Source organism: Rhopalosiphum maidis, chromosome 2, assembly GCF_003676215.2.
Source record: "Rhopalosiphum maidis isolate BTI-1 chromosome 2, ASM367621v3, whole genome shotgun sequence".
Classification (NCBI taxonomy): Eukaryota; Metazoa; Arthropoda; class Insecta; order Hemiptera; family Aphididae; genus Rhopalosiphum; species Rhopalosiphum maidis.
In genome coordinates, this window is record NC_040878.1 from 39,948,711 (window position 1) to 40,020,799 (window position 72,089).

The 72,089-nt window shown below is 27.6% G+C and overlaps 3 protein-coding genes across 5 annotated transcripts in view; all 3 read right to left on the reverse strand.

The window, feature by feature from the left end:
• Window positions 1-1,737: 1,737 nt before the first annotated feature.
• On the reverse strand, window positions 1,738-35,486 carry LOC113551803 (acetylcholinesterase-like). 2 transcript variants are annotated; one of them, XM_026954296.1, is made up of 6 exons: window positions 35,235-35,486; window positions 5,383-5,615; window positions 5,135-5,310; window positions 3,739-5,068; window positions 1,964-2,139; window positions 1,738-1,870 (listed from the first exon to the last, which is right to left on the reverse strand). In XM_026954296.1, exons 2-6 carry the CDS (start codon window positions 5,604-5,606, stop codon window positions 1,758-1,760), a joined length of 2,019 nt encoding a protein of 672 aa, XP_026810097.1. In that variant the 5' UTR covers window positions 5,607-5,615; window positions 35,235-35,486; the 3' UTR covers window positions 1,738-1,757. The 2 variants fall into 2 exon arrangements, with proteins under 2 accessions (XP_026810097.1, XP_026810096.1); XM_026954295.1 differs by having other exon boundaries at window positions 5,135-5,322.
• Window positions 35,487-54,455: 18,969 nt separating this feature from the next.
• LOC113553116 (ras-like GTP-binding protein RhoL) lies at window positions 54,456-70,257 on the reverse strand. The gene is made up of 5 exons (XM_026956275.1): window positions 69,912-70,257; window positions 60,388-60,561; window positions 56,821-56,935; window positions 56,403-56,520; window positions 54,456-55,152 (listed from the first exon to the last, which is right to left on the reverse strand). The coding sequence occupies exons 2-5, from the start codon at window positions 60,549-60,551 to the stop codon at window positions 54,938-54,940; spliced, it is 612 nt and encodes a 203-aa protein (XP_026812076.1). The 5' UTR covers window positions 60,552-60,561; window positions 69,912-70,257; the 3' UTR covers window positions 54,456-54,937.
• A 138-nt stretch (window positions 70,258-70,395) lies between these two features.
• LOC113553114 (EF-hand domain-containing family member C2-like) overlaps window positions 70,396-72,089 on the reverse strand; it is a 5,599-nt gene continuing 3,905 nt past the window's right edge. Inside the window, exons 9-11 of one of the 2 annotated variants that reach the window (XM_026956273.1) lie at window positions 71,657-72,072; window positions 70,615-70,714; window positions 70,396-70,535 (exon numbers count right to left, since the gene is read on the reverse strand). In XM_026956273.1, coding sequence (XP_026812074.1) covers window positions 70,455-70,535; window positions 70,615-70,714; window positions 71,657-72,072 — 597 coding nt within the window. In that variant the 3' untranslated portion in view covers window positions 70,396-70,454. Of the gene's footprint in view, window positions 70,536-70,614; window positions 70,715-71,656; window positions 72,073-72,089 lie in introns of those variants that run through there. The other variant, XM_026956274.1, reaches the window with a different exon arrangement.

Genomic DNA, 72,089 nt, shown 5'->3' on the forward strand with positions numbered 1-72,089 from the left:
ACAAACTGTTTATGGAGTATGCGTTTTAAAATTTAATGACGAGAGATGATACGGCAAAAAATTCACAAAGAGATTAAGTAATTTCATATCCATTTCATCCTCGACGATTAAATATAAAAAGCGACAGTCCACGTGAACCGTATAGTGAAATAATACATGTTATGTATGCAATTTGGCATATTTACAAATAGAAATCGATTGGAATTTGAAATGAAACAGTATTCTACGTTCGCCGACAATCGACATCAAAACTTTAAATGGAAATGTGACTTTATACACGTACAGATTAAATAAAACATATTTTGTTTCATTTAAAATATATGTGTATTATGATAGATATTGAGTGTAAAATAATAATATTATTATATATATATATATATTTCAGTAGACACACCTGCATAGTTACCATAATACTATGATAACTTCTTAATTTTTTTATCCCAATATAAATAAAATTGCGTATTTATAGTATTGACGTTCTAATTGTATTTCTGGTTTATTTTCTTTAAAGCAGATTACACCCGATCGACAACGTATTTAGTACCATATATTCTACACAATGTATCTCTGTATAAACAAATAAGAATATAATATTATATTTCATTAATATTTCATTATATTTAATTCACTAATAGAATGTATTTAAAAGTAAACCTTTATAATAAAATAAAATTAAAATTCGTTGATGAGACTAATCGATATACGGATTTTATCTACAAAATACACTATGGAAAAAAGACATAAGGGAAAAAAATATATTTGTTCTTGAATTTCGTTTTATTACACTCAGAAACGATTAAATTGATGGCAGTTTAACTGTTCTTTCAATAATACTAAGCTTAAAGTAAAACAAGAATGAACACTTAACAACAAATAGAACATTGAAAACAATACGAAAATTTTACAATAAGCATCTTAATAACTATAATAACTTATCTATGGCAATAGACAACAGTCCTGCGCGCGCAAGCCAAGAGTCGAATGCATATAGTAAACGCAAATCTTGTACTTGGATTTTTTTTTATTTGTTTTTTTTTTTTTTTTTTTATCGCACTTGCGCAGTATGGTTTAATAAATTATAATATTGTTTAAATGATTAAATTATTTTATTATTGTTCGGACAACAATGATTGAATTTTTCGGAAGCGAAAGTCGTGTAAAACTAAATTTCTTCAAGTGGTCGAATAAAATTACAATAATAACATATACATATTATATTATATATAGGCCACTATTATTTACCACAACAAAAACAAAGTCTTTGAAGTGGAACGATATTGGCTAATTTTAAACCAACATTCTACACCTACAATATTATAAAGGTACACGATGATATGTTATACATACATATAATATGTATATATATATATATATATATAGATTCATTTAAAAATAAATATAATAATAAGTATAATAGTAATAATAATAATAATAATTGTTATATACATGGTAAAAAAATGTTTAAGCCTAAGTACGGTGTGAGAAAATTGCCAACGTCGCGCGTCCCACGCGAAGGCCGATTGGCTAACAACTATAGCGCAATATTGCCGTTTAGTAGGCCTATATAAATTTTAGAGAAAAAAAAACGAATTTTATTTTGTGCGCGCGATTCTGCTGGAAGCCCAACGGTAGCCTAGACTGAATTGTCCTCGAAATTCTTTTGTTACCAACAGCTTGAAATTATTACAAATGTGTGTTTTTTTTAAAAAAACTTTTTTTCATGTTTTTTTTTTTTAAAAGACGAATCAAAACAAAATTCATAACATCAAAACGGCAGTTGTCATCACAATTGTCCAAACCGATAACTCGATCACGTTAGTTTTGGTCCCTCCACTTATGGTTGTACAGTTTTTGTCAGACTTCATACTCTCTGGAAAAAACAAAAGAAAAAAACATTTTGTAGGGAACGAATGGGTATTTATCTTCTATCAACGAATGGAAAATTCATCTAGGTCAACCCTACTTGAAATGGCCGTAAGATCAGGAACGTAGTTTTTCCAAAAAGCACATTGTTCTAGTCTTGGCCCAACGCCGATAGAAGTGTTATTTGTATCTAATGTTAGAAACTCTTTTCCATACGCCGTGTGTACAGGCCACTTGGGCGTGACCCAAGACCCTTCAAGTGTTTTGCTTGGATTTCTAAAAAATAATAATAAATAATGATTTGTAGCATTTGTAAGGGCTGAGACCTTGAGGGTTTTAACCGTTAAAATAACTTAGTAACCATAATAACGGTTTTAATTAAGAATAGTAAACGACATAAAAAAAAAAAAAATACTATATAACAATCAGTTTAGTCACAAAATGTAGCAGTATTTATTTATTTTAACTTTTTAACATTATTCTTTACACTTTTTCCTTGTAAGTAAACACATGATGTGTGTAAAATTTAAAATAACTGCTAGTAATTCATTATCATTTGTTTAAAATAGGTACATATATGTTCAGGAAGTTAATATTGTTTGAAAATACGTTTTAAAAATGTAATTACTTACTCTTATTTATTTAATAGTAATTTATTATGAGTTTATATTTAAGGTAGTTTAATTATTTTTAATAGGTAAAAAATATTATACAAAACTGAAGAAGTAATAAGCTTGTATAAAATATTATATTGTTTTATTATTAAATAATGAGACTAAAATTATTATGAAATAGTTTATGTACAATAATATATAATGGATAAATACTATATAACAAAAAGTATTTGTAATTTATTATATCTAATGGTTTTGTATTGTATTCCTTATTTACGTTAAATTACAAAGTTTGATTTCTATAGAGTATGTCTATACTTTACAAGTTATAATAAAACGAGCATTTATTATCTGTTGTTACGAATATTATACAAATGTCATAGTCCTATTCGCTCATTATGCTGTAAATGATGAAGATTCAAAAGTAAAGAAACACTTGTGGTTTGTCTAATGAATATAATAGTGTCAAAATGTGACCGGGGTAAATTTCTCAACGACCCGGAACTTAACAAGCGCTCGTAAGGGCAATTATTAGGGTCAGAATAATTAGTTTTGAGTGTTTCACTGACAATATAAGTGTTTTGTTTGAAAAATCGATGTGTAGCAGGTCATAACACTAGCACTATGCTACAACAATTATTATTTAAAAAATATTTGTCGTTTTATTCAATAAAATTAAATCAGGAAGATTCAAAGGAATATCAAAAAAGTTTTCCGAATAGCAATACACACATGTTTGTTATTTCCGTTTATAACAACATAAAATATTTAATTTTTTTTTAACACTACTAGGGTCCTAACTCATTAACCAACATAAATGTTTTTATATATTATGAGTACATTAGTTGTGCTAAGACAACATTAAGATATTTATCAATAATATCTATACAGGTCTTATTAATTTTTTATTTTAAATATGTAAAAATAAAATTAAAATAACGGAAAAAAATAAACGAAATAACTATGCTAATGTACTCATCAGTCATCAAACATTTTAATTATTAGTTAGTTCAGTTCAGAAATTTTTCTTATGAAAATTAAGCGTATCATATTTAATTTTATATTACGTGAATTATGAATAGAAATAATAAAAAAATTTCATTTAAAATCATTGCATAGTTATAATAATCCTAAAAACCGTGATAATAATTGATAATTTTAATATTTTAGTTAAAACTTAAATTTTAATGATATATCAACATTCTGTATTATAGTTTTGGAAATAAAAAATGTTCTTAATTATAAATAAAATCATACTAACCCTGTTTTGGCAAAATTTGTCCAGTATCTCATCATTTTCTTGCTAAGTTCGATTTCTTCAATTTCGTAGCGTTTATTTGGATTTAATGGGTCTCCAAACACATAACTAATTTCATCACCATGCATCACACCCGTCCATTTTGGCCATGGATTATTTAAAGAACGATGTTTAAAGTAATACATGTACACATTGTTTCCGGTAAGTGCATATTTATGAGCGAATTCATTGACGTTACATGTAAACTGATAGTCACCGACCATTTTGTCCAGAGCGTTTCGATTTTTTTCTGGGTCGTTCGGGCTAAACCAATCCGTGTACTCAAACTCTATAGCTGATTTAACTGCCGCATCTGCATTAGGATTAAGTTGTCCAATAGCTTTAACAAAATTCTCACGAGATACCATCACGTTTTCCTCCTTTTTGAAAAGCTCCGTCAAATAATAAAATATTGAATAATAACCTTCTTCGGAGTTACTACCCATGAGTATATTCGTTTTTTTAAAATTGTTCGTTGATAAAGACTTTTGAGGATGATCGTCTAAAAATGCACCATCGACTACCGGCACGAATGGGAAAAAACATATAGCCACGTGGTCCCATTCTTTTTCGACCATCAATGAACTGTTCGCCTTTCTTAAGCACTCGACTGTTTTATGTATGGCGTTTCTGTCATCTGGACAGCCCATTGCCTTTGCCAGCTTAAGTCCTCTACTAAAACTTTCTTCCCGTGACAAGATTGCCCAAGGTGCTGTCGAGGATCCTGATTCCATGATGGCTTGGTTAAAAAGATTTCTACTCAATGGAGACAGTAAGTGCAGTGATACTGAAACGGCACCTGCCGATTCACCGAAAAGTGTCACGTTATTCGGGTTGCCACCAAATAATTTAATGTTCTCGTGTACCCACTGCAAAGCCATTAGCTGGTCGAAAAGTCCAGCGTTTCCTGGAACGTCTTCAGTGTCAAAGTATAAAAATCCTAATGACGCGACCCTATACTGCATGGATACCAAAATCACATTTTCTTCCGACACGAGTATTTTGGGATCGTAAATATCCAAAGTAGCAGACCCAGAGTAAAAGCCTCCACCGAAAATCCACACCATTACTGCTGCATTTTGTGGTCTAGGCTTTGGCACTACTACGTTGATATAGAGGCAATCTTCAGATACTGGGGAATTTGGATTCCACATTGTAGCACCGGGAAAATCACCAAAAAGCGTGTCAAATATTTGAACGCACGTGTTTGGTGGAGTAGTACAGTTAAGAATCGTCTCTGGGCTTGTTGTGTCCCAGCGATCAATTGGACGAGGGTGCCTAAACCTAAGATCACCTAAAAAACAAATCTCTTAATATTCGAATCGGATATTTTCTGATCCAGTAATGAACTGTTACTTACCTATTGGTTTTTTTGCATATGGTATTCCTAGCCAAGCATCAACTAATTTTCCAGTCGTCGCTGTCTGTGTGATGCCTCTAATCTTACCCTTATTTGTGTGAATTATCAGTGGATCGTCCGATGTATATGCACTGTATGTTTCTCCGGAAGAAGCAAAATCAGTATCTTGGTTTCCACTAAATTCGGATCTGTTGTATATTAAAAATAAATTGACCATTTTTGTGGTTTTTAATTTTATTGTTATTTACCTTCGTCTATGATTAAGGTTTCGCTTCTCCGTGTATTCTGGCTCCTGGGCAAACATATCTGATGCGCGTTGTCTGAATACATGATCGGTGTCTTCAATTAGGATCTGTGGTTCCAGTATTTCTTCGGCCGTTGGTGTCCCGACGCTTTGATGCCTGGCGTGGCGTAATGAAAGCCCATAAGTAGAAGCTACTAAGTAGCCAAACCATAACAACCACTGGTCCATTATTAAATTCTAAAATAAAACAAAATTAACTATATTATATCAATCAAATATAATAAAATGTTTTAAGTTGGTAAGTAGAAACTCATATTAAAACCAATACTAAATTAAATGATTTTATCATATACTATTTCCATAGTATTTACGCAAGAAAAAAAATAAGATAAATTAAATATTATATCATATTTAATACAAATAAATAAATTAAGAATGTATTTTAGATGTTAATGTATTATTTAACAAAATAATTATGTGCGCATGAAACATCAAAATCAGATTTAAATGATATTTATGTATAATTATTAGTTATATTTTCACGAATACATTCAAATTAACAATTTGAAATGTCCAATACAAAACGTTGAAAATTGTATTATACGTCAAAATGGTTGTCAATATAAGTATAAAAACAACTCAGTGACTTAACTCAACAAAAGTTATTGTAAACATTTATTTGTCCATGTCTAGAAAATCTATACTGGTAGGGGCTAGAATGATAATAATTATACAACGAAATACTCAAATATATATAATATTATACCGTTATACTTGTACATATTAATAATATAGCGTGTTGTACTGCAGGCTGTTGTGGCACACACAAAAAGGTTAACTTTTAGCGTAAATAGTGGGACGTCCAACATTTGAACTTTTTTTTCGAGAAATGTCAATGCGGTCAAAAAATACATGTCTAAATGTTTCCTCGTACGAACTCGCGTAATAATAGAGCTTGCAACACGTATAAAAGCTAATATAAGTCACAAGCGGTATTCGTAGGTATAGTTTATATAAATTCTGTGTGCCAACATTAAGAGTCATCCCGTCACTAAAAAGTCAAACATTTAACGTTTTCGTATGACTGTATATCACTTTACCTTATAGGTATAACAAAACTGTACATTAACAAGTTAAAAAATTAAAATTGAGTTATTTTATACTTAGATAAATAATGAGTTACTTTTAATTTAAAGCAAACTTTCAAATTTACAAGTTAATTTTTTTCCTAATATAAGAACTATAGATTTAAAATGTAATATTTTGTTTTTCATACAAAATAATATGATAATAATTGGATACATTTATTATTTACATTGTCATATACATCAAAAATACTAAATATTGTATTTGACTGTATTGTATGTACTATTTTTTGAATTTCAATATAAATCAAAACAAGTACAGTAAGGTATATAAATCTTATTCATTGAAAATTACGATCTCATCTGAACATTAGTTTCAAATCTCACAACAATACACACTACCCAGTTTGACGTCTAAGGAGATGTTGGGGGCCATGATTTTTTAACAATTAACTTAACAAAAATTAATGTAACAAACACTAATTTATAACATCAGCGAAGTTAGCAAGATTCTATAATTAAAAGGCCTCCTTTCTATTATTTTTTATCTTATATTATGTATTATTTTTACTAAACTACGCTGTTTTTATATATTTATTCTTTTATCAAATTAGATTATTGTACTTCGGCAGATTATAAATATCAAATTTAAAAAAAAAAAAATAATGTTTAATTAAGTGAAATTATTTTCTATCTAATTAACATTTAACTTTTACAACTCTATATAATACATAACTAAAATTTTTCTAAAATAACTTATCTATTAATAACATATCTATAGATATGTATATTGTATATAATATAATTAATTAATTATGGACGTTTAATGATTTAAGTAAATATTGAATTCTAAATCTAACGGATTATCGGTAAATTATAATATATATTATAGGTAGATACTTTAGATTTATTCAATTTAGTTTAGTCTTATGATTGATATTATTTTCAGTTAAAGTATAATTTACTTTACAGTTAATAGTAATTTACAACGTTATCGGGGCTTTCGACACTGCTTATTCCTTATTTTTAATTAAATACAAATATTGACTTTTCCTTTTGAAGGGATAATGTGGTTGAAACTGGAAATGTTTTATTCATAAAACGGTTCTACCTGCAACCGTGCCGATAAATTTAAAAACTAATCTTTTCAATTGTTATTTAGTTTTATGTTTAAGAAAACAATGCTTAAAGATTTTTACTGTAGTAAATATAAATTAAAATAGTATAATATATTTAATCGATAGTAACTAATTTGTTGAATAACTAGTATGGTTCATAATATTAATTGTTAATGTTTTAAATAATGAATCAAAACAATGAGAATTATTCATCATTCATAGTACATACTAACAATTTATTGAGAAAAATGTTGCCATTGTCCATTTGAAACGAAGTAAATTTTAAGAATTATGAAAACTGTATAAAATATGTCTAACATTAGACATTACCGTTATAAAATAGAATAGAATGTTAAAAATATTTTATGTTATAAATTAATTTGTGAATACAACTTTATGTAATAATGAAAAATATATTGCTGATTGTATACAAATTGTAAATTTAATTTAAAAAATAAAATAAAATACAAAGAAAAAAATACGTTTTAAACAAATTATCGTAAACACTTTATACTTCTTTTATTTTGTTTTTGGTTTTTCATTAAAAATATCATAATTCACAAAACACGAGATTAAACCATTTACGATTATTATTGTATTATACTTTTTTTTTTACCTTTGTAAGTTTAAGTGATTTTTTTTTTATTTTAGATGTTTTAAATACTTAAAGTTAACGTGATTCAATTTAACTTTCGTAAAAGCTTAAATTATAATTAAAAGTTGTTAATAATATAATTCTGAACATTGTATTTTATTTATTTTTTAATACAATTTTATCCCATTTTGAACAAAAAATCAACTATACAAAAAAAAATGCCCTCTGTTAATTTATAAAAAATCATACGCCCACTACTCGTCTACGCATGCCCAATTAATTTTCAATACAGATTATCGATGATCATACAAAAACCTTAGTAAAAAATTTCCATTGCTCTCTTCCAAATTTATCAGGTGCAGTCCATTATAACCTTCTCATTCACCCAACTCAACGTTGATTAAAACGAGGTTGTCCCTGCGACTTCCTACGCTAAAAAACCTTCACAAAATTCAAATCTTTATACTACACATGCGCTTCCAATACACTCTTACACGCTATTTACTCTGTTGTACTAAATTTTAAACATTGTAAATATTAGTATATTATGTAAACATATTTTTACTTCTGTAATTTATATTTTAAATATATTTTATCCCTTAATTCTTATATAAAAATATTTATAATCCTCACGTTAATATGTTAAAACTATTGTAAATTGCCTAAAAATCCATGGATATAGATAACCTATGGCTAGGAATGTCTTATTTAGATTATTAAAAAAAAATACATCTATATATACAATTTTATAATTGTATAAACGTTTTAATGTATTTTATTTATTAGATCATTTCATAAGTAAAATATACATGCATTTTTTTTATAATTATATTGATCAATGTAAATCTAAAATTTAAATTTTCATGAAATTAATTCTACTGCGATTATTTATCATGTTTTTTTTAAATTTTAGATTTATTAATGCATTTATTAATGATATTCACAATAATCCAATAAGTAACGCAATCACAAATATCCACCGTACTATTGGATATTTTTAATTGTATCTTTAATAATTATTTTTAAAACTACTTACTATAACTTAGTAATTATTATATATTATTAATTTAAAAAAAAAAGTAATATATATAATTATGATTAGACAAAAAACTTTATGTTATTATAATACCTAGTTTTATAAATTTGAGTAAAGAATGACCAAGTATAGATCACTTTTAAATTGGTGTTGAAAGAGCGTTCCAGCTGACTTTTAAATTTCAAACTACACACGAAGTCTTGGCTTGGATGCTGGCGATATTTGATTGGAAAACCTTTATTAGTATATTATTATGATTTATGTGTTATTTAGAGCAATGAGTGGAATATGTGCCATTGATATTTTATTACCACAGGGGAAAGTAATACAATTAAACTTCATACTAAAATTTGACGTTAAAATATTATACATTATATAATATAGCTAGGTATCGATACAATTCATCACTGTACGTGTTTATAATATATAAAATACACATAGAAATCTAAATACCAAAAGCTGTTGGAAATTTGTTATGATAATGGACGAGGGAGTCAATAAATTTAATGTATGAATTATGGTCTTTAGAAAATCTGCAGAGGTTGTTAAATTTTAAAATCATAAACGAACATTGTCGTAAAGGTTATTTCTCAATTGATATGTTGTGTTTAATGTTTTTAAATACTATTGAGTATAATATATGTATAGGGTGACTAAGTAGTCAGTTAACCACGGGAAAACCATAATAAAAAATAAAAAATCCAGAGTACGGTACTGTATTTTTATTTATTATTTTATTCCATCGTTGATTGACTTGTCACTAGGAGTCTAGATATCTATATATATATATATATATAGAGAGAGAGAGAGATAAATGTATACGCGTAGCACAATATAAGAGGTGTTAATACAAAAAAGGTTTTATAAAACTGTTTTTTTTGTTTGTTATTAATTAGAATAATTTATTAATATATACTGATACGAATTCTGTCAGACGATGATAAACCAATTATTATTGTTACTTTGTTAACTTGTTATATTGATGATATCACATAGGTAGGTATATACATTGTTTTTAACAAATAAAAAAAATTATATTATATTTATATGCTTGATTAACTGAAGTAAATTGTAAATAGGTAAGGACAATAATTGCATACATGAATATACGATTTTGAATCGTAAAAATAAATTAAAAATATAATAAACACAATAAAATCATGTGATTTCCGTCATGTGAACCGGAAATGAAAATAATTGTACAGTTCTACAGTTAGTTACACATATTTAACCTAAATATAAACTTAGATGCATCTAAAATTAGCCAAATAATAATTATAAGAACCTAGTAATAAATTGTCTTTCGTCAACCAACTTGCTACCTGAAAATACCTTATATTTTATTGTCACTATATTATTACGACATACAAACACATCTAACCTATACGACTTAAATAAATGTCGTTATAATATATATACTAAACTCCATCATATAATACCATCATATACGTTAACATTTTCACGACCGAAACATTATAATGACTAGAAAAATTCACACGTACATGAACTTTTTTCATGAGGCGAAGTACAACAGATATATTTTGCAATTAATTTCTAACATTCGGTTGATATTGCAACGATAAAACGTACCTTTTGGCTTTTTGTACTGTAAATATTTGTAAACAGCTACGTCTTGTGAGTAATCGTGCAAACCACTTTGAATATTATACACCAACAAAACCTTGACCTAAAGCTTTTATTATACGCTCTACGTACATTCTTTTTTCCTCTCTTTCTTTTTTATTTTTTATTACCATCTTTCATAGCAGCCCGATCCATTTTTCACCGGATATCGTGGATTTAATAGTACAGTTTACGAGCGTCACAGAAGGCATGGTTGCCGTTTATACACAGGGCGTTTAGAATAACCGCCGAGAGTGCAGGGATGTACTCGAAGTTTAAGCACAAAATACCCCTAGGTTCGGTTAGGTTCAAATGTATTAAAGCTCTAATTTTCTTGAGCATTTACTTTTTAAAATATTTAACGATTTTTTACATAATCTTTCATATTAAATAAAATATACGAATCCGTGCGTCTTATGTTATTTTTGTTTGGTACGACCTTTTACAATATTCGGAAAGTTCACTTGAAAACTCAATTCGTTTATATTCACGTTCATGTGTAAAAAGTCGTTCACATCCATTTTTTCTTTTTTTAATGTAACATTTTCAAGTTCTCGTTCTTAATGCATGAGCGCGTTTATCTAATCGTCAATTTTAAATATTATTTTATTTAAACCTTGAAATAAAACTTTGAGATGCAAAAACATTTTTTTTTTTTGAATAATGTTTTTAAGTATGTGTGATTAAATTTATTGCACAATAAAATGATCCATTATAATTTATAATAAAATTGATTATAAAATGAAATAACTTTACCTAAATCTAATATGATAATCATTAGAATATCAAATTTAATTAAAATCAAAGTCAAACTAATATAAACATATCATATACTTTAGTGGATTTCACCTAATGTGGGTACTGGTTAATATGGGCATTATATTAATTTAATTTTTAATTTTTTTTTGTTTTCAGTATTATCTACTTATAAGGAGTTTTATATAGATTTTCAAGCATTGACTATAAAAATCGTAAATTTTAATATTTTCAACTACAAAAGGATATACCAATTGCAAATTGTTGTAATTTTGTCATAATTTGAACTTTAAACGCTTATAAAAAAATATTTGTGTCTTTTCAGTATTTTTTAATTAGCATATAAACAATTTATGAAGAACCTTAATTTATAATTTTCATAAATGTTTACCCAGCGAAGAATTTTTCATCGTAATTTATTAAAAAAAATAAACTAAAAGACATTTTTTTTAAAATATTTTGAAAATTATATTATACATTTATAAAGATTATATATAAATTTAGTATCTACAGTTATTTGTTTTCGAATTACGCCAAAAAACCAAAATCGATTTTGTCAAAAATTGAATTTGCGTCCAAATTTCCGTTTATGTTAATTCTTTGTTTGTTTTTTCCAATTATTTTGAAAACTACTGGTAATTTTTAATTGTGACTTCTATAATAAACAAACTAGATCCGATTTTTATCCAAAACCATCTTCGAAGCTGATTTTTGGCTAAATATCAAGTACCAATACAAACGAAAAATAAATATAAATAAAAAAATATATAGAATTATATAAACTAATTTAATTCGATTAACCATTTTTTGTTCAAGACTCTTAAAAAAAAAAATAATTTAGTTCGCATTCTATTTGATATAATTACATAAGTAAATAACGTTTAAGTCTTGTTCACGAAATATAAATATGATAAATGCACGAACGCATTCTTTCCAAATTGTTGTTGGTTAACACTGGGACTGTATTGGAGGCACATTATACGCAATGTGTGTGTAATACAAACACATATTCGTTTAAATTAATTAAATTACTTAATTACTGAAATTTGTGAAATGGAAAACTTTATGATAGTGTCCTGTGGTAATAAAATGTAAATATTAATACCTGTATAATATAATTTAAGTGTTGAGCATACATACTTTATTTTCAGTAAACAAAACCTTATTTAATTTCTCACGAGTCACTTTATTTAAATATCTTGAATTATTCTTTAATAATTTAAACAGATATTCCTCGCCATAATTAGATTGCGTGTATTAACATTTTATACTTTTTTTCGGTTTTTTTTATATACTATGACATATTAAACTATTATTATTTTATTAGATGAATGCATGAATGTTTTTATTGTTATTACCTACAGTAAAATATTTTTACTGCAACAAAACTATCACGGACTAAAAAGTAACATCCTCGTTGACAGAATATGATTTTAAATAAATTAAATTAATTAATTACACCAAATATTAACTTTATAATATTTTAAGATAACAAACAAATGCACACTTTATAATACGAATCGAAGATTAATAATTGCCAAATTATTAATATACCCAATACAAGACCAAAATTATTTATAGGTAATCCATAATACATTTTTCATGAAAATTGGGAAAATAGTATATACATTAGTCGAAAAAATTTAAAAATAGAAAAAACTATAGAAGAAAAAGTTCAAATTATGAATGAGAAGTAAATGTACTCTTAAGAGTAAACGTCAAAAAGTAAGCATCTACGACGAGAACATGAATAACGCAACGTGCCAGTGTAGTAGAGAAATAACATCTGTATATTTTATTTAAGAAAAAAAATGTATAAATTTAAGTCTATTTTTCTTTTTGTTTCGTATGAAATATACGTATAATATATTCTCTTATGAATCTTTGATACGTTACGCTCCAATTGGATCACTATTCTTCTTCTTCTTCTTCTACTCCTCCTTTTAGTTTAATGTCGAAATTTCGAGATCAAAACTAAAAACCATTTATTTTCTATTTTTCCATCTGGCTAAATGATAAAAGCTAAACGCGAGAAATTTATTTGGTGATACAATTAATTTTAAAGTTCGAATAAAGTGTAAACGACAGTTATTGGACGCAACACATACTTCGTTATTATTTATGGTGCGAGTCTTGACAACAGAAAAGGTTATCGTAACCTTTTATTTATTTTTATTTAAACAATAGTGCATTTTGTAAAACATTTGTAAGTATAATACTTGATATTTAATTGAGTTCTAATTCTACTGAGGACATTTAAAAATATTAATTTCAATAGTTTTATCTTTAAAAGTATAACACTTCAGAGTATACAAATCTAGAAACACTTGAGCATTTTTCTAATATTTTTATACTCTCGATTTTGTGAATAGGCCAGCGTTTCAAATTTTCATTTTTGCTTAAAATTTACTACTTATTTAAGACTTTAATATATTTTGTATTTTGCATATAGTTTTGATTAAATGACAAAAAACTGCCAAAATTATCGAATAATGTTTGGAATTTATGATATAGCCATTTCATCAAAATATGATTAAATTATCGATACTAGTTTAATATTATAATTTTATGTCATAATGCTGCATTCATTAAATAACAATTCTGTATTTAAAATAATATCTTTATAAACATATATTACAGACGTATTAATAAATTTCAATTAATTTTTGTTTTCCGATATTCTATAACATTATAATGTATTGTGTTCTGTTAAACTTGTAAAGAAAAGTGTACTTATTGTTTTAAATGCATTTCTGTGAAAATCAAATACTTTAAGCCAAAAGAAAAATATACCAAATAATCAAATATTTCAAAATAGTTGAAAATCTTGTTTTATTTTTATACCTACCATATTATTTGAAGATGGTTTTCGAAAAACTGTAAGACTCATCATCAGCATAGAATAATATTGTATACAGGATAGATTTATCAGATTAAGATTTACTTTAATAATTATTAATTATTGATAAAAAATTTTTCGCTATAAAAATAAATAATTTAAGTGGTTCTATTATTTTTAATTTTTAGATTCTGAACAAAGTGATGAATGTATTGATTTTACAATGATATGTGTTTTTTTTTATTATCATTTTATTATTTTATTTTTGTGTCTGTCATCACATTTTGGACTTTTGGAGTATAGTAATAGTGCTTTGATTTTTTACTTCAGCCCCTCTTTGAAATGGAAATTGAATTTAGTTGCTACTTTTTTGGGGGAAAGAGGAATGGGGGGGGGGGTTCAAAAGTAAAAAATGTCCATAGTTTTCAAAAGTGTCAGGAAAAACCCTCAAAAAGTAATGGAAAAACGAGAAGTTTTACGCATAATCAGTTTTTGACAAAAACGATTTTTTTATTTCACTGTAATTCAAAAACGAATTATTGTAAATACTTAAAATTTTCACCAAATGTTAATATTAGCATTATCTAATTACGATTAAATTTTCAAAATACTTAAAAATTTTAAGCTATTTATAGACAATTAAAATTTTCAATTTTTCTAAATTTTTTTCTTGAAATGCGTATAAAAATAAATTGATTTTTCTAAAAAAATCTTTAAAATTTAATATAAGGTTTATTAATAGTTGTACTTATTGTAGAAAAAAAAATCAAAAATCGTTGGTCAACATTTTTGTTTATAAGCATTTAAAGTTCAAATATTTACAAAATATGTCAAAATCGCGAAAATTTACAAAGAATTTTGAAGTTAAAAATTTATAAAATTTTTGTAATTTATATCTAAGGTTAACAATTTAATACAAGGTTCTCCATAACTTTTACTTCAAATAACTGTACAAAAGTGTATAAGCGTATGACATTTTTATGAAATCGCGTAAAATAACGATATCCTAAAACGATTTAAAATATTTGTTTTTTTTCAAAAGACAAAAAGTATTAGTCGTAGAAACTTAAAACTTTTACCAGTAGCTGAAAAAAATAAATTACAATTTAAATATAGGTAATAATATAGTTTATTCTAGACTGATAAATCATCTCCATTTAGTATCGTTTTTCGTATACAATATGATACCTGTTATTGCTTTCAAAATTAACTTATTCAATTTATAGTGACTTGTCCATCTTTTTTTTTATTGATAATTCTTAATTTATCCCCATCATTTTCGAAAGAACTGCAATATTATATTTAATTATTCAGTACATAATATAAATTTATAGGTTTATATAATAATTTTAAATAATTAAACGTGTTTATTTATTTTGTACATTTTTTCTTGTATTAAAAAGATAGATGATTTTGAAACCATTATACGAGTAGATAGCGAATTGGATTCCATAAAGGAATCTAACACAAATAAGAAAAATATGTAAACTAAGGATTTTTAGGTAACCAATTATCTTGATCATTTTTGTAATACAATTTAATTTACTAACTGACACATTATCGATTCTTAGATCGTTGTACAATTATTAATCGATACACCCAAACGAAAATGATAGATATTATTATTATTCAACAAAATACTCATGCTATATTAAGGTATAAGGGTGATTCATTAAGGATTCCTGTTCTATTTTTTTAATTTAATATGAAAGTTATTTAAAAGCTGTTTTTTAGAAATTTTAAATATACTTAAACAATATTTTTTAACATGTACTTGAAATATTTTGTACCACTTAATAATGGTCTTATGACTTATTTCGATATAAACTTATTTTCGGGGCAGATATATATATTTTTTAAATTTTATCTTAATCAAAATTTACTAAAATTTTTAAAAGATATATTTACCGAAAAATTAATAGAAAAAAAGGAGAGTTCTCATTTGAAAAAAAAAGTTTGTATCGCCGTAGGTCTATCCTTCAATGACAAAAAATCTCAAGTACTAAAAAATATGGTCTTCAAGTGTATTTAAAAAATCTAAAAATAAATCAGATTTTTAATCTTAATTAATTAATATTTACTAAAAAAAAAATGAAATGAGTATCCTTGGTGAATCATTTTGAATATATAGGTATTGAATTAACATTTTAAACTGAATGTGTTACATTATATTTAATTAAATAAACTGTCATTGCAAAATGAGGCGCTCGTTACATTATTACTGTCGTATAGGGTACTCATTTCATACACGAGCGTGTAATATCGCGTGGATCTGTGTTTTATGTAAAATATTTTACGCGTGAATCAAGAACAAACAAAACATTTATTACGTACCTGTATACACATCCATAATGTAATAAAAACATATTGAACATATCATCGTGTACATAATACATGATATACGTAATACTACGGGACTAGACGATTGCGGTGAATTCATCCAACTAATAATAACCAACTAAAACTAATAATAATCCCACCATGTCAGTGTAGCAAACTAATAGCATTATAGTACATCGTAAAGGTTAATCAAAAGTCAAATAACAATAATTTATTATATTCCGAAGACACCGCCGCGTTCTGTGTCTACGTGTCTCGAAATGACAATAATCCAAAGCTCAACCACGCGTCACGACGTTATTTTTTCCGACCGAAATTGTGAAATATTGTACGTGTAGGTCGTAGACGGTACGTTTAAGTTATAATTAAAATACTACATACACCTATAATTCAAGAAAATATTTGTTATTGTAAAAATATGCAAAATTATTGCGTTTTCTACTTTTTACACAGTTTATGTTCACATCACTATCACAATTCAGGGTTAAAATAAAAAAGCTCAGCCCAATAAAAAATTCTCGGTCGAACATAATTAATCTTTGTTTTTTTTAAAAACCCATCACAAGGCTGCTTGATCAACAATTTTTTTCTCGAACTCTTAATAAAATCTATAATAAATTGACAAATTTGAAAAATAATTTAATGACCACTATAAATGCTATAATATAAATGAATAAACAAGTAAATATTTAACAATTTTACATACATTAACTTAAAAGATTTTAGCATAAAAACGTATTTATCCGTAAAATACTAAATATTACTGTGTCTTGCAAATTCTATTTTAAATAAATAAAAAAAAATAATATAATAAAACACATTAGATAGGTTTTACAGTAAATTTAAGCTTATAAGTTAGGTTAGATTAGGTTAATCACATATTATTAGTAATGTACAAGACCATTTAAAAAAAAAATGGGGTATTAAGATAAATATCTTTTTTGGCCTAAAACAGGATTAAAGTTCCTGATAATTAACTTAAAAGCCCAACGGGCTTTTTGACTATTATTGAAAATAAACCTGACATTAAAATATAACTCACATAAGTTGTGTTTTTGCAATAAAAATCGAATTTTTCTAACTCTAAGTTATTCACTGTGCTTACCGGCAGCAAGTAGTAACATATTAATAATTTCAATGGTAAACCTAAATGTATTTAACTATAACTTGAATGCACTAAAAAACAAAAAAAAATTGATGTATCCTATCAAGTTTACTTTGGAATGTTTTTGGTGTTCTTGATCAAAAATTCACTGAAGGACAAATTGTCCGAATTGTAATTTCTTGTTCTTCGCACAGCATTAAATTACATCACGCTTTCGTTAAGTCACATGATTTTAAATTAAATCAAAAAACGCTTTAACAATAATTACGCTTTCTGCATGAATGATTGTCTGCCTTCACACGCACACTGTCTATAAGTGAAAACATAAAGTTAAGGCGCTAGTATACTCCTATTATATACCGTCGAAGTCCAAATCAAATTAACAAGGGATCAGTCTCTTTACGTTCAACTCATCATCCCTATAAATAGTTAGTTCTATTTCTGAAAAATGTATAATAAACCATTGCATTTGTCCAATGTCATCGCAAAAACGACCTATCTCATAATGTATTTTTATATCGTGTTCAGAATCGAATCGCTTTCATTTTTCCAATAAATAATTTAGGTTTTTCGCGCGCGTAACTATTAACATCGGACACGAACAATATAATATACTGATTACGTTTCTATATTACTTTTATTTTTAGGTATCTGTTAAAATATAATATTGAAGCTAGTATGATATAATCAAATACAACGATTTTTACCTTTCATTTGCAACAAACTGTATTTTCCTTTATCTTGTGTATTAAATAATATTCGTTTCATAGAACACAACGAGAAAAATTATTAAGGGTTCATCAGATAACAATTACAAAAAAGAATATTTTTACCGTTTGTTTGTATAAATTATATAAGTACGCACACAGACGCTTCGTAATACGATCTGAAAAATACAAATTCATATATTGCATATTCATATTTATACTTTATTTCAGTCTATTGTTGTATAATGTCAAAGTAAAATACCCACGCACTATACAAGAGCATCCGAAAGTTTGAAAGGATATCAATCAACTGTACGGAATTAATTCCAAATCAATTTTCATTGATTAAAAGTAGAGTTCAGGCATTTTGCCCAGTTTTACAAGCCCTTTTCTAAACTTTGTAAGTCATCAATAAGTTCTTGTCGATTGATTTAAAGTTGGCATTTAACCACGAGACAATATATACTTGGCAGAATTTCTGTTTTGTTATGCAATTGTAGAGATTTGTTTTCAATTCCCCGCCTATAAAATATCGGTCACATTTTCACCTAATTATTTCAAAAGTCACAAAGCAGAATAACATAATATAATACGTAATAAATAACACGCATATAATAGTCGTATAATGTTATACGAGTCATCCTTAAAAACGGTTAAAATCGAATATTCTGACCGATAGCAAATTACATAGATAATCTAACGGACAGATCGTACACGTCGTAAAATTTAAACTCGATAATCATATACCAGGTGCATATATATATAAGGTTGACATACTGCATGCGTACGTAAAAGTTTTAGTATAATGGGTAAAAGGAAACTATTGATTTACTAGAAACGTTATCCCTGTAATTTCAAGGGTAGCGATGTGGTTTGTAAAAATTATTCAAAACATTCTCTTTACCACGTGCCTTCGGTCCTTTCGGTCTCCGCTAATTCTACTACTACTACTATAATATTACTACACTACTACGATACTACTACTACTACTACTACTACTACTACTACTACTACTACTACTACTACTACTACTACTACTACTACTACTACTACTACTACAACTTTAGTAATTTGTAAAATGTTTTACACACCGCACAACTTACACCCGTAATTTCATCGAGAAATGCATCCCCTGCAGTGCCCCGCCCACAAATTTAACGGCCATCCCGCCGACCGTGCGAAACACCACGGCGTGGGTGTAGGCTCATTTTGTACGGGAGCGCCTCTTCACTTCGCCGTGATTAATCGTTCACTAAAAGCCTACGTAATTCCACGGCTGGCAAAGATAAACGATTCTGAGTAATGATGAGGTGGAGGCAGCGACGGTAGGCGGAGGCGCGTAACGGAGAGAGCATTATTATTATTATTATTATTATTATACGGTGGCGGCTTCGACTTTGGCGGCGGTGGCGGGCGGGCGCTCGTATGTGTGCGAGAGGAAATCGATTCGATGGTTTTGAGTGAGTGTGTGTTTAGTAAATGTATGTTTTTGTCTCCCCGTCCCCGCGAACAGACAAGTCTGTATGCCAAATTATTGCCATGTGTTGATGTGTGTGTGGTGTTTCGCGGATGAAGAATGTTTTTGCGATGTAGAAGAACGGGTGATGACTACATGACGTTATAGTATTATAATATACGTACGAAGTGATCCATTCAACTGACTACAGTAGCTTTCCGAGTAGATTACTGTATTTTTGAAAACAATATTTATATTGATAGTTTGAAGTATTTGTAAAATATCGCAGTCTAATGAAAAAAAAATTTAGTTTCTACCGTTGTAGTTTTAAAGTTTTTCAATTTCTCTAAAGACACAGTCTTCACGTTTAATTTAACCTCACGTATTATATATACGTAGTTGACACTTATTTGCTAAAAATTTCTTTACGTATATAATATTGTAAAAAATTATTTTTTTATTTTTTGACTAAAAAGATTTTTTATTCCACATCCGCATAGATTAGGATTGTAGAAATAATAGATCTCAACTTACATGCGGAACGACCCTTTGCCATAGAATACTTTTATAACCATTATAATAGAAAACAATTTTTTTTTTCGAAAACGACGACAGCCGCGTAAATGATGGATCACTCTGTATATAAATTCGGGAACGCGTAATATCATTGCCATCGTTAATGCAATGAGGAAGCTGGTAGTTAGCGGCAACTATTATTATACGCGCGTAGCGTGTGTGTGCGTATGCGTGTGTGTGTATGTATGTGTGTGACGAGGGTCGGAAGACTCGGAACCCATGTGAAACTCGGCCCAATCGTGGTGGATATGAGCGCCGGCCAACCAACTTATTATATCATATTATATCATATTATACATTATACACGTCGTATCGAGTGCGTATACCGTATTAATAATGTATTATATACCTATTTCATGCTCACGTGCAGTGTTTATTTTAGAAGAGTGGCGGGGGTACCCCCTGAAAAAATGTATGACATTATTATACGTAAACTACATATTGAGATTTGTGATGCGATATTATGTGAAACGAGTTATTGGCCGATTTTTAGTTATTTTGTGTCTCGGTCGATAATAAAATAAAATAAAACAAGAAACTTTGCAATCCTACATGAAAATTAGCACAGAAGGACCCTCAGACTCGACGAAGATACTGTGAATTAGGTAATTGATTTGTACGCATGTTAAAAACAGCGCCAGATCCGTTTAATTTAATTTAATAAACATAATAAATATTAAAATATGTATGACTTAAGCTCATAATGGAGTATTATTAATAATATAGTAATGTATAATACATTAACGTAACTATAGTAAATGTATGTTATATTTTTTTTTCATTACAGTTAATCAAAGTTAGATTTTATAGGTATCTGTCTGATACCAATGAATTGATATTAAAACGATACTTTTACTTCTCTTTATTATTTACTTCTAAGGCATACCTCCTTGAAAATGTACGATACCTCCCTGGGGTAGGAGGTCTGAAATAAACACTGCTCATGTGGATCCAGTAATAAGATAATGATGTATGGTTCAAACGATATCGTAGTATATACTATTTAATATTATTATTATTTAAATTGTTGTTGGTGTTTTTTTTATTTAAAACAAAATGTATATTATTTACAATATGTATTTACGCGTTATACAATAAGTAAATTGGATGAATGATTTAAAAGACCAAGGAAGGGAAGTCATCAGTCGACAGCACCCCGTGTAAAATGTTTTTATGGAGAAAGTAAGTTCCTATACCAGGTCCTCTTAAGATGCCTAAATGAATTACCTATAGGACGTTATTTTCTAGACAGCATTTTTTCTTGTCGTACGTATTACAATAATTATAAACTATCATATGATCATAGTATACCACAAACTGTGGTTACAAGATACGCTAATGAATTTCAAATGGAAAAATCGATATTGTATATTATATTATAATAATGCGTGGGTTTTGTCGTATAAAGAATGAGAATCATGTAAATTTCCAAATGCGCGATACCGGCACGAGTCACCATCAGACGAACAAAATGAGACTTGTGACTTGTTACTACTTACAACTTACTTTCAACTTGGAAACTATATAATATTACCGAGTTAATACCGTTATAAATGTAAATGGAAAATAATGGTTTTTTACTATGAATATTATTTGAGAAACTCTTTGCGGAAACCAATATTTCAAGCGACCGTCTGCCCATTTGTAAGGGACTATATACGGAGTGTAATATTGCACAATATAAGTACCTATATATACGTCCGCAATGGTCTGAACAAGTGTGTTTGAAATGGCAATGCACGCTATTATTGACGTAAAGAGCTGCCATATATATATGTCTCTATAAATACGGTCATGCCATGCAAAACCAGTCAATTAAGCAAATTAATCGAATAAATCCCAATCCGAACGTATATTATGGGGGACTAACGTGTCGTACTTACAAACACCAGACGGACGGTGCTATTAAACTTCCGAGTATAATTAAATTGTTTGTAAAAAAGAGAAAAAAGAAAAATGATGTAATAAAATCAATTGCGATTTGATTAATGTATCGCGCACTGAACGACGACGATATCATATTATTGTTAAACTTTCAACCGACAACATATATCTAGAAAATGTATAGTACCTCCTTGTAAATATTTTATAATATAATGTAGACCGTACTACACATTCTCCTTCAAGTATTCGATGATTAAGTTTTTGAATATTTATATATATACATATGTACATTTTTATATATATTATGCCATATAACTATAAAGATAGTCCCAGTCTGATAAGTACTCGCGAGCCGATTTTAGTCAATATGCCAGTGCCAGCGTTCTGCGCGTTTCTCTTGACAGGGCAATTAGACGATGTATATACACGAGTACATAATATTATGCTAGAAATTTCAAAGCACGACTTAAAATGCATTTTTTCACTACTACTCCTCTCACACGCCATGGTACCACCGCTTATAGTTATATAAGGGCTGCACCCTTTCTATTCCACCGTATATATTATAATTTATAATATATCACACAACGCTTTCTCCGGAAGGAAGACACGTTCCTACGACTTGTCTTCGCGTTACGACTTGGCAGGGTATAATATGTATATATACTTATAATCGGTAGTATACCTGTACACACACACACACACACACACATACACCAGGTTTACGGTATACCGGAATTTTGATTAGGTACCCGGTGCCATCGCCTAGCCGTACAAACGCCCGAACGATACGGTTTAAGTGTAAAACGCACGCAAATGTACAAGTAGGTAGGTATATATCCTAAATACAATATGGATATCGTAAACACGTATATACTGCTGCAGGAGCTATATATGTATATAGGTACACAGTATACACACACAAAACGGGGTCATGGGTCAAAAAACACAAAACTCTTAAAAAACAGGTAAACGGGGGAGAAAACACGCGGTACCTCTGCACATAAATATGTGTGTGTGTATGTGTGTATGTATATATTATATACTATACAAGAATAATATGGTACACGAAATTCAAGGTGAAAATTTAAAACCCGCACCACTAACAGCCCTCCTTCACACTGGTAGAGTGTGATGGTGATGGAGAAGGGGTTGGTTGTGTGTATGTGAATATATATATATATATATATATTTTCCACGTTGCCCGTTCAACGCTTTGCCTAAATATTATTTTCCGCAATGCGGGTGCAACGACGACGACGCCAGGCCGCAGCGTGCCATGTTTCGCGACGCCGACGACGGCCAGCACGTATTATTATACACGCGCGTAGTAACGATAACAATATAATATTATATTATACATTATACTCGTGTGTAGTGTGTATGTGTTTTGTGATACGACGTGAGGATACGAAAATGGGTCATTGATGGATTATATATTATATATATATATATATAATATTATTATATTACATACCGAAAATGTATACCGTTCGGGCGCGAAGTATGTCCAAACAAAAAAAATCATATGCACACACGCGTATCTCACGCAACATACATAAACATGTATTATGGCAAGAACCGATCAATCATCGACATAACTAATGGAAGAAACTGTCGAGGTTTGTTTCATTTTCCAGTCCAAATGATAAATTTTACAAAATTATTGAAATAATCCAGTTACAATGTACCTTCATAATATATACCTAACGTTATTACGTATATATTATTATAAAACGCCATTATACAATGATGGAGTAGGCGAGCGAACTTTTAGGACGTTATTTTTTATTTAAAGAAATTCCCACCGAGATTAATACTGTATCATTGTCTATAATAATCGATGTTATAACATTATAAGCCATGTAAATACAAAATTTACGTTTTACTATCTATGTAAACGGTAGCGTCTTACATCGAGCTTAAGAAAGAAAAATAAACTGGTGAACTCGGTATGCTGTATATGATTGAACAAATTCAATAAAATTGTACATTTTCATTGAGTAGTCCCGAATAATATAATATTCTCTAAATATATGATAAATCATAATTTATATATTTATATTAAATTTAACAAAAAATATTCTTAGCGGAAAACATGTGTCATAATATTTTTAAGTATTCATGACATTCCATTTATTAGTTATGTCTAGTTATGAATATTGTCTGTTTTTTTTTTTATTTGATGTTATGAAATAACAAAATAAAAATTTAGATTATTTATAAATCCATTTCAAAAAATGTTTATATAGTAGTCATATGTTAATATTATTATTAATAAATATACATACTTCATTCAAAATGAACAATTTTTAAATACTTATACTCACACATTCACTCTTTAAATATAATATTTCACGTTTTTAATGTAGAAAAAAATTAAATTAAAAACAATATTTGAGATTCCATATTTTTAAATGGAAAATATAATTAATAATTATCATTTTATACGAAAAATTTCGTACAATATACCAGTTTATACGTAGGCAATAATTATTAATTTTAAAATTGTAAAAATGAGATTTGTAAAGTTTAATTATTACAATAAAAAATACCTAGAATTGTATTATTTATTAAAATAAATACCAACAAAATAACATTTATATTTATTGCATTAACAAGATTCGAAGGGTTGGTCGATGAAAAATGCATTCGCTGAAAAATTGTTGAGCGACGTATACAATTTTTTTAATGGTTTTCTCAATCAAAATTATCACCTCTATAAAACTCAATACTGCAGGTAATTGATCAACACCATTCGTTTTTCCTTTAATCATCATTAGTATCGTGTACTATAGACTCCTATCGACAGTAGCTTTTAAATAGTTCGAACGCAGTAATCAATTAAACTCCATCATTCGATTTGGGTTGAAACCGAAAGACATATTGTAATTTGTAACAACAAAATATAATGAAAGATTTCCTTAACATATATATTATGGCTTACACGCGTACCTACACGAAGACTTTTCTGTAATATAAAATATATAGGTATAATATTATATAGTACATTAGTGTACAACCCGATGGGCCACATTAATCTAAGGCGTAATTTCGAACGGAATTAATCTAATGACAGTGAAATGTAACGAACCAATTCAATTTAGGAGAATTTATCGACTTTATCAAGACCCGAAAGTTGGAGAATGTTATTATTTTGATTCCGTGGAATGTGCCATATTAAAACTGCACGATCGCTTTCGGAAATACGAACAATGTTAACGCGTACATGATAATTCGAAAACTATGTCGCAAACTATCTGCAGCACTGTACAGTATTACATTATTATTAATGTTGTTGTTGTTGTTGTTTTTGTATGTTATTATTATACATGTGCACCTAAACTTAGAATATAATATACGCATAGACGGAAAAATCCTGTCGAAACGGACGGCGTTGCAGCGTTATGCACGTATGGCGTCTTCGGCGCGCACGAAGTGATTTGTAATTGACCAAAACAATTCGAACAAAAGTTCTGTTTCCGTTCGGTATACGTCCATAAAACGTCGTGTCGCGTATCACAATCGGACTGTATATCGATAGATCGCCGCTGCCGCCGCCATTTACGCCTAATAGAGGTAACGCGCGCGTTGTAAACGTTTGTCAGCGACAGTATGCAGTTTTATTGCTAAACATAAGTTTGCGTACGGTCGACCGGCTCCGGCGTGAAATATCGTTTGTACACAACATTTTCATTTTGCGGGTGTGTGTATGAGGTCCGAGAGAGCAAAGAAAAATCTCATCAAAATGACTCGGTACTCGTATCCGGGGGGAAAATCAATATCTTCTCTCTCACTCACTCTCTCTCTCTCTCTCTCTCTCTCTCGCCGTCAGCCGCCGCCGCCGGCCGTGTCCGCGTTCCCGGTCGTGCCCACCTCACCGATTCTCGACCACTCCGACAGTGCGCCCCCTTGCCAAACCCATTCCGCGACCCACCGACGCGCTACCCCACGCACTCCCGATGCCCAAGACCCCGCGCTTCATTCTCAGAACGGTCTCGTGTCGAACTATCCCCGCGGTTTTCCGTAACCGTCACGTTGTTTTCTTTTTTTAATAACGACAACAACTTCGCTCAGTGCGTACGGTGCAAATAGCTATTCGGCGCAATGACCATCGTTTTACTTGAAGACGATCATAATTATTATTATTATTATACCGACGAAATTTTTAAGTCCGTCGGGGCATGACCGCGGCACTATTGTAGCAGATTGACGTTGGCGCCATTGTTTGCCTTCGACCGGCAAATTATACGAAAACTTCGGTTTAATCGGTTCGAATCTTACAGATGCGCGTACACGACAGGGACTGATGGCATTATCAGGAGCGTATTTTATTTGGATGCAAAAATTCTGAATACATTTCGACGGCATGTTTTCTACGTGCATATTTATATATAATCACGCACACAACGCTTTTCTCGTTCGCATTAAAACATTCATTTTTAGCATCCCGTTCTACCACTATATATACAATCGCCACCTCCACCACTACGACCTCTTCTGCGTCGTTTCCGACGACACTCTAATTATCTACAGTTTTTCAGCCGTCACACCGAAATGTCGACGTCTTTGCGATCTGCAAAAAGATATTTTTTGATGGGTTACGTATTCTTTTTCTCAAAGGAGAAAGCACTGAATATAATATTTATACAACGATAAAAAAAAATGGTAGCATTGTATATATATTATACCTATATAAGTTTTTGCTTTACAGTGACGATGACATCGAAAACCTTTCACCACCACTACCACCACCCTAAACGTATAAATTATAATGGCTACAAGACATTTTTGGTGCAGTACATACGATAAGAACGAGGTCTGTCAATGTTGTTCACGCCAAATCGGGTAAAGAGTTCTTTAAACTCAGGGAAATCTTTAAATATCAATTATCGTACCTATGTATTTTTTTATAGAATAAACAGCGGTGACGATGGTGTGAAAACATCGCGTGAAGCCAACAGACAACGATAACGCGCGTGCGTCAACTTATAACATAAAAACGATAGAATATTTTTTTATATAGATAGTATTGTAATATATCACGTACCTACACTCAACACGGCGTATCAACAATATTTGGGTACGCGTCGGTAAATGTAAAAAATGGAATCGAAATTTTATTTGCATGATAGGTGTATTACGGACTACGGTATCTATATAGATGGACAAACGACGCGACTACATAATTTATTACTGTTACCACCATGCAATACCTATACCTATACACCTACCTGTAATATGTCGGGTATAAGAACCAAAAACATTAAAATATCGTTATGATCGCGGTATTGTTGCGCACAACGTATACATTACGTTATTGTACTACGATATTGTATTGTGTAGCCACGTGCGCGCCTTTTATATTATTATTTATTTCAAACAGTATAATAATTAGTTCGTTATATCACGCAAAACACATACATACATTAGTCGCAAAAACACACACACCTATAGTGTATAATACACACGCTGTATACACGATAATTTATTTTAAATTCTATAACCACGTTCCTCCACTTGCTCGTTTCAAGCCGTTTTACATTGTTTTGTCTGCGCCTCTTGTCTCTTATGTATAATATATATATATATACTATACAGGTATGATACAGTATATAAGTACTAAGTAGTTATATATTATATTATGTAGGTTTGTGTGCGTGTGTCTGTGTATGTATATATTGTATAATGTATATAAAGCGCGCAGGCGATCTGCCTAGTTACTCGCACCAAGCTCTTTTGACATCGCCTCAAGTGCTGCACCCGAAAAGAAAACCGATTTAATTGCTTTTGTTCCATACATCGCGACAATTCACTCCACGCTTCCAAAACATTCTTATAACTTGCTCAATGCATATATTATATTGTATATCATGTGTGTGTGTGTGTGCGCGCGCGCTCGCGCGACGATTACTCGGGCCACTCGAATCACTGATCAACGAACCAAACAGAAAAATATATACATACATTTCATTATATAGGAGTTGGCTTGAAAGGTTTACCTGATATGCTGACAACTACTAGTCGAGTGCGTGTCATCAACCGTTAAAATACACATATATACATATCACACACACGCACACACTCTCCTAGTGTGGAACAATGAACTTTTGTCATTAAAATTTAACTGTGCCGGTTTACTCGAAATTAAAATATTTTTGGTTGCATAGAAGTATTTTAGGTATAACATTTTTATATAAATATATATATATATTTCCATATTTCGCTTTTCACCGTTTATAAGTATTAAAACTCCGTTATTTCTACAACCATACACACACCATCGGATAAATTGACCGCCGTCGCGAATATCACAGTCTCCATTATGAAACTCTATGTACCCAAATATAATATATTCAGTGCCACGATAAAGTAAAAAATAACAGAAATGAACACAATGCTTGGTTTCTTTTTAATGCCTAAGAAAATTGCAATGAAGTTCTACTCGAAAAAACAACAAAAACAAATTAAAAATAAATGAGTAACTGCGTACAGTGAAGATTTGATCTTGAAAATGAAATTATTAAATTTAAAGCCTTAGTTGAATATTATTTCGAAAAAAGAAAATTATCAGAGGACCGTTGTTTAAATCATCGATCAAATAAACGTATAACTTACTATTCTTTTCCAGAACTTTTTATTTTCATATCGTTTTGCAGCTCTAAAATTAAGACCATTTTGTTAATACTGAATTTTATATTATATTATGTTCTTGCATATTAAAAAATATTATATATAAATAGTGATTAATATTGATTATTATGTATTTACTTAAGAAATTACTTGGTAGAATAATATTATACCAAGAGAGACACTAAAAAGTTTCCAATGGTATAGGAAGATTTGGTAACATACGCCACTAAACATTAACAGTATATTATATGCGTATATAATTATAATAAAATATAATTACTTATATTCTTATTCGTTGTGTTGTGTACACACATAAAATAATACAAGTTATACAAAAATATAGTTATTTTTTAAATATTTCTTTTAATCATTGTTACTATATAAAAGCAATAGGTACATGTACATTACACATTACATATATAGTATATATATCTGTCATGGTGATCTACTCGTAATGAAAGACAGATTTATCAACTTTCACGACGAATTTCTTATCCATACAATGATACAGATAAAAAATACATTCGTAGTATTAGGTATACATTTATAAACACATACGGAATCGATGGGCACACATCACTTCACTTGCACATATTATAGTATATACTATATAGTATATACCATTTATACACAGAATGATTCACAGCAGGCTAATAGCTCTTTTTTTTTCTTTAATAATGCAGTTATTAAAAATCTGATTTTTGGAATTTTTAAATTTACTTAAAGATTGTATTAACAAATTGAGATTTTTCGTACTATTTATGGAGATATAAATTTCTATTTTTTAATTGAGAATCCCTTTTTTCACATAATTTGTAAAAATAACCCAAGTATAATAAAATAGAATTAATATTAACTCCAATATTACATCTAAATTATGTTTCTGTAAAATCATCTTTAAATTAATTTAAATTATTTAAAAATAAATTTGTATCACAACAGAACTTTCTTTAAATAGTAAAAAAAGTTTCAAGAATTTTAAAATAATATGGTCTTTAAGTATAACTGAATATTCAAAAAATCAAAATTATTTATATTTTTAATATATATAAATATTTACATGATTTATATTAAAATATTTTTTCAATATTAATTCATTATTAATAGAAAAATGGGGATGAATGTGATGCTTGGTAAATGGTTACAGGTATGGTTGCATATATTATAAATTTTAATATATATTATATATAGGTACTTATAAATGTGTGTATTATAAATACGCACTTACACTAATAATGTACGCCATAGTTTGTCGATACAATGTCACATACAAGCTATGATATAGGTACAATCTCATTATCTAAATTATTGTACGGCAAACTCATACACAATAATAATATGAATTTCACATTATTAAATTGTGTGTGTAGTATATTATATTATTATTATTATTCGGTTTCTCGTATCGTAATATTATTTGCCAACAAGCATTACGGACGTTTGTACATTATAATATCTCGTATAATATATTATTATAATATGTTATTATATATTCTGATGTTTGTTCCGCCAGCGCTTTTCGAGTACCTATATATTATTATACGGATATAATATAATACACGATAATGGATGTGAGTAGGTACCTATGTGACGTTTATTATACATTGACTGACGACTAATCGCATTCTCCTCAGATATACGTCGTTTACACGTAGTTTTACTTACAAATTGCTTGATTCGATAACATTTCAAACTGTCTGTACAACGTGACGGTGACGAGTTTTCGCCTCTGCGTATAATAAGTAGGTGCTACCTACTACCTATCTATAAAGACGTGTACACAGACAAACGGACATTTTCTGCATCGCGTAGGCGATATCGTCGCTTTGACAGTACACTTTGTATCTTTCCAAAGTAATATAATATATTATAATATTCGATAGACGCCAGTTTCCATCCCAATATATTATAGCGATTCGGAAGCAAAAGAGATTTTTTTTCAACAACAAAAACGAAATGTCTTATCACTGTTCGCCAAATACCAACTAGAAACTTAAGATTCGCGCACTGCAAGCCATGTTAAAATATTTTAACGCTAATTGTTCTCAGTCTATTACCTATAATATGATTGGCGCAAAGGTTATCGAAACGTTTATACAATCGTTGTGTCGGAAACGAAATCATTAATATAAATATTTGCCCTGAACTTGCAATGATGACTTATAACTTTTATATATTAATTACGGATCGTTGAACGTTTTCGTTGAGTTGTAACAATAATAATATTATATACCTAATACAGCAATTACGTACGGATAGAGTTGGGAATCATTCGACTAATTTTCAAACAAAATCGAATAATTTTCAGTAATTTTAATTTAGTTACGTATTAAAGAACAATGGTTAGCATTGTATTTTAAGTTCACGATTGTAAATCTTCTTTTATTTGAAATAAATAGAAAAATTCTATAAATGAAACAAATATAGAACTATAATATCTAAAGAAGAAACTAGAGAGTAAATAATTCGAATATATCTGTATTTTGTATTAGCATTATGTTTGAAAATTATTCAATTACATTTTATTCGAATAATTATAAAAAAAAAAATCATTTGAATAATTTTTTATTCAATAATATTTTGCCCAACTTTAGGTACGGAACGGTTATGATTTATAGCGTATATATTTATATTATTTTCAAATATTATAAGAAATTAAAATAAAGGGTACTGCGCACAACGCTTAGGCAACAAAAGACAATGTTATCACATTATCTATCTTATATACCTAAATATTATATTTATATGTAAAATCTTGCATAACAATTTAAAAAAAGTTAAGTCATATAACTTATATAAATTAATTAATGTAATTATTACTATGATTTAAATTATATGTATCAAATACTTTAATTCAAAAACTCTATCGGCCGGTTGATTATTAGTTTATTAGTTTATCACTTATCAGTATTGCTCTGACTTAAATTGCCTTTCCTTCACAGTAACACTGATGTTTAATAAATTCTATAGAGTTAAGTTCCTATTTTTCCGCGCCGTCCCATTTCGCCACATAAGTCTCTAATTATTTTTGTTTTGAAAGATTTATCATTCGAAACGATCTTAGTACTATACTATCTGAATTTGTCGATCGTTAATTTCCCGATAATTATATTAATAAAATAGATTAAAGAGTGTCGTGGTCGTGATGGCGATAACTACACAGTCAGTACAGGAATTGTATAATTATTATCATCAGTGTCCATGCAGTTTTATTTTAAAATAATAATGACAGAGATTCAGTATATATCTATACAATGAAAAGGGAATGGCTTGCTTTTAATAACAATTATTTAAGAATTGATAAAACAATAAGAAATAAAAATATTGAAAGTTTATTGAAAACTGTGGTTGTGGTACTCGCGTGATAATTTAAAATATATTCACAGTATATTCAGATAAGTTTTATTATCATAATCACAGCTCATATCCAATAAAAATTGAAGGAAAACAGTTTAAGGCCAAATAAAGCTGCCGGTTTAAATCATGCCAGTATATTTGAATTATAGTCATATTACGAAAAAAACATATCAAAATTGAAGATAATATGAAATTTCTCCATTATGGAAAACAAGTTAAAAACATTTTTAAATAAATACATTAAGCTCGAACAAAGAATTTGTTGTCTTAAGGAGAAAGTAACAAGAAATCCTCTACAGATAGAATGGATTGATTTCTTATCGATATGATAATTACATAATTAAACACAATGAATAATTCTATTATGTATTATTAATTACACTTATTCTTACTGATAGAACTTACAGTTGAGTTACCAGATACTAAGTAGTGATCTATTATTTTTATATTATTATTATTATTGTTGTTCTGCAATTATCAAACAGTTTAGTTTAAATGTAATTTTAGTTATAAGTTATATTGTTATCTTTAATTATGACTGTAAAAGGTACTTAATAATGATCTATGCAATTTTATATTATATTTTATTGAATGCGAGCTGTTACAAATATAAATATATAATATATAATTACAATAATAAATTTAATTAGTATGTAACTTGTAACTTTTAAGTTATATTCAGTTACTCTAAGGTTAAATTAATAAATTCGGTGAAATGAAACAGTGATAAAATAAATTCAGCGAAATGGTATGGTAGCAAAATTAAACCGATGTGAAATGGGATACGACCGTTGTGAATTGGACGATTATAGATACATTTCGTGGAAATACCAAGCAACTAGACAATCTACATATTTCTTATATCATATTTAAAATTAGTTTTACTTTTTTTTATTTAGAGGGGGAGGATAATGTTAGTATTTAACCTATATAATGTAACAATATTTACTATTTTGAATTTTCATATAGAATAAATATAATATAATATTATTCAATTGAAAATGTTATAATTGAATAATTTATTAGATGTTATATACGACATAGAACAGCAGTCCCCACTACGCGGCGCTTTAACAAATTTTGTGTGGCCCGCACTAAAATTAAATTTTATTTGTTAAAATCTAACATCCTGCACTTTTGGAGTAAATAAAATACTTCTTTTGTGATTTTATTATATACAATACATTTTAATTATCTTATCTTAATATTCTTATATATTATAATAATAATTATTAAAAATGTAACTAGGCATTTTTATACCCGGGGAAAAATATATGTGCAAACGAAATTCCCATTTTAGATCAAATTGATTTACTGCTTGTGGCCCGCAATTATTTTTCAAAATTAATACTTTCCAAGATCTTAGTGGGGTCCGCTTATCTAAAGAGTACAATAATGCACTGCAGTGAAATTGCCGGACTGGTAAGTGTTACTAAGTTGCGATCGCTACCGGGGTCGGTACTCTCCTGGACACTCTTAATAAGAGCAATAAATGTTTGAAATTATAACATAATTATTTATTTTGCACTTAATCAGATGGCCGTAATATAAAAAATAATGTAATTCAGTTTAATATATAATTTTATTTATATACCCCATATTAACAAATGTTTATACATTAGTACATAGTACATATATAATATTTTATATAGTATAAAGTAAAAATAAAATCTTTAGAAGTTCGAAATTCAGAAGTAGTCAAAGAACCTAAACTCTATAGGTAAATGCATCATCTATGAATCGGTCAATATCAAAGAAAATTAAATGTATAATATATTCTTGTATAATTATTCATTGTCATTTTAAACTAGTTATTATTATTTTTTTTTGTTCTTAAAAATCTATTGTGTGTATAATATCATTTATTAATACTTTTTGTATAAACTATAAAGGTTATAATGTCACAAATATTTATAAACAATAAAAATCTAGACTTGAAGCTACAAATTACAATCCTACTCAGTCCACGGGAATTCCTTAAAATGTATTAATTTGTTTATTAAAATAATTTTTTGTTTACCAAAACGCACAAAATGATATTTAACTAAAGTTTTTTACTACTTTTACCAACCTAAAAAGACCAATAAGTTCTTATTTATCATTCCGAAGCTCGGACAACAACAACAACAACACAAACTCACCATTTGTCTTATAGTCTAAATTAAATTATTTTTTTACTCTATACGACTATAATATTATATTATACTTATATCTTTAGTCTTAATGTACAATAAATTCGTATTTAATTTTGTCTGTTAATTAAATCGTAATTAATTGTATATTACATATTTAATTTACAAATCGTGTTTTTTGACCGCATAAGCAATGCATTTTCCGTATTAAGTATACTTATATATATATATATATATATATATATATATGTAAGTACTTATATTTCAAAGATAATATTAGAATAAATCTTCAGTGAAGTACTTTAATATAATTTTCAATAAATGCACTTTAACTACTTAAAGATAGGCAAATAATGATTAGTCAAGAGATCGAAACATTAATAGATTTTGTTGTAAATTAACCATTTTTCTATCTAGTCATTCAATAATTCCTAAGATATTTTAACATTAGACTTACAAAAAAAATTGATATTGTTTTATTTTATTTAATATGTCCAATCATTCATGTATAATTTCTTTGAATATGTACCACTATAATTACGCTGACTTTTCAATTGTTATAACATACTAATATCTAATATTCATAATATTTATAATACCATAGAATCTCTTACCAAATTTTCAAATTCCCAGTGAATTCGATCATCAAACTACAAATCAGTGGTAAATGTTCGACCACCCACTGGCCTAATTTAAATCATTAAAAAAAATAACCCGTGACATTTATTTGGTCAACCAATCTTAAAAAGTACAACGTGAAACGAATAAAACGAGTAAGATGGAAAAAAAATTAATAAAATATTTCGTCACTGTTTCTACAATAAAAAGTTGTGCTGAACTTGTGGTTTGTGGTGCGATACGAGCGACGGCTAACGACTGACACTCGGACTAAGGCGACGTTGCTGTGTGTTTTTCCCCCCATGGTTGTACGCAGGACCGCATTGCGTCGTCCTGTACCTGCACAAGCACAACTCTTCCCATTTTGATTGATTCGGGGCCGGGAAGCGGGTGTCAACGGCAGGAAAAGAATTTTCGGCTTTCCCTCCCCCGTTCGGTGATCTTTTCAATCCGCTAACGTTTCATACAAGGAACGTTTCAATGACGTCCATGTACCTGTACCGATTATACCGTCTAGGATTTCGGCGACGGTTGTTATACGCATTGCGATAATTTTTTTTTTTTTTTATCATTTCTACGTTATACACATCCATTTTAATTGGCAGACATACATCAATAAAGTTCTCGCAAAAGGTCATTGGTACACAAAAATACCTTATAAACGAATTATTCTTGTTTCCACCCTACATCTGAAGAAATCGGAAAATCGTAAAACATTATTATAGTATATATTTTTTTTTAGAACAAAATAATAAAGATTCTTATAAGAAAATAAAATTTATTTTTCGTCAACACCTTCCAATAACCTGAAATAGCCTAAACACGACAAGTTAATACAAAATCAAACTGTAAACAATTAGGTACATTTTAATCTACTACTTAAAGTCTTAAAATATACTCATTAATTATGATAAGTTGATCAGTTGATGCCAAAGAACTATGTTCTTATATTTTTATATTATAATTTATAATATATATTATTACCAACCATCAAACATCAAAAGAAGTAAAAAATAATAATCAATAATAAAAATAAATATTGGAAAAAAATTGATGTTTACTTATTCTAAAATTAAATAGTTTTTAAATAAATAAAAATAAAAATATATAAACAATACTATTTAATTAAAAACTGATAAGAATAATGCGCAATTCAAATAATTGGTAATATATTCAATCTACCATTATTATTTTATGTTTGTATAAAACAAACTAAAATTAATAATTGTAATATGAACAATTATAATTTATAAAGCTTTCGATTACGTCAACAAATCAATTAATAATTCATTTTCCCCTTTTCGCAAAAGTTTTGTTTAGTAATTAATATTTTATTAACTATTAATATTTATTTAAAACTTTTGATTACATTATTAAATAATAATTTTAAATTAATAATAAATAGCATAGGTACCCTAAGAAAAAGGTACGTCTTCCAACAGAAACAACATAGTAACTATTGTAATTAAATTAAAGAACAACTAAAAACTAAAATAAATGTATACCAATATTAAATAAAAATGTTAAAATTAAAAAAAAAGTTATAAAAAATTATCCTTTGCAAAAATAATTGATTTAAGTAATAATGATATTAAAGATGTTACTTCATTACTAAAAAAAAAGAATATAACATCTATATATTTTTACATTTAAGAAACTAATAACTCTACATTATATTACAATACTTAAGTTTTCCCATACAATTAAGAGAAACATTAGGCAAACATGTTAGGCAAATATAATACAACTATCGAGGGGTAGACAGACACCTCTGGTACCCCTTGAATCCGCTACTGATTCTAAGAATTCAAACTATCTCATTTACATTCTACTTATAATAGAACACAAATTTATAGGAATTGCTATAAACAATTGTTAAATACATTTTTAAATTTAGATAATAGGTAAATTACATTTGCTATAAAGGATAGAGACAAAAATTGATTTTCATAATCCAGTAAAAATTATATTACAAAAATTAAAAATAATTTTTACTGGGTAAGTATTAAAAACAAACATGATACTTAATACATTTAACTAATCTAAATTGGCATTTGGTTTAAGTTGCATGTAATATAAGTTATTAACTATTCTATAGAACTTTTAAATATTCAAACACAAATCTTATTTTAATATTTCTAAATATTCCAGTACATACTTACTGGAATTAATAATTTATTTTATGTAAAATTAACTTAAATACTGAAAAAAATATTAAAATTATAAATTTCAAATAAAAAGTATTTTAAATATATAATATTTTTTATTTTATTTTTTATTACACTGGTGCTTTGCATTAGCTACAATTTAAGATAGTACTATCTTATTACTGAAACTGATAGAATAATTTTTTCTAAATCAACGCAGTTATTTTTAATATTTTATACCACAAATAAAATTAATTTTTCTTTTTCTTTTGGTGTGTACTTATGGTATTTTAATTTATTGCATTACTGAAAGAGAACAATTATCTTCGAAGTACAATATCTGAGTCATGGCGTGTAATACTAGCTCTGTTATCTATTCATTGAGATGTAAATATTGCTGATGATATATGGTTGGTATCGAATAAGTTATCGAACAATTAAAAAGCTGGACGACTAAGATTAACAATCTGACTCAAATAATAATTTATTCTTTTAAAAGTTTAAACATATTTTTTTTAGCTACTTATTTTTGAATTATTATATTGTTTTTTTTTTTAATAATGTAATATCTAACTGATCACCTCCCTACACCACACCCCACAGAAAAAAATTCCTGGCTACACTACTGGTAGTATTTATTTTAACTCCGCTCTGTAAATGAATATAATTATATATCATATATACATAAACGCCAAATTTGTATAACCCTTATTAACCAATAAAAATTAATTTAATTTTGAAATTAATAATTAATAATGAATTTTATGTATTTATATTTTGTGGTAAATCACTTTTATTCAATGTCGCAGATCACCTGCTACATGAGTGCCTTTTTTATAGACTACTGATCCTTAGTTTAAAACTAAAGATATTGTCAATAACAAGGCAGTACTTATATTTAAAATTATCATTGCCTTGCGTAAAAATGTGCAAATGTTATTAATATGTTAAAGGTAGGTTGGTAGGTAATATACTAATGTATGTTTTTAAATTAATTTTGATATATTATTGTATGAATGAAAACTTGAAAGACAACCATATTATGATACTGTCCTTTAGAAATATGTACTCATATCAAAAGTAAAATAAAATGCAACTACCCTGCTGAATGAGATAACCTTACCGCATTGAACGAATTATATACATATATAAATTTAAACATTAAATAAAAACGTGCATGGTAAGTGTGTTATATTAAGTCTCAAGATACTTTTTTTAAATAATACTCATAATAAATAATAAATATTATTCTCGAGTAGCTATTTGTTTTTTTCCCTTTTTGAACTTTTGTTTTGTTATTTTTTAAACACACTGAGTAATCATTTCTCTAATACCACAAGCGAAATACTTTTTGTGTGCTAATTAAATACCCCTCGCCGGTTCTTCTTCTACACGACGTACAACGAATTTTATGAACAATTCGGGTTTTATACCACATAGTATTGCCCTTCACATTTTCAACCACCTTCGCACGAATCCCCTTTGTCCCACCACCACCACCGCTATATATACGTCTCATCCCTATCAGTCCCCTTTAAAATGGCTTATGTATAAAAGAGGTCCTACCATATTAGATTACTCTGTTTTACGCTCTATAATGTAACACAATACGTCATCCTACGTAAATCGTACGTGCAGTGTTATTCCTTCGAATACAGAGCACTGCACATGCCGCCGCAACCAGCTTGATGATATCATAATTATAAACACTTTACAGTTGTGTAAATATTTCTAGTTGTATTGAATATGTTGTAAGAGAAATAAAAAAACAATTGTAAGAGAGTTTTAAGTCATTGTCTTGCACATAAATAATAATGTTATGTGTGTTCAATTGAAATATTACTTATTAATTTTATTATATTATACGTAATTGAAATCTCATAATTATTTAACTTCATCTCTTACTCTTAAGTTGATACAATTACTTTATTTGCTTATGTTTTGAGAATAATCTAATAGAGGCGAAAAATGATAAACTACAAAACATAAATCATTGTACAGTGAAATTAATTTATGTTAAAATGTTGTTTATATTTTAATTGAAGATGATTTGAATAATTTTTCTCGTGATTATATTTTATTGTATAAAATTTGTGTAAAGAAAATAATATGTTTAGAATACTTAGAACAATTTTACCTTTTATGACCAGAAACAGTAGGTAATATTTAGTGTTATTCTCAATCAGCAAATAAAAAATTATTTTTGGAAAAGTCTCAAAAGGTATTAAATTAAATTTTTCAATTATCTACTTTCTCTGTCTTGTTTATCTATATATTATGTATATTGTATATACATCATCTTGGGAAAAAAATAATTGGCTTCATACTAAATACCTGAATGACAGTAAATAATTTTAAATTAAAAACAAAAGTTAGTCTAGGAAAAATTTACAATTACATTCCAAAATAGTTGATTAGCCAATAATAATGTTTATAAACGAGATATTAAATACTTCTAAAAATGTGAAAACTTTAAATTTCATTGAGAAGTATTATCATATTTAATTACTTATTAATTACTCAAATGTAATACTTTTTTAATGTAAAACTATTAAAAAATGAAATTAATTAATTTGAACTCAAATAAGAACAATAATAAATGTAATTGTGTATGTGTAATTATGAAATTGTTTATTTTGTGACACAAAACAATTATCAGTACACTTGTATTCATTCCGTTGAATTGATACCTCAAATAAATATTAAAAGTCATATTACTTTATTATAATATCGTTTAATGTTTTGGTAAATCTAAATCTAAATCAATCGAACCATTGTTTTAATCAAGTATTAAATATACAATTCAATCCCGCTTGTAAAATTCATCAAAAAACTTAAATGCTTTACCTAAAAATTATATGCATACAATAATTATATGTATGACCTTACTAATATTATATAATATCTAATATATAAAAATCTCATGTCACAATATTGAAAATGTTTGTTAACCGATTTTCATGATATTTTGTGTGTATAATGTATATTAAGTAGGTCTCAGAGAGTGATTTAAACTATTTTTCATACCCATGGTGGCTAGGTGTAAAGGGTGGCTCACCACAAATATTTTTTAATATTTAACGTGTAAATTGTATACCTATATATTATTATCGTTTCAAGTAATATTCAATAAAAATAGATATTTACTAATACGAAAATACCTATATATAAATATATATATATTATACAGTATATCCCAAAAATCCCGCATCACTCTTAATATCTCTATAGAAAATCAATATATTTAAACGCGGTTTTTTTTTTTACATTCCTAAGTATAAAAATTCTAATTGAATGATATAAAGTTCAATTTTTTTAAAAAAAAATTCAAAAATTGACAAAAAATGTTTTATGCATTTAAGAATTTAAAATTTTTATGGTAGCAATTTTGTTTAACACATTTTTTAAAACAGTTAAAAAAAAATATTGAAATTCAATAAAAATTGACCAAGTTAAAGCAAGTTATGTTTTTAAATAATTGTAACAAAAAAATCAATTGTTTCACATTTTAATAATAAAATATTTATTTCAGCATGACAATACTTTTACATACCTAATTAAAGTTTTGATTTGAATAGAAATAAAAATAGCCGTGTCTTATCGTTTGCTGAACAGCGAAACTGGTTACCTATTTTTAAGTACCTTGATTATTATGAAATGAACCTAAAGTTACGAAATTGGACATAATCTTACAGTTATAAATTATAATTAATGCGATTTATAAAAATTATACCTACGCATATTGCAATTTTGTAAATTATAATTAAAATTATTATTTTGTGTTTTTTCTTTATAACTATTACTGCTATTAGTATCATACGTACAGTACGTACCGTGTCTTTAGCTATAACTTTTTATCTCTTACTTATTTTGTTCAATATTTAAAATGACTCATACATTCTCAGTACATGAGTACATTGACATGGTGAAATTTTACTTCCGAAACAACGAAATTTATAGACAAGTAGTGGCGCAACTACGGGGGTGCTAGGGGTGCTGAAGCACCCCCATCTTTACTTAAGTACCCCCAAGTTCCACGTCTTTGTAATTTCAAATATTTATAGTTCTAAAATGTAGTTTTATTTTTTATGATTTATTTTTTTTTTTCTGATCTTGCATACTGACTAATAAAATGCATTGACTTATTAACTTGTTAATAAGTGAATGATAAAATGTATATATTATCACCATTATAGTGACATTGTATATTCAATTCGTTAATTTTTTAGCCATAAAAACAGGAGTGGATCCAATGGGGGGGGGGGGTGCTAGGGTGCCCTTAGAATATTGATTCCTAGAAAACAAATACTCTACACAAAATGCATTTTTTAGCAGGTTGGGTACATTTATACACAAAATAAGAACAAAAAAAATTTACAAGTAATTTTTCTTTATGCAATACTGATGATTGATAACCAGATTTTATATGTCTTTGTTATTCTTTTAAATTATAAAATTATAAAGTTTTATTAGATTCTGAGCGGAATGATGAATATGAATGTATTGATTTTACAATGATGTATGTTTTTATTTATTTTTTTTGTGTGTGTCTATCATCACGTTTTGAAGTAGTAATAGTGCTTTGATTTTTTACTTCAGCCCCTTTTTGAAAAGAAAAATGAATTTAGTTGGTACTTTGAGGGTGGGGGGACAAAATTAAAAAATTCCCAGTAGTTTTCAAAAGCGTCACGAAAAACACTAAAAATATAACGGAAAAACAGGAATTATCAAGCATAATCAGTTTTCAACAATCTATTTACAATTAAATTTAAATATTTTGACTTTTTTTAAGCTATTTATAGACGATTGAAATTTTTGAATTATTTTGCCGATTTCACGCATTCCAAAAAATTTTTAAAATTTAATAGAAGGTTTATTATAAGTTGTACTTATCGTAGTAAAAAATAATCAAAAAACGTTAGTCACAATTTTTGTTCATCATCATTTAAAGATGAGTAAACCTAACCAGTTTTACTGTTCAGCAAACGATAAGACACGGCTATTTTTATTTCTATTCAAATCAAAACTTTAATTAGGTATGTAAAAGTATTGTCATGCTGAAATAAATATTGTATTATTAAAATGTGAAACAATTGATTTTTTTGTTACAATTATTTTAAAACATAACTTGCTCTAACTTGGTCAATTTTTATTGAATTTCAATATTTTTTTTTAACTGTTTTAAAAAATGTGTTCAACAAAATGGCTATCATAAAAATTTTAAATTCTTAAATGCATAAAAAATTTTTTGTCAATTTTTGAACTTTTTTAAAAAAAAATTAAAATTTATGCAATCAGAATTTTCATATTTAGAAATGTAAAAAAAACCGCGTTTAAGTATATTGATTTTATATAGAGATATTAAGGGTGATACGGGACTTTTGGGACATACTGTATATATAATTTGGTGTACGACGAATATGATGTTCTCGATGCATTCCGAAAGTACTCAACCGATTTTGATGAAATTATGATTAATGTGTATAATTTTATCTCCGTCATAAGATAGTATAGTTTTTATCCCGGTTAATGACCTCAATATATTACCTCTTTATTATGTTTAGAGTTGTGCGATTATTTAATCGATTTTTTTAACGAATGATAAATAATCGGTTAATCGATTGAAAAATGGAACTTTAGGAGAGATAGTTATGTAAAATTGATATGTCAGAGATAATATCATCTATACACCAAATCAGAAAATCAAAAATAATTTTTATCCTTACGCTAAATGTTAGCATTGTGAGGATTATAGGCAACCAAACTTAACACGGGTGCATTGTGTACGGGCAACAAAATGACAGCTAGTATATATATATATTTATATATATATTTATATATTATATTTAGTATACCTATTTTAGGATATTTTTTTTTAAATATTGTAGGGATGTTATGTGTTAAAAGCTTTTTTTTTATCCAACAAAAGTAGTATCAATGTATAGGTTCTAGGTCTCCTCCTTAAATTTCTTACCTATTTATAAATGTAATGCTCCAATTGAGCAACCAAACACACACGTTTGTGATATTATGTTAAGCTTTCTAACTTGCTTATTAATTAATACCTTGTTTAGGAAACTCAGTATCCATCCAAAAAATATAACAAAACAAATATTATTGTATTAAATATTATTACTTTTTACTAATACCACTAATTTTTGGATAAACTATTAACATAATATATATTATATACACATAGTGTATATTAATTTATAGCTATGTTATGCTATGACTATATTCCTCAAAGTCAAAACCATGTCACTATATCGAAACCCATGCGACATACACATTAAATTTGTACACGCTAACTTCGCACCATGCACGATCATACGAGTACACATATAATTTTTAACACCATCATGCACGTTATATAAAGACACCAATTCATCTTACATACCTATAAACACATATTTATACTACACGTTCACATAAATTTATACAAATACGAGTAGATAGCATAATATGCTATACTGCTATATAGTACTTATACACAATAAGTACATGACGTACGTACATATGGTACATCCTCCTCTTTCCTCTTTGAAACACACACACTCACTCACATACTCTGTACTACAAATCCAAATATTACCCACAAAATATGTGCTGAAGCCTATCCAATATTTCATTTTTAAAAAATCAAAAAAATCTATGAAGTTATATATTTTGTCATATATGTACCATACTACTTTTTTCAACGAGACTAAACTACATCCAAAAACGATCATTCTCAGAAGCAAAACATACTAACACTACCGTAAATAAGACATGTTAAGATGATACACTATGCACATAACAGGGGCCACATTGCCACCAAAACTAACGTGATGTATTTTATTAAAATTTTCAACATATTGTTGTATCATATAGGATACAGACATTTATTTAAATTAAAAATTTAGAAAATGAATAATAACCAATTAATACAAAGTAGGAATACAATTGGACTTTTAAAAATATCAAGCGGCATACATAACTACTATAGTTAGTTATATACATAGTATAATAAACCACCCTATTATCAAGTTGGCTATAGTAATATTTCTAGTATTGAATAGATACTTTGAGCATGAGCTAGTACTGTATAAATAAATAGTAGGTACGAAATATTTATGATAGCAAATATTATATACATTTGAAGAATATTCAACTTCTATTTAATATTTTAAATGTCCATAATGAGAAAATCTATTTCATAATCTACAAAATTAATAAAGTCCTTATTTTAAATATTATATAACTAATATTTTGAATATTTTAGTGATATTTCAAAATGTTATGGACATCTCTACAGCAAAAATATTAGAAAATAAAACTAACTAGTGCATGGTTTTCAATTATCACTTTACTTTATTAAAATAATCAAGAAAAATAGAAATTTAAATGTACTTAAATTAAACAAAATTTGACCGACTTGAACGGTAGTTCGAGATGCTCTAACAATACTACCCTAACTCTAGCGAGATACGGCTCACTCGGATTTAAATTATCCATGCACAGAAAATTCCTACGAGCGACTGTGTTCGTCATAAAATATGCTTACTTAAAATTACAGTAACTACATTTTAACTATACTGTAATATTAATATTTAACATCATCAGACATAGCATACAATAATATAATCAAGACTTACAACAAAAGCTAGAGTAATTAATTCTGGCTATAATATTTTAGTCGTATTGATTTGCTTAAAAACAAACACATATTAATGTCTATATAAATAATATATACATTTTAGTTTTGCATACCTATTATAGTACGTACATTTTAAAACTATTAGAATTTAAAATTTGCTAAAATCGTTTATTTAATAATTTTCCAGATAATTATCTGTGATAGTACCACGTATTTACATAAATACGAACAAAAAATATAATGAATATTACAAATTTGAAATATTCGTTTGTTAAAAATCAGATCATTATTAAAAATACTCGTTCCTGCTTTAACATCTTGGCATAATCTAGTGCTTAATGTTATATTCTAAAAATAGATTTTTGATGAATACTATGTTAAAAAAAATAATTTTAAACCGTTTGATCAAAACTGAAGTTCTTACAGGATAATAATTTTTTATATTTCAAGTCCACGAAAAATAATAATAAAAAAACTAAGTGAAACGCAGAAGTTAAAATATAAGTAAACAATTTTTTCCGGATCATTGATGAAAAAATTCGTCGATAATATTTAAAATCGTTTCAGTAATAAATGCATTTACCTACCAGGCTATACTCATATTTTCGTGTTTAATAAATAAACAAAGGTGAAAGGAACCACCGTGGGAAATCGTCTGCTAATTAAAAGCGTTTGAAGGTGTTATCCTGACATTGCACACAAAGATTAAACATTAAACCTATAAATCATTGTGTGTGATAAGATTCATAGTTAATTGTACCTTATAGGTAAGCATGAGTTTAAATATATTTTTAACTTAAGACAGTGATTGTTGGTAAAATGGTGAAATGTTTCAAAAAATATTTAAAATTCATTGGTTTAAAAATTACAAATTAGAAATTTTTAATTTTATATGATAAAAAAAAAAACAAAAATAAAATGTATGCCAATTTCCAAAAAATTATTTGGATATTTCCGGTATTGGAATACACCAATAGAATACAAATAAATAAAAACTCTTTGGGAATATTATTTTCATCAGGTCATTAATGAACTATTACTAATCACGAGATTACATAATTATATACCTATTGATTGTTGGAAATCGAATTTTTTGGGATAACTGAAATGTAATTAACGCAAACGTTGTCATCTTTGATTAATAGAAACATTAATCAAAATCGAAATTATATAGGTACCTAGTAATCAGATATTCGTATGTCATACTGTGAGATATTAGATAACCTACTAGATATTATACATAATATACATTATACCTACTATATGCACATAAAAAAACAGATAAATAATAGTAACACAAGTATAATATTAATACATTTATACACTTAACAAAAACAATACATCGCGGGATATTGATGAGTAGAAAAAAGCTGTTGTATACAGGCAAAATAGTACACAAACTGCTTGAGTAAAAGTAACAGAATATTAAGGTAGTATAATTTTAAACCTTAAACTATAAATTATAAGATTCAGAGAATAGGGGAATTACCTTATTTTCTATAAACATAATATAATATTATTGTTAAAAATAATATGACCTTATCGTAACAGTTGCTGAAGATCTGATGGTTGGCGGCAGTTAGTAATGCACGAACAACAGCGATGACGTGAATGGAAGGCAAGATGATGATAGAGTCTTAAAATATGAATGCACGACAAAATAACGACTAGATCGATCGCATAACAACAAACGATGGAACAAAAATCAAGCGCGACCATTTTAGCAAGCATAATCAACATAAACAACTATACGACTTCACGACTACAACTACGGTAATGGTTGCACGTGTGAACGCATGGTACCGTGGTAGCGTTTCTAAACTTGTCCACTAGTTTACTGTTACTACCAATTCGCCGTTAGTAATTTTCTGTACCCAACAATTTTTTTTCACCTAGAACGACGTAGGTGTACCTTCCAAAAGATCTGAAATAAAATGAAAAAAACATTAAAATACTATATAAAAAAATGTGAACTGTTATGTAAGTACATATATGAAAATATCGAATAATAAGTAGATAAGGAAACTAAAAGATATACCAGGATGCCTTATACGTCACTGGAACCTTGACAAAATTTCCAACAGGACGCCTTAACATCACTTTACTGAGTATTCGCCGTAATAACACGTCCAATTCTTAAATATTTCACGTCGGTATAATGTATGGTGTTGCCCTTGAAATAAGTATATATTGTTTATCTATCACGTATCACCAGAGACAGCAGATCGACACGGAGACAATGTCACGGGTGGCAAACTGCTAGGGGTATTTGTAGACAACAGAGAACCAGATAATACCACGGACTTATGTTTGTTGATACGGAAATCCCCCTTTAACTGATCATAAGTACTTTTTCGTTTCTTGTAGCTCTGTTTCGCGAATTTCATTAGACCGTCAAAAGAAGGGACAAAATCCCAAAGCGCACGGTTTTCAAATATTTGTTACCTAACGAAATTCAACATACGTAAACTATAATAAAAATAAAATGAAACCAACGAAATCATCAATGCCAAAACACGTGCGCAGCTTATTTAGAGCCTTTTCATTTTTTTAACTATACCACTTTACACCATCTAGCCCGAAGAACTCAAATATATTCACAAGCTTTATAATAGCTAGTTTATATTAGCTAATATAAGCTAATAATACATTACCAAATATTAGTATACAGTAAACATAAAATCGTGGTTATATAATAAAATTAAAGTAGAGATAATAATATAATATTTGATAAACGAAAAACAATAAAAACAGGCTAAATATTTATTTTTTGACAGTTATTAAATATAATTCATGTGTTAAGTATTTGAATCGATATGTTATTTTTCATATAATATATAAAAATAAATAAATCAAATTCGAAACTAATAGAAGATACCTATAATATCCAAACATTCGCATCCATACGGTATAATAAAGGATTTATCATCTTACCTATCAATATCAAAGGTATTATCGGACAGTGGAGTTAAATTTCCTGATGCCATTAGGTGTACTGGCAATGTTTTCGAATGAATTTTTGACTATAACAATATGTCGACATATATTATTACTGTCACATAATATTATTATGGATAGTTTTCATTTTTTCGTTACGGTATTCTTCCCGAAAGCATAATATTATGTTAAAAAACTAGACAACATATAAAAATATTATGAAAACTAATAATTTTAAGAATAGTTTAATAACTGTGTTAATTTATTTTAAAAATTTTTCCGTTCAAGTATTATTATGAAAATCCTATAAGCCGTAAGTAACAAAAATGTGTAAAATTATAAAAATAAAATGTAATAATGTCAATATCATATTATACCTTAAAAATGTACTTCAGTATAATTTCAAAATTAAAACATTATATCTTAGGATAATACAATATAGTTCAATTCTTACGAAATTATCATTTCCACCTAACCAGTATAGAAACACATGTATTCTTGTCTATCCATAATTGTGCTCTGAAAAATTGTTGAATCTTAAAATACATTAAAAATATTTATGGTTGTTATTAGCTGTAAAAATGTGTTTAAAAAAAAAACTTGATATTTCAACCTTATTAAAAAATCCAATTACAAATGGTTGTCATGTTAATAAATTATGACTGTATTATATTACTTATCATGCATATATAAATACAATTTTTAATTTATATTTTAATAGAATAGAGAGAACCAAATTTTTTTTATTTAGAAATATGATTATAATGGATACAATTATAAATTAAAACCATAAATTAAATGTCTATTAAATACATTAATATTTCAAATGTAATTTCTAGGTCCATTGTACACTGAAGTTTGAACATATTATATCCGTCGTGTATTGATGTTATAACGTTACAACCAAAGTAATTGAACAAAATATTGGTACCTATAATCTATATATAACGTATATGTTATTATTCAAACTTTAAACAATAATTCATCGGGAACTCAATATCGTGATTAAATTTATTTAGCATACGCATACGTTTAAAGTTCAAAACTTATTGTAATGCTATTGGTAAGTTGTTGACATACCAAAATTTGATATTAGCGACCATTGCGCATCTAAAATATTTTAGATATTTGATAAACTGTAACATACAATTTTGATTTATTAAGAAATTGAACACATTATAAGTTTAAACTAATTTTAAAGAATAATTTAATTCAACTGCAAAAATAATTGAAGTATAAAGTACTGTCATGAATAACAAATTAAATGCATACAAATGTATTATATTGTATTGTATTGTAATTTTAAATATATAGGAGTTTAGTTTTTTATAATAGATTTTTTGCAACTGAAACTTTACAATTTTAAAAATAAAAGGAAATATTTGTATTTCTGGTGATGTTACAGTGGTTTTGGATAAATATGAAAACCTAAATAAAGGACACTTAATGTAATGTAAGCATACTTTTGACGTAGCTTTATTATACAGTGAAACTTCCATATAAGGAACTTCCATTTTACGAAATTTTCATTTTATTCATTGTTAATGAATACGTAATTCTATATTTAAAAAATTCCTCCATATTACGAATTTTTTTTTGCTGCTTATTCCACTTCGTTACATGGAGGTTTCACTGTATTATTATCGCATACATTTGTATAGTATAAAACATTTCATATAAATTTTAATAAATAGACAAAACATTTAAGTCCAATATGGTTCATATATCAGTAAATCACATATTTTATATGCACTTATTGTCAAACTTTATTTCACTATTGAACCTATCCTAGTACCTATATTTGCAACTATATATTATAATAATTTCGTTGATTATTTATGTATAATACACATTCGATCCAAAAGTTTATTTCTATTCACAAGGTTAGCACATAGTATTCGGTAGGAAACTGCTTTGTTTAGTAGCTAACCATTGTACAAGTCCATACAAATCCGACCATTTCGTTACCGACTGTGGTTATTTTCAACAGCAGATCTCCGTTTAAACCTAGATCGATATAGACCATATGCCCTATGTCTTCAGTTGCTGAAACTAATACTAATAATTTTTCGGTTTTTATTTTTTCTGTTCCAATATTATTTAGCAATTATGTTTATTAAGGTAATATTAATTGATCTGATCTGATCAATCTACCTTTGATCATTGGATTGTTTGTAAATATTTTGTGTAGATGGATTTATAATTCTATAATTCTATAATCAATGTAAGTTCAAGAAAACAATGATGAGCAGTTATCTACATTTTAATACACATCGTTATGATTATTTCTCTATACTACATTTATAATTACTGATTGATGTATAAGCAATGGAATACAAATAAACTTACTAAATATAATTAATGAACTCGTTAATGACTCTGTTCGATAAAAATATACTACTCGACGAAAAATATGTAGGTAAACTGTATATCGGTTGAGATGATGAGTATTGATTGAAATTATATGTTTATGTTGGTGAAATTAAAAATAACAAAGTAAAATCACGCGGCAAAAATAGTAATATATTGATTTTATTTTTCGATTTAAAATTATTTTATTAATTGATTGAAAACAGTACATAAATATAATATTAATTATTACAGTTTAAAGTTTAAAGTTACAAATCTAACGTGATTTTACATAGCAAATCGAGGGGTGTTTTGTCGACATTGCAGATGCCGCAGCTCAAAACCATGATTTTCACGCGTTAGGTAATTAAATAGATAACAATAAGAAACTGAGAAAAAAATAATAAAAATACTCCCGAATATCAATTCAGATCAGAAAAAAATCGATCAGTCCCTCAGGTGATACGAATTGTTATTATATGATTATGCAGTATTTAGCTGCATAAAACATTAAAATACTTTGATAGTTTATCAAACGGGTGGGATATGAACAAACTTTCTGGAATTATATTTATTAGAATTATGTAAAACAATCTTTTCCGCTTCGACCCGTTATTATATAAAATAAATTTAATAATAATATTTATTACAATAACTAAATTGCAATATAAAGATAACATATCCAATAAAACATTAATCATAAGCTTAACCAATGAGCATAGGTATGTTTGAGAATAAATAATTCGAGTTCCTAGTAAAAAGTGATTTCAGAATTACTTATAGTTATTAAAATCATTTAATTAACTAAATTAATATTATATTCACGTAATAAAAAAAAACCAAAAACCTCTAATTATTGGACTTTTCTAAAATAAATATGACTAAATGTCTAAATGTAGATAGAAACTCATAATAATTAAATAACGATTATATTTTTATTATTGTTTAATCAGTTATAACAATGTAAGATTAGTATTAACATATTTATATAAACTCTAAACGTGCACAATAAAATCTACCGTTCATAAGTTTGAATAACAATTCGAACTTCGAAGTGTAGATAAAATTAAAATAATATCAACTATTTGAATAAAATTTTAGTTTATCAAATATAATTTAAATTGATGAATTAATAATTGTAGGTGAAACGTTGATATTCATATAGAATATGTACAGTCTCATACTGGAAATACCAAATAGAAAACCCAATTGTGCTAAAATTGCGCTATAGGCGTGTCCACGGGGGATGCAGGGTATGCATCTGTACCCCCTGTGATTTCAGGTGGTACCATGAACTAAGATATTCCTTAGTATAAGAAAGACTAAAGCCCCTTAGCCCCTTGGGCACACTCCAGGTTGCACTTTCTTGCGTCAAAGATCTGGACACGCCTTTGGACAGTGCAACATATTTTTAGGAAATCGGAACCTAATAACTAGGGTTCGGATTTGAAGGCCAAAGGCTTTTTTTTGCCTTTTTTACTTATAAATACTTTTTTTGTGTTTAACTTTCAATTGATCTAATAGTTTTTTACACGGCATACGTATTATTGGTTCAAATTAATAAGAGCTTGCGAAGACGATGCATTGTCAATGTTATGTTTAAAATTATTTTAATTAGGTTTTATTATCGGCAATATATTTATTGATAATACTTTATCGAGTTATTAAAATTTAGTAATCTTAATTTAGATAATTATTTATGTATTAAATACATTCCAATAATTTCGGTGAATTTAGAAAGATCGTGTTCTATGCATAAACATATTTCGAGCTCAAAACGTTTTACTGAAGACAACTTATCTGAGTACACGGTATTGAATTTTTTTAATACAAACTAGTTAGTCTATATAAGTTTTTAGTACATTTTGTAATTGCTTTTTTATATAAATTAAATGCTTTTTTACATTTTAAATGCTTTTTTATTGATTATATTCAAATTCAAACCAAATTTATTAGTAAATAAGTTAATTTACAAAATATAATAAATGTTCGACATATTTAAGTCTATGGTGAAAAAGTACATCAATATATTTAATATATTCAGCTCTTTCTAAAGGTAATTTAAATATTTACAATTTTTAAAAGTGTTCATATTGAAATCAATAATAATACATTCGAAATCTGATTCTAAACGGTTTGAAAAAAACTAATGCTTACAGAATGTTCTTTGTATTTAAATACTCGCAAAGAAGAAAAAAAATAGTAGCAATGCATATACTTTTAAATATAAGTAAAATATTTTATTTTTATTGACATTACATAACAATACATTGTAAGTCGTAACATAATACATAAACATTTTATTTTTAAAAGGCAAAAATAAACGTCTGTTTTCATTTCAACCTTTTTTTTGTTTTAAGCCGACTGCGTCCAAGAAAATGCTTTCGCAATACCTACTGCCGCTAAGACTTACTCTCAACTAATCTAATAACCTACACTCATATATTGCGGACTAGATACAGTAAAATGGTTTAAAATTAATAAAATTTAATAATTAGTTTGATCAGACTATAATAGAATATATTAACCAATTAATGTTAAAAAGAATAAATTAATTAGTTTTATTTTTATATTAAAACAACTTATCGGCGAATGCAATAATATAATACAATTTCATTTAAATCTAATTTAGAATAAATATTTTTATTCATAGCGCTTATAACTCATTCAAATATATTTCTATTTCTTAAGAATATTTTGTGTCATTATTTGCATCAAATATATGTTATATAATTTTAAAAACATAGGCAGGTAGGTACGTAATTATTGTTTTAGAATCTGTTATTTTTTATCAAAATTTACAAATACGTAAATGCCATCGATTTATCTATACATAATAATATATTCTCTATAACAGCGGTTCCCAACCTATGGGTTGCATAGATTATATCACAAGATTTGACAATTTTACAAAAAATTCCAAATAATGTTAAAATAATGAACGTATAATGAACACGAAAATGAGCTGAGTCATTTGAATAGTCACTTGACTCAGATTATAAAAAATAAAAAAGGGGAAATATACCATCGCATTCTTAAAATTGTAAATTATAAATGATGATTCAAAATAATTTTATGCAATTCAGTTTTCGTTTTGTTATTATTGAAAAATGATCGATCATGAGGTTACGCATTAAAATAATTATCTGAGCGTTTATTTGACCATATTTAAGCTCATATTACCTTGTATATTAATAATACCTTTATCAAAATACTGATAATAACCGTTATTTGTTTAATCCTGCACTCGAGTTAGTTTAGAATAATTATACATCAAATAACGTGAATAACGACGTAAGTTCACGCAATTATATGTCTGAACCATTAATATAAAAATCCAACTAAAATATTTAAAATAATTTTTGTAACAAATATAATTACTTATGTAATTAGTTACCTCCTTTCTTAAAGAGAAGAACACAAAAATGAAAAGAACCACTGTGGAAAATTATTTTTTACCTAATCAAAAGCGTTTAGCTAACAATATAGGTATATGTTATCGTAACCAGACATTTCACAATGACTCGTAAAAGATTAAACATTGAAGTATTAAACCTATACATTAATATTTGTGATAAGATTGCGTGGCTATAATTGTACCTTATTATAGGTACGCACGATTTAAGAGATTTTTTTTATCGTAAATCGTGGTTGTCGGTAAAATGTTTTAAAAGATAACAATTATTTAGAATTCATTCGTTTAAAAATTAGAAATCTGAGAGACCTCATTTTATTTAATAAGCTTTAAAAAAAAAAAATTGAAATTAGTACTTACCTCCTATACATTATTTGGGTATTACCACTATTAGAATAAACTAATGAAATTCAAATAAATAAAATATATTCTTTGGGAATACTATTACCATCGGCTAATGAATAACTATTAATCGCATAATTAAATAATTATATAACTATTGACTGTTGGAATTCGAATGAGAATCATGAGTTCGTGAAAAAAAACAAAATGATTTTTAAAACGTCATTCTAATTATTTGGGAAAATCGAAATGTAATTAACGCAAACAATGTCATCTTTTATAAATAGTTTAATAATTAATAACAAATTAATCAAAACTGAAATTGTATAATAATCGAATATTCGTGTCATAATGTGATATATAGTGTGAGATATACTAGATATTATATACATACTATATTATGCACATGACAAAACAAACAAATAATAATAATAAAAAAATTAATAATAATACATTTTTACATTTATAAAAAAAAAACAAATTTTTAAGCATAGGTACTCTAGTTTATAATAAACCGACAATATAAGGCGACAACTTGTACATAAAATCTCGTTGGTTTGTTATCGCGGCGAGGTCACAATATTATATAGTAAGATAGGTAGGTAGGTATATACGTTTAAATAGCATTACGTTAATATATTTTATATCATATATTATGTACAGGCGATTCACAATCTATGGCACATATTTTGTGTTCCAAAAATGAATTTTAATAGAAACGAAGTATTTCACAACTAAATTATAATATTATGTATGTATAATGCGTATTAGACATTCTACAACGGAACAACACTTATTTTGGGATGGTATAAGCATGGTACTTGATGATGGCGACGACGACGATGAATGATGTTGGAGTCCCGTGAGCGTGTTCTATTTACAGCATTGGGTGAACGGAAACGAAAAACAATTCTGTCTTGGTCTTTTGATGGCCGCGCGGACCGATTCCATAAATATGGTGTCCAGCCCTTCGTTAGTCAGAGCTGAACACTCTAGGTACTTGACGGCCCCGATCTTTTTCATCATTTTTTTGCCCTTTTTCCATGTTACACAGTCGTTTTGGCTCAGCCTAAGATCCGTTTTCGTACCTACAAATGTAATTGTTTGACAACGGTTAATCGAACTTGCATAGTTACAAACATCCAGATAATATTATATTATTTAGGTATTGTAAATTTTATGACGCGACATAGCTTAGATTTCTTTCGACGACTCGTAACACCCTTACAAATTATTACTATGAGTTCTCCAGAAAAAAAATATATATATAGCCGAAAGTGACGGTTTGAATATATTGATAATAATAAAAGACTTAATTAAATAGAAATAGAATAAATTGTAGGTTAAATAAACGGGTTAAAAAATATGTTCATAAGTCTCTCATTATTAGTTTGTAATCAAACTATGTAGTATATTATACCATGTTGAATTTCGAACGTATTTATATATATTGCATATCCCATGTTATATAAATTCACATATTTCAAAAAATAAATTACCATAAATATTGTAATATATATATATATAAATTATATATAAGCCAACACAATCGCGTTGTTGTGATGCACAGGCGCACAGCCATTACATTTAGACTATAATTTTTTGTGAATTTAATTATTATTCAATAGGTACAAATGTATAAGATAACCATTTTAAATATTTTAATATTATATTATACGCACACAATAGATACGTACAAATATTACTCTTGTTCGGATGTGTTTGTACTGGACTCTGTATGTTCATTTATTTGATTTCACGTAATTATTTTTGAACTAATATTAACAAAATTTAATTTTTTTTTTTTTTAATTTGTTTACAGTAAAACAAAATAAATAATTTAGATACTGTTTTTTTTTAATCAAAAGTATTGTGTTTAATTTATTTTGGATTTTTAATATTATAAAATATAATGATTGTGTTGATATATTATTAATTATTATCCCTATAAAATTAAATAGGTAATAGATTTAATTATTTTTATTAAGATTTTGCGCATTTTAGGTTCTATATTTGTACAGCTATAATACTTACTGCACATAATAATACCATTAATAACATATCATGCAGTAGTGTTATAAAAAACAACAAATCGCGGTTATATAATTATTAATTAAATAAAAGTAGAGATTATATAATATTAGAAATACGGAAATAAAAAAAAATGAATAAATGTTTGTTTTTCATCAGTTTAGTAATATTTGTGTGTTAAATATTTGGATAAATGTTATTTCCATGGTATATAAAAATAAATAAATACAATACGAAATTTATAAAACATAATATCCCAGCATTCGCACCCATACGGTATAATACAGTTTTCGTCATCTGGCCTTACCGATCAATATCACAGGTATTTTCGGACAGTGGTGTTGAATTTCCGGATGCCATTTACTGGCAATGTTTTCGAATGAACTTCGACTACCAACTGAATAGCAAAGTAGAAAACAATCCGTCTGTAATATAATATCATCATATATTAGTATAACATATGATTAGTTTCATTTTTTCGATGTAGTTTATCCGGAACAACGGACAAAAATTATAAATAATAATAATTTTAAGAGCAGTTCAAATAGTCATTAGTTTATTTTTTAAAGAATTTTCTGTTCCTATTTTCATAGAATTATTGATAACCCTATCACGAATAAACAAAATGTAAAAAATGTAAAATTTTGAAAAATAAAATTGCATAGATTATAATAATATATTTAAAATATGTTTTGATATTAAAAAAGTAAAATGCTTTAACTCACATTGGGATAAGATAATGGCCTAAGTCTTTCGTAATCTTCTTGGCCGGCAGTGTCCCATAGACACATGTTGTACTCTTGACCATCCATAATTATGTTCTCTGCATAATTGTCGAATCTTAAAATATGTAAAAAAATATTTATGATTATTATTAGCTCTAAAAACGTGTTTAAAAAAAAACTTGATATTCCCACATCCCATCCTATTAAAAAATCCAAAGATACGAATGATTATTATGTTAATATATTATGTTTACATAATACTTGAATATATTGCATTATATTGTATATATTAATTAAATTTTAATATATATAATATGTATTTATAATGTATATAATAATGAATCTCAGAAAAAAAACCAAAATAATAATATAATCAAAAAATTCGTATCATCTATTAGCGCAACTAAGGGGGACTTAGGAGGAACTTAGGCCTTCCCAATTTTTTTGTTTATTTAAGATTTAATAATAATTTAAGCACAAGATAGTGAGATACATCCTATGTATTATGCAATATGACGTAGATAATTATTGTAACAGAATTATTCAAAAGTAAATTGTATAAATATAAAATATTAAAGTTTATTTTGCAATATGTAATTTACTAACAATGCTTTTATCTAATAAATATTATGCAGGCATGCGACGGTCACCGTTCAATATTTTAGTTTTATTTTGGTGATTAAAAATGGACAATGATTATTGAGAAAAATGTATACAAATGAAATGATCACTCTATATAAATATAATATGATTTTTTTTATCACAATATAAAATGTTATACTGAGAACTTCAATTTTTAAAACTTAACCTTTGGTTACAACGCATCATAAGCATCTAGCTGAAACATGACAAGTAAAAAGTGACCAAAGTTATTGATAAGATTGAAATTAAAGCTGTTCATTTAAGTGTTCATTATAATATTATCATTTTGTTTTTTTTTTTACCGTACCATACCCATAATAATATAGAAATTCAAAAAATAGTTATTTAACAATATGAATATTATTGATAAACGTTATTAATAATTTATTGAAAACTAAATTATATTTCTATAACAATAATAATAATTATAACCGAATATCTAGGTACATTGTACATTGTACATTGAACACATTTAACACATAATGTCCGCAATTATTATAACTAAAGTAATTGAACTATTATAGGTACCTATAGCGGCTATGTATAACGTACATTTTATATTATTATTTACTATATTCAGACTTTAACCAATACCTATTAAGTTCATTGGGAATCAATAACGTGATTAAATTTACGTAGCATACGTTCAAAACTAAATATAATTATGTTTGAAATTTGTTGACAATATACCAGAACTTGACAATAGCGACCATCGCTTATCTTAGATAGGTATTTGATAAAATATAACATCTAAAAAAAAAAATAAATGAAAAATATAACTCATTATAAGTTTAAAACTTTAATTGATTTTAAATAAATTCAATTCGACTACAAATACAATATAAGTATAAAACACAAATTATAAATTAAATGCATACAAATATACCATTATAAAATATAATTTCAAAAACATATAGCTATTTAGAATTTTCATATTCTTATAATAGATTTTTCGAATTGTAATATTACATTTTTAAAAATAAATTAAAATATTTGTATTTTTAATAATACTACGGCGTTTCCGAAAAATATGAAAACGTTTACACACTTTTAACACACTAAATATCCAATTTACATAATATAATTATTTATATTCTCCATCAATTTGAAGGAAATGCTACATAATAAGTAAATATAACAACGCCAAATCTTAAAATAGGTCGTTTTATAGTTAACATTTAAATAAAAAGAACCTTCTCAGGTATTATTTAGTCACAAGTAATATGACTCATTTCTGACATACTTTCTCTAATACCTACGTATTTTAATTAAGGTGGCTTCGATCACTTATGCTATACAAAAATCAGAATAATAATTTACACTGTTTATTTTTAAGTTTATAACAATCTAAAAAATTGTACATCGTATAAATAACTGTAATAGATATCTTATTAACTATAAACTGTTTAAAAAATAAAACGAAGTGTGATATTCTGCACTTATGTGTAGTTGTTAGAATTATTTAATGTGCTCGATGAGAAAGATGTCTTTAAATTTGAAAATAATATACTTTAATAGACTATGATGAACATTAGTGTTATCCAATATATCCAAAACTATGATCAAGTTCGTATTTAAAAAAGGTTTTTACACCAACAGATAATTTTTATATATTATATTATTCACCTTTATGTTAAAATAAAATATAGATTATTATGTATTGTATATTGGTTTTCGCGATTTTCTTTGTAGCCACTGAATAATTCTAAAACATTCTCCAAAGTACTGTCTGCGTTTAATCACAGTAACACGCGTAACTTTTTGGATATTCTCCAAATATATCCCAATTAATCACAAAAAAATAACACCCATGTTTAAATTTCTAATTGTTCTATACTTGTACTTTAATATTAACAATGGATAACTTGCACGAAGTACACAAGTTTAACATATGTCTTATCTGTCAAAAAAATAACTCAAATTGTAACCAATTCACTCTTTAGGTTTCTCATTTTATAGTAAAATTCTTCAAATTATGTAATCACAAAATGTAGATACTAATAATGAACACAGTGGGCCCCAGTTAACAATTTTTACAATATCTTGATTTTTGTAATTGACAGATTCAAACATATAATTAATACTATTGAATTCCATTAAAATTTAAATAAAAAAAAAAAAATAAAAGTAATTTAAAATACTAGGTATGTAGTTTAAATTTTTCTGCATTTTTAGTAATAGGTAGTTTACTTTAACAGTTCGACAAAATGAGAAATTTTAAGAATGGTTTCCTATTCTATAACGAAGGTGTGATAGATGAAAAATAGCATCAATCTTGCTAATTTTTACAAATAATAAAATATTTATAATTTTAACTTAAATGTAATCTAAAAATAAATAAACTACAAGCATGATTATCAAAAAAAACTATATTTTTAATAGAAATTAATTTATGTCACATTTTTACGATTAGCAAGCAATCAACAGGATGTACCTCAAATGTGGGATTGCTTTTATATATCATTATTTGTGAAACGGCAGCTAAACCGTCTGTTTTTTATTTCCATAAAAATGTAAAAATATAATAATATAATTATCAATATTGAACAAAGTGTAGATTACACTGGTAAACACGTTCAAATTATTAATCATTATTATACCACAAATATGGCATTAGTTACTATAGCATTTTAAAACAGCCGAGATTATTTAAACTATCCAGTAAGCCATTAATATTATATGGAATATTAAAATAATAATTAATAACATTATTATGAGTCATGATAATATTGTGTATACCGGCATAATTTAGTATAGTTATGACCAACTACAATAAACTACAAACCGCTGATTAAAATAAAATAAACGTACCAACGTATTAGCTGTATACTGTTTACCTACTACAGCTGTATTATAATTGCATAGTTTGTTTATAGATTTACACATAACTAATACAGAAAAGTTTGTTTTCAGTTTTTCACTTACACGGTGGGCACGTATTCCGTAGGAAACTGCTTGGTCGTGTAGGTGATGAGCATGCAAGTTTTTCCGACCATTCCGTCTCCGACTGCGGTTATCTTCAACGGCCTCAACTTGCTGCATTTTTTTGACGATTTGAGAGTGTCACTGTATTGAGATTCGGCTCCCATGGTTAAACACCTGCGAATCACAGTAGGCATTATAGCAATATATATAATATAGTTCACGTTGGAAACATTTGGTCGCTGCTGACGGATGTAAAAGTGTATAACGCGAATAAACAACACAAAAAGGAAAAAATCGAACAGGAAGACGATCTTCGTTAAAATCTAGATCAATATGGACCATACGCATCTAAAGGGCGCGTCTTCAGCTGCCCCGATCGCACGGGAAAAGGATTTCTATTATTTATTATACACCCTCCCCGTTTCCGGTTATGATCTCGTTACACGTGCAACACGTGAATATATACACCGGGAGCTCTCACGTTCCCGTCGGTGTCTATTCGTGTATGTGTGTGTGTCTGTGTGTGTGAGCGCGGCAGCAAAGCAAGTGGTAAGATATGAAACGAAATTATTCAAAAGAAACCTCAACTTCCATTACGGGTTTAATTTGTATTTCACTCGGCGCATCGGGTCTCGTGATAAATGTGATATAATATTATATAAGTTTGTGCGTGTGTGTGTAATGCATGCTCGACGAAAGTGAGTAAAAACAAATGTAAACATACGGCGCATTTTAATATTCAAGTCTGGTGTTTCCCAGCCCATACGTGATTAAGGGAAAGGAAGTGTGGTATATTAAACGTAACTATACAGGGTGTCTCACCGTATGCCGGTTGTTTCCGTGGGCCACATCAGTACAATATAATATATAATACATTCTTTTATCAGAAGCTTACTTTTTTGAGACTCTCCCTTAACTTTTTGTACCCCAGACAACGGAAATCGCGGTTGTAAATTGTTTTGTAAAATGTTTACATTTGTATGTACATTGATAGATGGTCGTGTCGATTGATAGATTTTTAACAAACTCGAAAACGAATAATTTGATTTTATCTCGTTTCTAGTTTTGGTCCGAAAATTACTGTGACTTTATGTTATCCAAACAACGCGGTAAAAAAATTCTAAAATGGTATTTGAAAAATAATAATTAGGAATAATTTCGTAACACTATAAAGACTATGCGACAAATTCGATGAGACAGATACCCTGTAGGATAGGGTTTACATGGGCGGGGGAACGACTTGCGGTCGCAGCCGGAAAGATGTGCCGATCACAATATTAATTCACAGCCGGCGGCGTATGTGTCTGCCCATGGATCATGATATACAGGTGACGGCACATGACGTGAATACAAAAGCGCGGAACTAAGAGGTCATCATACACGCCATAGACGCCGACAGTAGCGACGTCACCGCCAAGTAATTAGAGTTAATAACTGTTAGTCAAAGTTCTTTGCAAGCTTCTTTTGTCACGCACTATCCACAACTAGTCTGAATTTTTTTTTAAGGGAGGCATCGCTATACAATTTGATATACATTACATTATTCACAGTTGAGAAATAAATAATTTAATTATCTTAGAACGTACGAGTACTTATAATACGTCCATATAGTTGGGCGCAAATATTCCTAAAATGATACGATACGGACAATACGATAAATCTGACTAGGTAAAATGTAAATGAAGTACGACATCCACTCATCATAATATACGTACAAAAATTTATCTTTTCACAGTATGTTATTGCAATTTGGACTGCCGCAATAAGACATTTCGATTTTCAATCGAAAAATAATGCAAAATCCCTCCACTGTTGTGGTGATATATCCCGCGATAGGAGAAATATCGAAGAAAAAACTGAACGTTTCTGATACGTTTTGTATCATTACATGTTCGCAAATATATAAAAACAATAATAACATTATTGATAATAACAACATAACAAAACAACGGAATATTTTGTTGTTGTATAGTTTTTTAACTAGTGCATGCATGTAAACGTTGCAAATTTGAAACGGATCGAATGCACGCTATTCACGAACAGGAAACAATAATAATGTCCGATAGTATATTTATGTGTACAGCGCACAGACACTATGAGTAAAATAAAACAGTCGTCGTATCTATAAAAGCAACTGTACCACTGATTAACGCATACGCAAATAGATCGGACATAATTTTACTGCAATGCACTTGTTAGCTGTTGTTGCTCGTTTGACTGACAGAAGATTAAAAACAAAAACATTATGGAACATTATACGCCGCTGAGGTTTGTAAATCGTCGAAAACATCGCATATCTATATGATATTAAGATAGAAATATATATAGACGTGTACATAAAGTTCGTTCGAACCATTGCATTTTTCCAACGTCTATCATATAATAATAATTATGGGGCATTATTGGAGATTCGCAATAATCGAGACGCAGCGCATTATTATATCATACGATACGTTTATTGACGTACCTATTTAATATACATAAGTTAACGGTTATGATAAAATATGATGTATGCGTAATTCGTGTAGGAGTGCATAAAATTTAAACCATCGTGAAATATTAAAATTTATCGGTACGAGTTCGCACGCGCGGCGACGGTCATATACTTTCAGAACAAAAACACCGTCTCTAAGTTATTTTATTATTTTTTGTTTTAGTTTTTTTTTTAGACCTACGAAAACTTTAACAAACAATCGTAATGCAATCTAAACCGTGCGGAGAAGGGGTGACGTGGTATATCATGTGTGGCCAATCGTCCAGTACCTACCTACTATACCAAATAATGCGAGGATGTTATGGTTCCCGTCTGCGACGTATACGTATATAATATAATAACAACATGCCGGCGGTAGAGTATAGTTAAAGTTTAAGTGTGTCAATTAAAGGTGATTGCTCCCTGTCAATGAATTAAATGTCCATTGCATAACCGCACGCCAAATATTAAAAGAAAAAATAATAATAAAACGAAAACGCCTCTGCTGCACGCGGTCGTCCTCTTTTAACGGTTGGTTAATACAATAATAATAATAATAATACATATTACCGTCTCGCAAACGGAAGAGACCGAACTCGAGAAAAAATATTACAGCACACTTCAGTCGCAATTATAAGTTATAATATCGTTCGCCGACAATTATTACCTATTATATATTATATTATATGCGGAGGAGTGCGTAATTTTTTTTTCGTCAAATTATAAATTCACCAAACCAAGGTCTAATGCCTACATACACGTGTATTATAATGATATATGCATATTATGATATTTTAGCACACGGTGACAAAGATATACCTGCGACGTATTGTTTACAGGCGTCTTTGTTTTACAACAACGGCATTGATTAGATAATTTACGACTTTTTTCGTGTTATCCGTACGCGCGGTGCTCATGTCTCTCGATATAAATATATATATATATAATAAGATGAAAAGATGAATAATAATAATAATAAACGAAAAATGATGATGCATTGTTCCCGTCGAGTTTGTCAGTTGTCTTTTCAAACGTTCATCGTCAATAGTAATAATAATTATTATATTTATTATTATTCCTTATAAATATTTACGAAAAGACACACTGACGTGATATTTTTATAACGCCAAATTCAAATTGAATCGCAATGATATTTTTTTTCAAGATGATAATAAAAATAAAACATTATAGCGCCAGACAGCCAAATATAAATATATATATATTTGTATTCAAGTGCAGAGTTTTTGAGTAGTTTTTCATTTCATTATGTACAATAATACAAAAAAAGTTATGCATCCGTTAATAACTACAGTTTAGGTACAGCAGAGAATCTCGCGTACTAAAACAAATAAATATAAAGGGTGATTCACCAAACATGATTATAGCTTACCCCTTCCCTTCTCTTCGTAATTTTAACTATAAAGATGTTTTTACACCCGAAGAATTCTAAAAAATTAATAACATTTATATTAGATATAAAAATAACTTTAATTTTTAAACAATCATAAAATAGCCATTTTTTTAAATCAGCTATTAAAACACTATATAACTCAAAAATATGCTCACTCAAATGTCGATATTAATACATCATAAAACAAATACCGTGTTAAACAATTTTTATAGTAAAAAAGTTTATTTCTTTTTTTTAAGTTTCTAGTAAGTTTTAGAATACTATTTAAGTGGTATGAAAATCGACGTATGTATTTCAAAAATATAGTTTGTTATGGTGTTTAAGTAGACTTAAAATTCTAATTATTCTATTAATTTTATTTTAAATAAATTCGATATTTCAGTAAAATACGAATGTGAGTACAATATATTTGGCGAATCACCCTGTACATGATATTAAGTACCTGTAATACGTAACGATAATATGTCAATAATAATGTTCATGTAAACGAATCACGAATGTACCAACATTTTTCTATATTTTATGTACTTTATTATAAGTGTGCGCGCTGCAAAATAAACGTAGGGTATCTATATATATTTATACGAGTACATATACCCATATTATAATATCGTATAATATATAATATTGCGAGTATGAAAATTCTCTGAATTGTTGAAAAAAAAAACGGAAAAAATTTAATAACGATTACCGGCGAAGTAGTATGTTTTCCCACTTGAATATTATATACGAACATCAAAAAGAAGAACGCTTTGAAAGGATTTTGTTTTACAAAGACTGATGGTTTTACGAGGGTATACCTATTCCATTTGGTCCGGTGAGTAATTATCCCTCAATGACGTAGGAACTAGAGTACCAGACGGCCCCGAACAATGTTTAGGCTACCCGCTGAGAATCCAACGATCTTGGTCTTTGGCTCACCGTATTACGTACGCTCGTTGTAGGGTACATAAATGAGTAACAATTGTGTTTGATTATAGTTACCGATAGGTAATTATTGTTCCTGGCGGAATTCGTAGAAGAAACGCAGAGGCCGAGGTTTTAATGTTGAAACACGAATAAGCAACATTCTTCGGGTAATAATTAGCAATTATTATAATATTAAATTATTGAACGAACACAACAACCGGTTCACGATTAACTTGGTAATTACTAAAACCAGAGTATTCGCAAAAATATTTAACTATCAATTTCAACTTGAATTACATAACACCAGCATTATGCATAGGTACTAAACCTAAGACAATTAGGAAATCTTATATAAGCTGTTTTCAAATAAATAGCCAGTAAAATCGCTCTTCTATAGGTATACAGTATTACAATGAAACCTCTGTTTACGGATACCCCTTGATAGCGTAAGCAAATGGCCCGATATAAATGAGTAAATAGTAAATACCCCTACTAACACAACCCTTAGTAGTGAACATATTTGAATTCCCCAATATGTTGTCTGCTACAGATAGGTTTCACTGTTCACTTTAGTAAGTTTTGAGTAATTTAATAGGTCACTGGATGTGTTAAATATTAATTCCGGCATTAGCTACCAGAAACCACCCGCAACGTGAAAGATTGAAACATTTTTACTACTTCAAAATAATATGACAGACCAAATTTAAAACCAACACAATAATTTCTCTGCTTCAAATCGAAAACAAAATACAAAGGGAGTAATCATTTATTATTAAAATATAATATAACATAATTATGTTTTATTCTTGTTTCACTTAATCATATTGTAGGTACTATGGAAATATTATTTACATAGTAAAATCAGTTAGTCAATATTTTTTTCAACTGACGTAGGTATTATTGTTACTGCTACTGTAGCTACATACATAAGCCATTTCAACAATTCCAAATTGAAAACAGATGCGACGTTATTATTTTTTTCTTTCGATTTAATAATACACTATTTAACTGAGAACACGAAAAATATGAACTGGCTGTTTTTTTCTTGTACTACACTACTATTCGTTACAAATTGTATATTGTGTATAAAATATAAGAAGATTTTTTATCAATTTTCACTCGATTCTCATCCTGTCAACCATAGTCATTAAGTTTGGAATAATATATTCTAATTATTATCTTGTTGTAAAAAAACAAATAAATAAAAATTATAAGACCAGACAATTTTTTTTTTGTACATTTATTAATTTATAACTTGAGCAACACAATTATGTACAGACATTTAGTAAAATATTGATATCGAGTGTATTTATTTTTCCACTATTTAAATTTTATAAAATTAGATTTTTTACATTATAGGTAATAATTTTTTATTGCAAATAATATAGCATATATAAGGCGTAACAAGACTATTTAACTAACTTTCATTACAAATGTTACTTTATTGATAAAATAGTCCTGTTACACAATACGATTAAAAATAAAGATAGGTTTCAAAATACAAGTATTAGAATATAAGTTCTACCTAAATATAAATTTTTATCAGTGATGTATAGTTTTATTAAAACAGTTATACTTATAAATAAATAAGACCAATTATTTAGAATTATAACACCTTAATATGCTACACATTTCATAAATTAAAAACATAAGTATTCCTAAAAGGATATTTCTTAAAACCAATAAATTAAAATGTTAGTAAATTTTACTAATTTAGGTATTTTATACATAAAAAATTGACAACAACTTTGTACGATCAAAATACCCTACTCAATATTAAGTAGATATGTACGTAAACTGTACATTGGTATTGACGAATATTGTACAAAATTATAATATGCTGATGAAATTAAAAAAGACTACACAAATGCACGCGACAGATATTGTAATACATAAATTTTATTTTTCGATTTAAAAATATTTTATTAATTGATTAAAAACAGAACAAAAATACGATATTAATTATTACAGTTTAAAGTTACAAATCTGCCGTGATTTTCCACTACATATTGAGGGGTGTTTTGGGCCACATTGCAGATGCCGCAGCTCTAAACCATAATGAATGATTTGCGCACGCTTGTGGGTTTAATTTCTAAATAGGTACGTGACAAAATGACAAATAATAACGAATAACAGCTATCGATTTGTCCAAATGATAAATCGACCAGTCACCCGGGCGATACGGATTTTTATCATTGTAATTAGGCTGCATTCAGCTACATAAAACACTTTAACAGTGGAACAATAAAGTTTCAATTTTGTAATTACATGTTATTGTTCAACAATAATTGGTAACATCGAAGCGAATAAAAACGGTATAAGGTTAAACGAACACGATGCGTGTGTTCATATTTTTAATAGCGGACTCAAAAATGTATAATATATATTTTACAATCTACTTACAAATACATATTATAGTGTACAGAACTTATTTGTCAACGCTTTTATAGATATATATTTATCTAAACAATGATATCGTTTGAATTTTACGAATTAAGAATTTTCAATTTTTACATGAAAATTAATAAATGATATAATAACTCAATATTTGTTGTTATTATTTAAGATAAAAATCAATTAAAAATTAAAACTATCTTGATTATATAATATTAAAGAGAATTGTTATAAATAATGAATTGTAAATTATAAATACCATTGCTTCATAAATTGAAAAATACGATCATTTAGACGTATATTTTCTTAAAAATAGTGTAAAATAACATTTATTATACTTATTCTTTCAGAGAGAAAGAAATATAAATTGAAAAAATAAATCTAAACATATATATGTTTGTATTGAATACAGAAAAAACAAAATAATTTATACAATACATACCTATAGAAATGTAGAATTGATTATCTGATTGCTTTCGGTTTGATATTATTAGGTATACCACTATTAGGGTTAATAAAATATTTTTCACAAGAAAAACATTTCCAACTAAATTAATATTATCTTTAATTTACATGAAACTAATTCAGATTAAAAATGTATTTCGTTAAAACATTTTGTATAGATCGAGGAATACTTATTTCTAAAAAATATTAAGATAATAAATTATATTATTTGGTTTTCTGAAGACTATCAATAAGAAATTGTCAAACAATTTTCTATAAATTAACTCGGTTAATATTCTTACATTTAATTTTGATAACAAGTCAATTCAATCTAATATTAAAGCTATAACAACATAAAATTAGTACTGTTGAACGAAAATTGTCAGTGATGTATAAAAGGTGAAAACTTAACATAGTTAACTATGTTTTTAAAATTTCGAACCGTATAAAAAAAATAAATATAAAAATTAAATTCTTTAACATCATTTCCTAATTTGCATTCATTTATGAACAACTTTAGTCAACCTACATGAATGTGTTTTGCTATGTTGCACGCATGGGAGACAGATATTGAAATTAAATTGTCACGTGTCAGTGTAGACGTGTAGCAGAAACTATACATTATTTTGTATAATATGAGTAATATTATATGTTATACTTTTTACGAAATAATATTTTTAAATTTATTAATACCTTTAATTCAAAATATTATTGCCGAATAGTTTTAATAAGTCTATTTCTATAATTGACTAACAAACGTTAGACATCTAATAACGTCCAGTGGGCAGTGGCTAATTTTTGTGAAGTAGATACATGAATAAAAAATTTAATATTCACTATTTAAGCTTCATTAAATCTTTATAATTTTCAATTCCAAATGTTGTTCCCATCTCGAGATACAATGAATACTTATTTCAGCATGCTGGCTTATTATGGATGATATAGATGGGGAAAACACGAAGAAATAAAAAGAATAATTTTTAATTTTATGCAATAAAAAGTTAAATAAATAGCTATCGATAAAAAACTATGATTTTTATAGAAAAATATTTTTAAATAAAATCATATTATCTATAAATATGTTTTATTTAATATTCATTTTTCAGTTTAAAATGTTAATACATTATTGACTTTTACCAACAATTTTATTTTTTCTATTAATATCAAAATGATTATGAAATAAAAAAACTTATAAAATTATTACAAATATATGATGATTATTATTATTATTATTGTTTTGAAGCACATATCCGATATCAACGTCAGAACAGAATGATTGTCGCTTGTCAGCATTACCGAGCATCTTCAATAATCAATAGTATTACAGGTAGACACGGTTAAAGTGAACATTGATAAATAAATAATTAATAAGATTTACAACTTTGAGAATATTAATAATATTTCACTGAATTATAATATTACTAAAATCAATTAAAATTATAACAGACTAATTAAACATACCACATAGGTATACACGTGTGTACCTATTTTCTTTTGAATTAATAATTATAATATTCTTTTACAACGATAAAACTTAAGAACTTCATAAGAAATAACACCAAGTATATTTTATAAAAATACATTTATTGGTTATTGACAATTGCCTCAATACATCTAAAAATCATATTTGTTTTTATCTAAATGATCAGTTTTTATCGAAATAGGTACTTCTAAAAATACCAGTTTATCAAGGTTTTTTTCCTATTAATTCATAATAAACATATTATTAACACATAAACACATTTTTTTTCAACCCAAATTAATATTAAGTTTATTTAAAAGGTATTGATCAAATAATATTTTATCTTATTCATATGGGTAACTATAATAACTAAATAGGTTCTGTATAGAAACATTTAATTATATAATTAAAAGCTTATAATAACTAGGTACCTTTTATCCACGATATGTGTCCAATAAGTTTCAAGCTTGTACAACCACCATCTAAGTAAAGTAAATTTTACAAATTTCGCACAATTTGTATTTATACAAATAAACAAGACTATATCACGACAAGATTTTAAATATTTTAAAAATAATTATAAAAATTTTCAATAATAATCAAATAAATGTTTTGGTAAGTACAATTTCAAAAAAATAAAACACTTAAAATATGATTCACAGGAAAAGCGTTGTGATTAAAATCGCACAGTTCTCAATTAAGATTCGAGTACAACACTTACTCATCGGAACGTTTCAGATGAACGACTCACTAACTCACTACTTACTAGTCACACTCACACTGCACACAAATACACAATACTTCCCGTGACGCCCTTGAATGCACGTCACTGTCGCAGCAACAGCACATGTTGAGTGGTTTCCAAACAAACCAGTTTGACGCGTCATCAGTTCACCGGATCTCGCAACAATATTGGAAACCAATATAAACGTTGAGTGGGGGACCCATATGCATGTATATTGTATATACTGTTATTATAATAATTTCCGTAAATCGTTGACGAACTCGTCGACTCTGATAAACGCTTCGTTTGGTTTCCTGTATAATAATATGTCCTGGAGGCAAAATTATTGATAACATTTTAGCATGTTATTAAGGTTAATATATTTATTTAAATTTATTATTCTAAACTACCTTCGATAAACCTTGTGATCCGTGAGTAGGGTTTATAGTATAATTTAAATACTCCAGCAAGTCTACATAATTCACTTTATTTGTCTCGCGATGAGCAAATCTAAAATAAAACGCATTTTGTATTATTATCAATTATAAATTATACTTTAAGTTTTAAATCATTAATAGAACACTGATTCAATCAAAAATACTGTAGAGTTAATTTTTACCGGTTGAGAAGCATTAGTGGAGCTAGGGGAAAGCTTTGGGGGCTAAGCCACCTTAAGTTTCTGATAAGCCTCCCCCCCTAAATGTATACCCTAGTTATGTACCTACAATCTTGTATCTTACTCACAATTAATATGCTATTTAAAGGACATAATCACAGTAATATTTATTTTAACCTATAATTTAAAATATTTAAAAAAATAATACATATAATAATAATATAATATTATTATAATTTATCTTTTACATTCTATATTATTTCTTATTCCGCCTATATCAGTTTTTTATTTTAATATTAGTTATTAATTTCAGTTTATTTGTTCATATTTCAATATTTGTATTGAAATATAATTAGCTCCCACACGCTGAACACTAGCTGATTTTTATTTATTTGTTTTTATAATACATAAACAAAATTATTTCTAACTAAACAGCAAATTATTAATAATTATTTTCATTAGTAATCTGGGACTTGAATCCCCCCCCCACAACTAAATTTATCAGTTCTGACAATGGTGAGAAGTTGAAAATTTAACGAAAAAGAAGGCCAAAATGGCACAAAATTACATATTTTGTCAAAAATACTTTTACAACAAAAATAATAAATAATAATATGGTGATTTTCGTAATATTTAGCTATTGAAATTCAAGCTTAAGAAAAATATTTATCAAATTTAAGAATATAATTAAAAAAACGTATACTATTAATTATATGAACACAGTTATACAAGTATACATCGTTTTTAAAAATTCGTAAAATTACCTAATATTGTAAAGATTTTTTTTATATTTTTTATAGCTATAAATTGTGTATTATATATTATCATAATCTCACCTGTCTAATAACATATTTATAATTTCGGTGGAAAATGGTAGTTTTGCACTTTTTAAAGCTTTAAATGCACTACTGCGTTCAAGATATCCGTCCTTTTTATCCAAGTTTCTTTGTTTGAAATTAATTTCAAGTCCGTCGAAACCTACAAACAATTCTCGCTTCAACTCATCCTGCAAAATGCTTCTGAATAAATTGTCAGATACTTCTTTGTACTTTTCGTGCTTTTTGTACTGTAATGCCAAAACAAACATGCCATGGCGACTAAAATTTGGAAATTCGTTCAGCATTATTTCGATAAATTCATTTCTTTCAATTTCGGTTTTATTTTGTAAATATTTTATGTGTAATGTATCAATATCAGTTTGTGTTACTTTTGATATTTGATTCATTAAATAATGAACGTCACTATGTGGAAACTGTTAAAAATGTATTT

Coding starts and splice junctions, on each gene's coding strand:
- LOC113551803 (XM_026954295.1), bottom strand. CDS start 5,606: ATGGACCAGTGGTTGTTATGGTTTGGCTACTTAGTAGCTTCTACTTAT. Junction 5,323..5,382: donor AACCTTAATCATAGACGAAG/GTAAATAACAAT, acceptor AATATACAACAG/ATCCGAATTTAGTGGAAACC. Junction 5,069..5,134: donor ATATGCAAAAAAACCAATAG/GTAAGTAACAGT, acceptor TTTGTTTTTTAG/GTGATCTTAGGTTTAGGCAC.
- LOC113553116 (XM_026956275.1), bottom strand. CDS start 60,551: ATGGGAGCCGAATCTCAATACAGTGACACTCTCAAATCGTCAAAAAAA. Junction 56,936..60,387: donor ACGGAATACGTGCCCACCGT/GTAAGTGAAAAA, acceptor ACATATTTTAAG/ATTCGACAATTATGCAGAGA. Junction 55,153..56,402: donor AATACCTGTGATATTGATCG/GTAAGGCCAGAT, acceptor TTACATTTGTAG/GTACGAAAACGGATCTTAGG.